Raw genomic sequence first — 70,808 nt, 5'->3', positions numbered from 1 at the left:
AGGTCAAGTGAAGGGAAAACAGACTCGTTTCGATTAACTGATTTCAAATGATATTTCAGGTAAATTAATTTCCGGTCTTATTTGACCAGTTTTGTATTAGGGTCCAGTCTGCAATCTTTGCAACCTTCTAAATGAATCTACAATGGTTACACATGTTGCAATTCTGTTGCACTGGAACACTGCGACGTCGAGTGTCAAGCTACGTCTATAAAGGAAGAGGTTGCTTATGAATATCTTTATAAGTGTATTTTCCAAGTCCCAACCCTACAGACAGTAACCCTCCAAGCAACAGTAAAATGCAAAGTCGGTTGTGCCGTTAAGAAGATTTCATCAGATATTTCACAGCCGTTTTTTGTTTATTACCTTATAAGGAAAGGCAGTCGTGCCTGATTGCAATAGGCTGAGGATTGCCGCCTGAATAGTCGGTGGTAGTTTAACCCCTAAAGTGCTGAATTTTATTGAAAACTGGATCATTCTCGTTCGTGTCGTTGGTTATTTTCCGTCATCTTGCTATTCGAACTGATCTCCAAACATACACATTGTAGAGACATGGCTTTTGAAAAGTACGTGACTGTTTGCAGTCGGCCTTAACTAGAGACAGTCTCGCTCGAATGCGAGAAGGATAATGGTGAGCGGACCAGCCAAGGTTTTATGGAAGAGTAGGCTACAAGCCTTCATAAAGGCTGCCTAGTTAGTGTTTCATGGCTTGGCGATAATATGACAATGACAAGGTCCTTTTAGAACGCGTAGAAAGTGCATCGGGCAGAATGAAATTAATCAGAGGGACATCGCCTCAAGGTGTTCGTGCGCCAAGCTGCGACTGAGGCAGTATTGCCAAGTGCTAAACCAGCTGGTGCCCGTCAGGATTCAGATGGCAGAAATAAACGCGCTTTAGGAAATGCCAGTGGGTTTACAGACCAACTAATATGACCTACATATCCTTAAATCCACGGCTCTATAGTCAAGCCAAGAACATTATTCTTCTTTGGTTGGGGATTTGATAGGGACAGTAAGTTATGGAGAAATTAAGGCGGTACCTATTTCACTCCTAATTGTCTTTCCCCATGAATATATGTGTATATATTCGTTATATATATTCCCTACCTGGTATACCCTACCCTACCCTACCTATGAAACACCAAATTAAAGACACACTATTTATTAGTTTAATAGTGTAGAGCCTTTCACGACCTATTGAGATGTTGCAAAAGACATGTAATAGGCTATACGTCGGATCTGTTTGTAGCAAAATACATTTAACACTTCAAACTGTCCAAATTCATGAAAGTAGTTCATGATAGGCTATTTGGACATAAGTACGTGATAGGCCTATCCTACTTGGAAGGTGAACAGCTTTTAAAATTGGACTTTGTAGACTACAAGGTAGTCCTTTTCCAGTCACACTTCGGCACTAAGAAAGGTGTAGGTGCCAAGACTAAAACGCACTTAAGTGTAGATTCAGAACCCTATGAATGCCTAGATTGTCGTTTGAAGAGGGGGCTGAACGTGAGATTAAAAAATAGATTAATTGTGTACGCGTTGGGCTGGAGATCGTCATTTGGTTATCAAGGGGATCCCTGTCTGTTTCAGTCATTTGTCTTGGTCTATCTAAACCTTGCAATTTGTCCGGTTCATATAGCCTACCTCAATAAGGTTGCCTATAATGCAACATCGTATCACTTAGATTTAAAAAAAACACTAAATCTTCCAACCATCGAACCTCCCTCCTCTATCTGACGTCACGCTAATGGTTATTTGCATGAACTGTTTTCCACAGCCTAGCCTATTCCACAGTCCACACTGTGTCTCGCGGAGAGGAGGTAGTGCTACGCGATCCAAGGAGGGGTACCAAGAGGAGTCACGCCAAAAGCGTACACATGTTTTGTTTCAAGGAGGAGGGAAATAGCGATCGAGTCGTTTGAGCAGCCGTTCCAGCCTTCCTTCACCAAGCCTTGCAAGCGTATCGAAAATGGAGTTACCCGCCGCGGGAGAACACGTCTTTGCGGTGGAGAGCATCGAGAAGAGAAGGATCAGAAAGGTTTGAAAATGCACAATATTTAAGCCTATTAGGACCATGACTACCTCACACCGTACAGCATGGTCGTTAATCTACTGTATAGTTAGTTTTAGTAATCTACTGTATAGTTAGAGGTACTTTCGACAAGGAATACAGCACGGCATAACATAACTGGAAAGCTTGAAAGAGCCGTTTTCCAAAGTTTTTCTCTCTCCAATTAACACCCCTCTGTCATCGTTTCTATACAGGGTCGTTTCGAGTACCTGGTCAAGTGGAGAGGTTGGTCTCCTAAGTAAGTTGTTGTGTTTTTCCTGTTTTGTATGCATTTATAGAGTATTGATGTTTGCGTTCACGAGGAAGCATTTCTACCATGGCGACGTGGATTTACAGGATTTACATTACATAGCGCGCGGATGTGTGTGTGTGTTTGTGTGTACGCACGCGACGTAACGCGCAAGTGTATGCATAATATGAAATGCCATCACTTATTCACGTTTGTCCCTTCCACTTGCCATAACCTTTCAAGTGAAAAACATTACTTTTTCAATAACAATGACGTGTAACATTTCATATAACGGCACTGGGCTACGTTCTTCCAGGCGCCATGTGTATTGTGTAGGCTATTTCACCATCGTCAATGTTTTGCTCATTTGTGCAGCGCACATGTAGGCTAGACATATGATACATGATATAGCCCATTCAATGTCACACATAAACAAGACGTACGTCAGTGTTCTGATACATTCCAAACAATCCATTAACCTTTTAAGAACAGCAGCCGCAGTAGGTGTATTTCGGTGGGTTGAGAGAGCGATTGTTGCTGACATTCATGCTCCTCTGCCTTGCTCTCGTGCTCCCCCTCCCTCATCTATTCTCTCCCTCTATCCCTTTTTATTCTATCTTTTTCTTTTAATAGATATAACACGTGGGAGCCGGAGGAAAACATTCTCGACCCGCGACTTCTTGTCGCTTTCCAAGACAGGTGAGACGGTTACACGGACTCGACTATTTGCACTGACCTTGTAGTCAAGCGAGGAGGGGTGACGCTGTCAAGGCTACAGCTCGCTCTCCCTCTCGCATGCAGAGGGGATGCACGTGCGCATGCGTATAGTAAATGTGACTGAATCTAATGGTGTTGCTGTGCCAAGGAGACTCGGTCTTTTTTCATTTCAAATCATGAGCTGAAGAGTAAGGCTGAATCCCATTTCTCCCGCTACCCCTTCGTCTTTCCCCTTCCCCTCCGTTTTGCGCGTTCATGTGGAGCGGTAGGGCCGTCCCAATTCACGTTAAGACAGAGGGGTAGGGGAAGGGGAAGCGCTTTCTACCGCTCCAAACGAAGATTTTCCGAGGGCACACTTCAAACGGAGGGGTAGACTGATTTCCCTCAATGCATTGCGAACCCGTGATCATTAAAGAAAAAACATCGCGCGAGTCCATTTAAAAATGTCGGAAACAGCAGGGAAAGCATCACACAAATGAAAGTATTTTCTTTGTAATTCATGATTTTAAAACTTGTTTGATGAAATGTTGCATTGTGTAAATAAGAGCTGCAGGCACCATGTTTGTTTATGTCTGGTGAGTGACAGCTGTCGCTCTCCGGTAACGTAACAGCTGACGCAGCGTACTGATGACGTACGTAAGTGTTGAAGTGCTATCCCAATTCGAAGGGCTAGCGTTTCAACCCCTTCCACTACCGCTCCGTTTGAAAAAGCGAAGGCGAAGGGGTAGGGGTAAGGGTAGCGGTAGAGATGAGAAATGGGATTGGGCCTAAGAGTAAAGACATTCAAATCAAATGCCCTGCGCATAGAGGCAGCTGTATTGAGCAAGCAAACACCAGATACCACTTAAAGTTATTTTAGTGATGTAATTTATTTGGACTATAACGACCAGTGTTATGGCTTGAGGGCTGAATAAAAAGGCAAATCCCCTGTTAAGTGACCCACATACAACACCTCACATGAGAGTATGCCAATATGTTTCTTTGTTATGCTTTAGAGTTAAAAAGCATATTCTCTCCAGTTGTTGGTGCTTTATTGTTTCATGTCAGAGGAGAGGGGGCACGGACAGGAAAGGAATTCCATTTAAAGATCTAAATGAAAATTGTTTGTGTGCCCTTGCCTTTCATCCACGGTTCTATGCTGCAGATGACAGTTTAGTTAGTAATTTGTTCCTGATGGGACAAGTGAACTAAGCCTTAAGTTAATTGGCAGGTCTTCCGTTCTTGGGAAAGAGGCAGTGTGTATTTCCTGATGGGAATTCCCTGCTTGACGAATGTGAAAGTCTCACAGTGTTATCTAGTATGTTGACACTGGTACTTACTTCCTTCCCACGCACAACTCAACTGTTCATGCATGGCTCTGTGTCTGTTTTTTCACCATTAAATTGGCCAAGATAGCATTTTGTTGTGGCTAATTATCTTGCTCCCTTGGGAGTTTAAGGACACACTTAAGGAAATATTCATGTCAGCCTAATTAGTTTATGGCTATGATTTGATGATTTTATGATTTACCAGTAGGAAATTAACAAATTTAGATTTTCACACATCATGCATGTGCTTTAAATGTCCACATTTTCTGTTTGTCACCCAAAAGGTTAGGAACAATACATCCGGCCTTTATGTCAATGTTACAAAATACGCTTTTGGTTTTTAACTTAAACATCGATCCCTCATATTCTTTCTGATATTAACTGAGAAGGCCAGTGTGAGTGTAGTTTATTGGATGAAATGTCTGTGAGTGGTTTGCCCAGACCATAGTAGTCACATTCTGAGTTAAAGTATTTATGTTTTTCACAGGGAGCGACAAGAACAGCTGACAGGGTACCGAAAAAGAGGTCCAAAACCGAAGCACTTATTGGTTCAGGTAAGATTCCTCCCCTCTTGCACCTCTGAACACGGAGCTTAAGACTGATTGCCTCTATATCTGATCACAGTCAATATATTTAAGATGCAATTGTCCATTTTGTAAGGCAATTCGGCCCTTCAGACACAGTTTGCAGATGAATAATTTGCACAATAAAAAAACAATATTATATGAACGAAAGAATTGTTGTGGCTGATTGATATTTTTCTTGTTTCAGCTGCCCTCTTTTGCCCGGAGATCAAGTGTTCTCTCAGGCCTTCAGGAGACATCTATGGACGACGTCAAGCTGCACAAAGTGGAGTCGGTGCAGACGCAGCAGTACCAGCTCAACAGCAAGAAGCACCACCAGTACCAGCCGCACAGCAAGGAGAGCCACCAGGCAGAGCAGCAGGTCAACAGCAAAAAGAAGTTCTACTACCAGCTCAACAGCAAGAAGCACCACCACTACCAGCCTGATCCCAAAATGTATGACTCTCAGTTCCAAAAGGCCAAAGTGCCAGAAACACCCCCACCAGGCACTGGCTGGAGTCTGCCCCCACCCCTGAAACAGAAGTGGGTCCAGGACAAAGACTCTGGGTGTCTGAATAAAGTAAAGGACATAACCATGGAGCTCAAAAAGCTACCGGCGAGCCTGGACAGCGGCAGGGTTCCTGAGGTGAACTCGTGCACCAAGGAGGATCCGCCCCCCAGTGGAATTAGTGGCAAGCTGAAGATTGTCAAGAACAAAAACAAAAACGGACGCATTGTCATTGTCATGAGCAAGTACATGGAGAACGGCACCCAAGCGGCCCGCATTAAGAACGGGGAAGGAGACGCCGACAAACTGTCTCCAGACCACAGGGGGGAGAACTTGATAGAAAAGAAAAAGACCGTTCAGAGGCAAGGGTCAGACCATACTCATAGAAAGGACAGTAAGGATAAGAGCCATGAAAGCCACCACGCATCTGGGACAATCAATGGCCAGTCCACACAGAAAGACTCTTTAGCAGACAAGTCAGTGGCAGTGGAAACAAACCTATCACAAAGGGTAAAGGGACAGGGACAGGATCCCTCTGAAGATCAGCCTCTACAGTTGACCACTAAGCCCAGGTCAAGCCCTTGGCTGGTCCAGAATAAGGTTGAGTCCTGCCTGGATGGAGCTTATACTGAGCCCCCCCAAAAGGTCTCCTTGTCCAACAAGCGCCGCCACTCTCAGCACAATGAGGAGCAGGGTGGGGGAAAAAGGTTTCTGAGCTCCAGGAGCATCAGCGCTCCGAGTACTGTGACCTCTCCCACTCAGAGCCATTCCATGGATCTAACTGGCCCCCAGTATCCCAGCAACGGGCAGGACTTTAACTTCCTGGGTGCTAACCCGGAGGAGCCCATAGATTTGAGCTGCGTGCGTTCCAGAGAGGAGAGAAATGAGGTTGCAAAGATCCAGACCACCACTCCAGAGGAACTGGAGCCTATGTCCACATCAGCTGGACTAACATCAGAACCAACATCAGGACCTATATCAGCACCAACATCAGGATCTACGTCAGCAGCAGCATCAGCACCAGCATCAAGACCAGCACAGGAGGATCCTGCTCCTGCTTTCAGGCCTTTTCTTGGAAACATTATCATCACTGATGTCACGGCCAACTGTCTCACTGTGACTTTTAAGGAATACGTTACAATCTGAGGCATGAATTTCAGGACTAGAAGACTACTGACTGATTTTATAAATATGTATAAATGTAAATCGGCCTTGAATTCCTGAGAAGAATTATGGAGATATTTTCAGAAGCTTTTGGTTATAATGTAAAAAAAAAATATTGTTAGTATTCATACTTTGGGGTTTATATTGATTAGTTTTTTTAATTCACCCTGCCTGTAATCACAACTTGATGACTGAAAAAGTTGTTTTCTTACCCAGTCATCTCCCGTCTCCTTTTTAGTTAGGCTTTTGGAAAGTGCAATCTAAACGTTAAGCACTTACTCATGTAAAGAGGTGTGTAATATTTGTACCTTAACTCCGTTTTGTGTTACATCTTAACTATATTTATATCAGATGTCATCAGAAAGGAGCAAGGTGTGGATTGCTTCATTCACTCTGTCATTCTGGATGAGAGAGAGAGAATGGGGTTGTCTGTGTGTGTGTTGTGAGCATGCTTGTGTGTGGACACTTGCATATGTGTGTATGTAGTTGAGCAGGGAAAAGCAGTGAAGATGCAAAGTAGCGATGCGAAACCTGAAAGCTTTGTGTTGCAGGGACAGATCAAGCAGTGAGAGAGAGACCATGGAATTAAAGCTTCTTGTCAGATGCACACGTTAATGTGAAGGATCTTGGTATCAAAATGCACTTTGCACTGTTCTCCTAAGGTTAGAGAGTGGATGATTAAAGTGGTTATAAAGCAGTGAAGTAAAGTTATATGTTGACATGTTAAATGTCTGTCAAATTTCAAACAGCCCAGCTACAGATGAAAATGCTGTTTTAGATGCAGAAGTGCATAAAATCAGTGTTTGACCAGAGGTTAGATGCTTCCCTTGAGACACCCCTGTAACACCCACCAACGTAATAACTTCCCACCAACGTAATAAAAAAGTGTGCATTTCAGACGTAATAGCCCGGCCAATGTAATAATTTCCTGCCAACGTAATAATACTTTACCTCAACAAATTTTCATATTCAATTAAATCCAGAACCAAATGGTGATTGCCAGTTCTCTGCGTTGGCCAATCAACTTGAAAATATAGGGATTTTAAGATCAGCATCCAATGTTAGGGAAGAAATTGTGTCTAATTTACGAAACAATCCCTGTACATCACATGGAACCCCTATTTCTAATTTTGTGGGGGACAACTGGGATATGTATTTGGAAAATATGCACAAACATGGGACATTTGGAGATCATATCACCCTTCAAAGAGCATCAGAACTTTATAATGTGCAAATTTTGGTTGTATCTACACTTGGAGCAAATGCTTTCACCCTCATTTTACCAAGACACACATATGATGAGAACCTACCCCTATTAATCCTTGGTCATTTGCAGAGGGGCAGGGAGAGCATTATGTGAGCCTCGGTGGGGATACTAGGTCATATGTAAATACCATTCTGGAGGCTGACAGACACCAATTAATAATAAGTATTACGTTGGCAGGAAGCTGTGTATTATGTTGGCCGGAGGCAAGAATTATTACGTTGGCAGGAAATGATTACGTTGGCCGGGCTATTACGTCTGAAATGCACACTTTTTTATTACGTTGGCAGGGTTATTACGTTGGTGGGAAGTTATTACGTTGGTGGTACAGAGCATTGTAATATTACCATGTCATTTTTTTATTTATTTTTCTTTCTTCAGTATAAAAATCTTGAAAGCTTCAAATTTAGAAGAGTTCAAACCTTTTGTTCATTGCTATCATAGTCCAACTATAACTTCAGTTTGCTTAAGTTGTAGATGTGAATTTTAAAGCAGCGTTACTCCATTTATATAACATTTCTGCTTTTGTTACAAGTAGCCTATATACGTTTAAAGATACAGTACGCGATTCTGGCGGAAGGTTGTGTATATTTTTGTTTAGTTCAATGAGGTTGCACTCTCCCTTCTGTGCTCCTGAAGCAACGTGTCGATTGGCTGGAATTGTTTATAGCTCGGTCCGAGCCACGATATTTGTTTCCCACTACAGTGCCAGGACTGTGTACGAACACCGGAGTTTTTGTTGTTGTTATTGAGCTCATTCACTCAGCGGAGAGCCGAGGAGGACCATGAGGAGCAACTTGTTGAATTTGATGAAAAGTCTATTGGATTAGAATCGCGGACTGACCTTTAACTCAAGTAGTAACAGTGCCTTAATTTGACTTTCAAAGGTAATCATAACGCATAAACATAAGCTGTGCATTCTGTTGCTTGAAGTGTGTTGTATAAGGTCCCTTTACAGGGTCTGCAATGTTAAAAACTTGTTATGTTCTCCGCTTCGCGCCAAGATCAACACATTCCCATGTTGATGCTTGGGTATCTTCGCGTAGAACTTCGTGGATCATCAAAGGCAAAGTTTCGGCCTTTGTTTTCCTTGCCGGAGCGTGTCTACGCAACCAAATTATTTCAGGTCTTTTGGCTCTGACAGTTGTCAGCACTTGGTAAATGAGAGGAATTGTAACTGATTCTGGTTTGGAGGGGGTGAATACTTTTTGTTCTGTTGAACAAATAATAGTAGGCCTAGGCTAAAATCCCCATCTGTAACATAATTTGCAATAAAAACTACGACACTAGCAATTTGTCTGTTACTCTATCCCATGGGCCCACCTAAATCCACGAGACTGTTTTGCATTACTTTTACACGTGGCCAACTGAACTCACACGCTCTCTCTCCCTCTCTCCCATAGCTGTATGTGTGTGCAGCTAGGGTGCAACCAGTTCTCTTGAGACGTCCAAATTAGGCCTTGAATGATGTTTGAAAGCTTCATTCAGAAATGATTATTGAACGGCCTATGTAGCACAATCTAAATGGCTTTTCCGCGCAGCACTGATGCTCTTGACCTGCGGGAAAGCGTTCTTGGTCATAGTTTTTAATTTAATCTATGTTTATATGAATTTGGCTGCTGGCTTATGTCTATTGATTTGCCTCACATTTCTTTACACTATCCGTCAGATAGATCCGTGGTTTCGCAAATATATGTTAACATTAGTCATTATTATATAGGCCTACTTGGTCTGTACGAATTATCGTAAGATGCTAATTTATTTGTAGCAAAATAATTTTGGTTCCAAAAAATAAGCAACATTCAAGTTATTAGCCTAAAGCAAATGCAAGCTGCACATTCGACATACATCTGTAGATTACTCTGGGATAGTTGAATTAAAATGATATGTTAAATAAGAGCTACTTCTGTTGCTGTAATAGGTCTTCACACTACAAGTCTTAGCCATATATCAAACCAATGAATGGTCCACATAGGCCATAACGTAGTCAACTGATTGTCAGATAGCCAAAAGGCACCCTTAATAAACAAACTGTTGCATTCCTGAAATTGGCATTATGTTCTAGGACTTACAGACTAAATGGACAACAGGCAATCCACTTCTTTGTTCGTAAAACGCCTTGCAATTTTGCTAAGTGATAATGACGATGATGACACTCCCAGGAGCTGATCGCAGAATGCATATAGGGAAAAGACTGACGACTGACGACAGTTAAATAATGCGCTTAATACAAAAAACTTACAGTTTGCAGTGGCTACTTCAGTGGTATGATCTTAGAGTGACCAAGCCTCAACTTATTGTCCAGTTGAAGTAGCCTATCCTAACTAATATTCTACCAAAATATCAGCGCAGTCATGACGGCCGTAAAGAAACTGCAGATGTTTGTTGAAAACAAATTCCTGACAGAAAAAAACCCATTGGGACTCAAGATTCCCTCTATTTTACATTGACCAAGGGATGGTGCAGCACATATGCATATATATGCTATAGCTTATGATGTATTTTACAGTAGCCTATGCTAAATAGATCAGTGTAACAAGTTATTGGCAGGGCTGCCTCAAACTTCTTGGTTTGATAAACCAAGCGAGGCTTCAATGACTAACTTCAAATTAGTATAACAAACTAACATGGCGGACAGCGATCTCTTCGTCGTAATAACCAAACTGTCAAGATGTTGTCTAAATTAAAAAATGCCGTAAGACATTCGTATAGGACCGGAGCCTACGGTGTGATGAAAGCTCGTAACCACCGCAGAGGAAACTTCATCGACCATTTCCTTTCGCAACAGTCGCGCAACTGCATTCGATAACTATGTTATTCTGCTCGGAGACGAGGGAAAATGGCTGTCTCGAATAGCCTATCCAGCTTTTTTTGTGATCGTAGTATAAGACCCACAGAGACTGTAATTGTGGAACCTTCTCACCAGTCACAATCATATCGCTGAAGTATAAAATAATACAATTATATTTGGATAAGACACTGAGACATTCAGGTCATCAGAAAAAATGAAATGGAATGCATTTTCAAACCGTTGCCTATAATGAACTCATAGGCTGATATTGGCTATAGGCCTACTTCGATACATTCCAGAGCCAGAGAGCGTACGTCTGTAGAGCATTTAGCCTTTGATTAATTAAGCATTAAAAAAATATCTTTGTTTATGTCTTTCTTTTTCTTTCTTTACCGCATTACTTTACTTGCTCTCTTTCTTTCTTTCTCTCTTTCCTTCTTGCTTACGTCCTTTCTTCCTCTTTTTTTCTATTTGACATATGATTTTGCTCTCTTTCATTCTTTCTTTTTTCTGTCTCTCTCTCGGCCTTTGCATGATCAATTCCTATACATTATAGTGTTTTTTCTGTATTGTCAAAGGCCACATAACAATGTTTAGGCGCCATAAAGAGCAGTGGCTTGAAAGATAATTACAAACCCACAAACAGGAGCTCAGATTTGTCCACACATCAATGTCATACTTAGAACTGTCAATTCGGGTCAAAGTCGATGAACCTCGCACTGTCCATGAATTTCATATCCGAGCATAGCATTAACTTTTGAGAGGGAAAGTGGGAGTGGAGGATGATCAAACCTCTAATGAAATTATGACCCTGATTTTGCGTAAGGAATCACATAATCTGCAGGTTTATTCAGTTCTGTAAATCTTGATTTGCCCCATACGGCATTAATAAATGGCCATGTATGATGGCCAATGGCACAATTATTTAGACAGGTCAGTGTACCCATCCCTAAGAACAGCAGAGCGATGCGTGAGGCGAGGTGGATTTTCTGTTGACGATGCAGATTGTGACTGCACGCCAAGGCTTAGATATGCGTGCGTGCTACATTGTGGACGTTTTGTGTAAACTACACACCAACACATTCTCTCTCTCTCTCTCTCTCTCTCTCTCTCTCTCTCTCTCGCTCGCTCTCTCTCTTTGTGTTCGCCCGCGCGCGAGTGTGTGTTTGGTGTGTGTGTGTGTGTGTGTGTGTGTGTGTGTGAGAGAGAGTGCGTGCGTGCGTGTGTGTGTGTGTGTGTGTGTGTGTGTGATATAGAGGGGAGAGTTGAGGGCAAGAGAGCGACTGAGGCTGCAGTTCGCTGCTCGCTGTCTCAGATGTTGTGTATTTCCGTTAATAAATCGTGCTCCTCTTCTGCCTGCTTTGCTTGCAGGCTATGGGTAATGGCGGTTGCCCAGAAACGAGAGAACCAATAATCTTCTTACATGTCGACCGCGCACCCATATACGGCTGTAACCAGTACTGCACTGCAGACGTGCCGAAACCAATAGCGCACCACACCATAAAAGGACTCCCGCAGCTTCTCCCCAGTTGATGTGCACGAAATGCATTACTGTAATTTTGCCCCTGCACATGACAAATATATATCATCCAAAGCATACATGAATACAATCTATCTTTAACCACTGCTACAGCGCGGTCATCAATGTGATAGAAAAGTGTTTATTCGAGCACGGCGCGAAGTAGCCTACATGACGTTCCTTTGTCTTTCGACGTGTTCTTGCAGGCTTCATGACCGACTGCTTTCGAGTTGTTGAAATACAAGGCCATGCATAATAGAGTTACTTATGACCATATGAAAAATGTCAACGCCAGGTTGTTATTCCTATAGCTTATTCGGACGAGTGTGCTTTTTATTTCAACAAAAGGTAAGGTAAGAATTCATATAAAATCCCGTCTCATACCTTTCAAAACGCAACTAACTGAAAGGCAAATCTGAAATCTCAACATTCACTTAATCTCGAGTGTATCGTCAATAAAACACTATTACAGAGCAATCTCAAAACAACAAAAAGTTAAAGGTCTACAAAAATGACCTCACTATTGGTTATTCATCAATCCAAATATGCCGTACAGAACTGGTAGGCTGAAGTTGTAATTATCTTACCATCTTTGCTGATAATCACTAAAGCGCATAAGATGTAGCCGCGTGAAAAAATCTGGAATTAAGTGAGCTACTGCCTGTTCAATAAATGGAAGCATATTTTTCATTAAAGGCACCCAGTGCAACTTTATGTAAACATTCAATGAAACATAAACATTCAATTTCTAGTCTTTTTTACACGTAGTTAGTTTCAATAACTCCATACCATTATATCGACATTCAAGGAGCAAAGATGAGACGTCGTTGTGTGGTGGGAACTGATAGAAAATCGTAAACAACAACAATCGCCGGTGGGGAGAAGCCATTTTTCCATTGACTGGAAGCCTGTTTTATTTATTGTAGGTTACAAAAAATGAATGTGAATCAATTGGGATAACTTCATTTTGCCTGATGCAGTCTTTTCCCACTGAATAATTTAAATCAATATTCTATACATTTTGTATGCACACATTTAATAATTATTTTCTGTTTTCTAAGCTTTGTGACATAAACCAATTCATCCTGCCTCAAATTGCCCGTTTTGACCAAGTCTTTATCCAACTTTATAGCCCTCATGTCAACACTCTCTGGGCCTGAAATATCTGAAGTGAATGTAGCCTAGAGGTATTGTAAATCTTGTACAAATTAGGCTGAATGATCATTTTGTATTTCACTGACAGTAACAATATGTTATGACCAAAGACAGAATATGTGCATGAATCATTATTATATCTAAATTATTATTTATAAATAAAATGATCATATGGTACATTCTTACTTATATATTGATATGTAATAGGCCTAACATATTATTATTATTATTATTATTATTATTATTGTTGTTGTTGTTGTTGTTAATTCGTTTATTGTATTATATCTCGGATATTCCATATAGGCCTACTATTTCCTGAAAATTATGGTGCATCGTAGCCTAGGCCTAACTGTCACAATAATATAGGCAAATATTGGCATTTGCCAAACAAGCCATTTGAAACCAATGTCTATGTTTTTATTCTTCCGGTCTAGCCTATTTAACGTAAACAAATCTTTTTTTAAGTTAACCTAACGGAGAAAACGGTTTGAATAGTGTATTTATTATCATTACTATTAGCCTACTATTATTATTATTATTATTATGAAGTCACGATTATTGTCATTGGTGTAGGCTATAGGCTAGCATTGTTTTCCAGAGATTGATGATTACGAGATAATAGTTAATTCTTTGAGCCGAAACCTACAATGCATTCATGCACATCCCGATGTGATCTGAAATGATAAGGATAACCTTATAGCCTAAAGTAGCCTCAGTTATAGCCTAAGGTGGTTAACCGTCTCTTACAGTTTAGCAATCGAATAATTTTCCTTTCCTAGGTGATTTCTCACCTTTAATGACCTTAAATAATAAGATCGGTCACTTTTTCAACCAAATTTGCTCTGGTAAATGGGATTAGATTTCATTAAGCGAAATTCAACTATGAATCATTAGTTCACTGAGTTTTATGTCTCCTTAAAAATTAAAATAAAGAATATCCCGTTTCAGATCCCTAGCCACTTTACCATGATTTAAGAGGTTATAGCTTCTTGGGTAAACCATGCCTGGGGTTAGGGTTAGTAAACTATAGCCTAGTCAAGCGACAGCCTGTGGCCCATGCACAGCCTATCGGAACGGAACATTGCTAACTAGAACCATAACTTGTTATTTCCACTGGGTTGTGAGTCATGTTTCAACAAACTCCGCTGTAGCCTAGCTGTTGGCGTAGACGGTAGGCTACATACTTATTTTCCCATTTTTTAAATCCTTGATGACAGAAGGATGAAGAAATCTAACCTAAGAACCTAACCTCAGAACTTCTGTACTGCAATAAGCCTTGGAAATGTGCCCATACTTATTGAATGTCTTAGCCTCAAGTAGTATGGTGGAGCATCTCATCTCATTTCTCATATTGCTCTCAAGAGTTAAACATAACTTGACGTGCGGCTCAGGCGTATAGCCTAGGCTACTCGACGGAACAGGTAGCCCAGAGGAAGTCTGATAATTAAGTTAAATTGAACATGTTTCTTGCAGCCTACCTCCATGTGAATAAAAATAAATCATGAAAAAAAACGATGTTTATAATAAACAGTTTTAAATAATAAACATATTTTTACACAGATTTATATATGACTCATAGTCATTATAAACACCCTGAACTCCACACCGAACATTCCACAGACGTACTTAGAACGTGCTTTCCACTAACCCATTTCCCTCCTGTCAAGAATGTTGAGCAGAGGAGCTCCTCCCTCTCACTTAGCAACCCCGAGCACGTAGCAACAGCTAAGCCAATGGCCTTTCATAAAACGGTTCCACCGACAGTGCTGCCTCGGCAACATATTAAAGAACGTAGTGACGTCTTTGCTGCTCGTGAGTATTATGGGCTGTGTGGAATTCTGAACCGAGTGGAGAGAAAAATATCCATCCAGCAAGCTACTAAGCGGTCTACTAAACTAACGGTGGGGAGACGTAAACATGGAACTGTCGGCTGTTGGTGAGAGGGTATTTGCTGCAGAATCTATCATCAAACGGAGAATTCGAAGAGTAGGTGTACACCGAACTATGTCGTTGTTTTGCCTTGAACGCTCATCTTCCATGCCAATGTTGCATCGTTAACGAAGTATTATTTTTCCTTTTCTGACGATACGTAGGGTCGAATGGAGTACCTTGTGAAATGGAAGGGCTGGTCACCGAAGTAAGTAGCGTTAATGCTAACGTTAGCCAGCTAGCCTCTTATCTCCCTAGCCATGTCGGGTTCTGTGGTAGATGTCAGCTTGGTTTTCGTTTGCGGATACCCAACGCACTGTGTATGGCAGCATGGGCGAAGTAACAACCCACCGGGCCAAATCACAGGCTGATGGCAAATGTATCGCTAGCTCACATGCTAGCGCTAACGGGTTTGGCAACCAACACAGTTAACAAGCTGGCAACGATTTCAGGTCTTGTTTACTGGCGGACGTGCAATGCACAGTTGAGAACGTGGAATTTTTGAAAATGGTGAATTGTGCAATGTAAACATCCTCTCCTTCCACTTAGGTACAGCACATGGGAACCTGAAGAAAATATTTTGGACTCCCGCCTCTTTGTGGCGTTTAATGAAAGGTAAATGCCATGTTCCAGCAATAAAACGGACCGTGTGTTAAAACACAAAAGCATATGCTTGGTGGCTTGTCTGCTTGTAACATGCAAATGCTCGTACCCCGCCTTTACAGAGAACGCGAGAGAGAGCTTTATGGGCCAAAAAAGCGGGGACCTAAACCGAAGACATTCCTTCTTCGGGTGAGTAAATCCATTTCTGTCCGTATGTAGAACCAGACCTATGTAAGGTCATGTCAGGCAGTTGGGTGTAAGGCCACAGCAAGCACAGATAAAACATTCTGGGCATCATTCCAAGCATGTGGCATGTTAACATCTTGACTGACCACACCGCACCCACATGTGTTGTGAGGAATCCAACCTCTAGCGTTTAATTTGGTTTCTCATCAAAACAGTGCTATAGTCCTTGCCTGCGTGAAAAACTGTTTTGGAATTAATTCTACCTGTCATACGTCTGCCAGTAGCCTACATCATGAGCTACACCGTTCACTTTATGGACATAAACACAGTTCACATTCAAGATCAGTAGCCTAATGCTAAATACTCACTTATTTCTGTAGGCTTGCGTTGTCGTTTCAACACTGAAAATATACCTCGACAAGAGTTCTACAAAATAATGCTAAGCCATCTGGACTGTAGAGTCAAGTTATTATTTGTTTGGCCCCAATTGGTCAACCACTTCTGTGAAGACGTTTTTGCTATTTGGTACTGCTCTGGCAAATTTCACCTGCTTTTTTGCGAAAGCAGTCAAAGAGATGTTATGTAGCTTCTTACCTTTGATCCCTGCAAGTGTGAAGGTTTCAAAATTAATTTCTGTGTCAGTTCCATATAGCTGAAGACTAAAGCTGATCAATCCAAAGTTATCTCATTTGTTATATTGTAATAATATTGTATCATCTATGTTTAATAAAAGTGCAACATGTTTTACCTCTCCAAACTAAAAAACATTTTACATTTCTGTTATTATTTTGCTCCCTAATGAGCCAGAGCTTAAAAATGTCTCCTTATTAACGAATCATTGTGAATCATTTCTGTGGCTTCAGGCACAGGCAAAGGAAAAAGGCAAAACCTATGAATTCAGGAGTGAGGCAAACAGGGGAATCCATGTCACCTATCCCAGCCCAGAGCCTGTGGTGACCCCAAGAGCAAGGGAGGGCCTGAGAGCCGTTGTGCCTACAATCTTCCCGCCCAGCACTGTCAACCGAGGGGAGAGCGTACGAGTCCGACAGCCAGAGCCAGCCGCGCATGAACGCCGCCTTCCTCCTGAACTCTCACGGCCCACAGGGGACAGTTTCCCACTCGTTCCAAAGAAGAGAGGGCCCAAACCCAAGCCGCGCTTCAAAGAAGGCCTGCTCACTGGTCCTCCCAGAGAACAGCGCTTTAAAGACAGCCTGCTCACTGGTCCTCCTCGAGAACCACGCTTCAAAGAAGGCCTGCTCACTGGTCCTCCTCGGGAACCGCGCTTCAAAGAAGGCCTGCTCACTGCTTCTCCTCGGGAACCGCGCTTCAAAGACGGCCTGCTCACTGGTCCTCCTAGAGAACAGCGCTTCAAAGACGGCCTGCTCACTGGTCCTCCTCGGGAACCGCGCTTCAAAGAAGGCCTGCTCACTGGTCCTCCTCGGGAACCGCGCTTCAAAGAAGGCCTGCTCACTGGTCTTCCTAGAGAACCGCGCTTCAAAGACGGCCTGCTCACTGGTCCTCCTAGAGAACTGGCCAAAAGGAGAGCCGAGGAGCCCCTGGTGTATGGTGCCTCCAAACTGGCCAAACACGCTCTGGCAGATGGCCAGGACAGGGACTCCGAAATGAGGGTGATCAAGCTGGCTCACCGGCCTCTCCAGGGACCGCCCAGTTACCCCCCAAAGCCCATGCGGCTTATGCCAGCAGCAGGCGGCAGCCAGCAGCACTGCCCAACAAACCACAGCTTGCATTCACACCGGCCAGGCCTAGATGCTCACGGCAGTAGGACTAAGGACCGCCTGGTTCATCAGACCCCCATGCACTTAAAGCACTTGGCACACTCCAGCCTGCAGAGGGAGGACGCTCCAGCCAGGCGCCAGCCCACACTGATCGCCAAAATCCCGATAGCCCACATCTTGGACGGGCCAGAGGAGGCCCCCCGCTGGAACCCATGCCTCACTAACCTGGAGAAGGTGGTGGTGACGGATGTGACCACAAACTTTTTGACAGTGACTATCAAAGAGAGCAGCACAGATCAAGGATTCTTTAAGGGCAAAAGATGATTTTCCTAAAATTTGACAAGAAGACCATGTCTGGTCATATTATCATTTTCAAGAATCAGTTCTTTATAGTGTCCCCTGTCATTTCCAGATTTTTTACATAGTGTATATAAAGAGTTTACCAGATTATGTGTTTGTGCATAACTTGTATGTATTTAATTTATAGTAATGCAACAGTATAGCAACTGTTTGATATTTTCAAGAATTACATGTACCAAACATGTACAGATATATATTTATGTATAGGGCGCAGGTGTTTCCTTGCAGGCATCTGAATTTGCTGGCCATTTTGTGCAGATTGTTGTTCTGTTCTGTCCTGAAGCCGTAAAAGGCAGTTATTTGAGATTCGAATTATAGATATGTTTGGTTCTTTGCAATTCAGTCTCTGTAATGCATTGTATTGCTATGTTCCCTACATGGGCATTTTAAGAAATAAATGTCCTTACGTGTGGGGGGGATACCGCATACATCGCTATGAGCAGAGAATCTTGATCATGTCGGCTTCTCATCGTCCCTTTTGCACCGTGTCCAGTCACCGATATGAAAAATACTATTGTAAATGTTAAAATACAAATACCGACACTACGGCCTTTGTAAAGTTGTAATACGTGTTTTGGTCTCGCTTGGCCTGCAGATTTCCATGCGCATTAGGTTAAACATATTTTTCTTTCTGTCGCCTGATGTGGCCTCTAAGAAATGGTCTAACAATGACGTCTGTAACAGGTCTTAACAGCTTGCAACATTTTCTGTATGTGTGATTTTGCATTCACCCTTCAGTAAACTGACACGCAAAAAAAAAATTGAAAAAGCTTTTTCGTCTTTTTGGAGGTTTAAAGGTGACGTGTTAAGCTGAGCGCATCGTCTACTTCAATTTAAAGACTTGTGAAGACAACGATTTGACTATTCTTGCCTTAATGTTGTTAAAAATGTATCAGGAAATGATAATATATTATCGATCCACCCAGTGCACATTACTAAGGTTAGACATGCCATAGCAGAACTAGATCTTTGTTCAATCCAACTTTGCTCAACAAAGCAGTTGGTTTTACACGGGCATAATGTCTACTTTTTCTTCTGTCCTTAATTGGTATCCTTGTGCATTTCGTTACGCTTATATCAAATACATTTCTATTAACACAGCAGAAAATAAACGAATTACAGCATTTTTATCAGATGAGATTTTATATATTGGTGTTGGAGCGCAATTTATTAGAAATTACTATATTTTAAATCGACTTCCTATGAAAAAATGCATAAGCAGTTTTTTCTGAAGCAACTTAGCTCTGTAGTCAAATGTATAGACTAAGAGTCATAACTCAAACATACATTTTTAAACTTTTGTTAACATGTTAAAGCAAACCCTTAGCTTAGCCTATATAACATTAAAAACTATACAAGATGAGTTTTAGTTTTGCAGCTATAGGAATTTAAATTGCATTGGAGGATAATGCTTTAACTTATGATTAAAGAACTTCCTTGGAAACGAAACTGACATATGAATCATATGGGCGTTTTCGATTTTTTTCCCTTGAGAAACTGTCACACGGGAAATACAACACAATTTGACCACGTCTTGTTTTCTTTATATGTTCCACCATGATTAACCTATATAGGCTAACGCAATTATGGCAAATTCGGGTTGTGTGAGAGACGTCAAACGGAGAACTGCCAAATATTCGGAAATATTTTTTTCATCTCCTCAGACCAAACACAAAACCCTTTTACCATTCTTTAGCCTTTGTCTTTTCTTCCCAACTGAAGTCCCAGCAACTTCCCAACGACCAAAGAACGCACACATTTGATTATTTTAATTATTTTTTACAACATGCTTTTTTTATTTATAACCATACAAAGTTTACTTTTTCAAAATCAGATCCATCACAATTAGATTGAAAGGTCTATTGTGGCATTCAGAGAGCCGATACAATTCTACAAGTACTCTAGGCTAATGATGGCATAAGCTGATTTGACAAAAGTCTTTATTTAAGGATTGCAAATTTCCCGTAGAGGCCCTTCGGCGGACATCTCAATGAATGAGGCATGGAGTGAGCAAGATAGCTTCTGCCTTCCTTCTCTCCTCTCACCGTCATCCCCTTAGCGTTACAGTCGTCATGAATATCACAGTCAGCCTCGTGTTCACCGCTGTAAATAAGAGCACAAGTAAATAATGTTACATTTGTTTTATCTGATATAACTCGTAACTGCATTTTAATTTATTGACATAGATTAAGGCTGTGATATGATCCTCCATACTTTGACCGTTTCATTTTGATTTTTGATTTTTTTTTTCAGATGTAATGTGAGCTATGTTCTTTTCTTGACTTGTCCGGTCACCCACTTCGTGAACCTAACGTGGCAATACTGTATTGAAAATGCTTGTAGGTGGGAGTTCGGAGTTACGCACTGAGACAAGGTTAGACCTGGTAGCCGTAGTTGCGGTCACATCGTGGGAAGCAGTTGGGGTTGAGCCAGTGCTCCAGGTTGGTCTCACGGGCCCTCTGCTCCAGTCGCTGCATATGCAACATGTGTTCCTGAGAGAGAGAGAGAGAGAGAGAGAGAGAGAGAGAGAGAGAGAGAGAGAGAGAGAGAGAGAGAGAGAGAGGGAGAACATGAAAGAAATAAAGTAAGTTTGTCTAAGGATATATCTGATCAAAGTCAGTCAGTCAGTCAAATCTCCAGAGTTGCACAAATATGCTATAATGTAAAACTGTAAGCTGTTTTTTTTAAATTATTATTTCATTTATATGATGATAAGCCTATACGTTTAATTTACAAACTGCAATACCCCCTCCTCTACTGCATCATTAGACAGACACAGGTTGATGAAGCTGCTGTGTAATATCTTGCATTTTTAATCAAACATCCTCCCACATTTCCCCACCCTCATAGGCTCATCAGGGTGTCCAGCCTTCTGTCTCTTGGTGCGAAGAAGCTGTTTGGCAAAGCTCTCTTTGATGACTGGAGAAGCATCTGCTGGAGCACAGAGGAGCAAGCGGGTTAGTCTTGGTATAGATGAGTGACTGGGTGCGGTTCTCTGGACATCAAACCCATGAGCCCATGTTCTGTGTGCATTTTCTTATGAGCCGTGAGCCTGTCATGAATTTGGCATTTATTATGAAACTGTGATTTGTAGCTCTTGAATGGTATTTGTCAATTTACATGACAAAATGACATTTATTAAGAGGGTTCACTGATAGTCATCCATCAACTGCCCTTTGATATTGTGAGACTGAATGAATGATTGATTTTTGATTTAGCAGGGAGGGAAAAAATCTCCCACACATCCATGTGTGTTATGCCAATGAGAAGCTATATTATGTGGAAAAAACTATTTGAATAATATTTATTTTCCCTTTTTATGAATGTTACTCAATGAATACAGCAATGTTAGGAATTAGCTTTCCCAATCAACTTTATGCATTTTTCTGTTTTAGTTTCCGAGTCTTCAGATTTTAAGCGGTGAGAGACTAGAGTGAGACACCTGATCAGTTCATTCATGGCTAGGACTTTATTTGTCATTTAGATGTGGTGCTTTGAATCATGTCATTAATACTTTCAAGTAAGAGGTACAGAGGCAAATCATTCATGCCTCCAGTTCTTCCATATGCATGTGAACCAGTGTTCTCTCTCCCTCTCTCTCTTCCCCTGTCAATCTCTCTTTTTCTCTCGCTCTGTCTTTGTCTCTATGTCCTTTTTTCTGTTTGTGCGTTTCACACTCTTGTGAGAGCAAAAGCCAGAGGTACTTCTCTCTCTCTCTCTCTTTCCTCTCTCTCTCTCTCTCTCTCTCTCTCTCTCTCTCTCTCTCTCTCCCTCTCTTCCCCCCCCCCCCCCCCACACTCTCTCACACACACACTCTTGGTGTGTCCCTCTCTGCCTGCACGTCACTATCCAGAATGCCATTAGAGGCTGTTTTTTGAGGCAGCAACAAAGTGCCCATTCATTCGCCCCTCTCCCCAGGGAGTCTGCCTGGGCCAGCATGTGACCCAGAGGGCCAACCTGCAAGGGGGTATGAAAATGAACTCGGCTCCGTCAATACAGCCAGTGCTCACAGAGCGACGTGGCACAGCAGCTTAACACACATTTATTTTGCAAAAAGCTCATGTGTACCCTTTTTGTGCTGTTTTTTTTTGCAAGGTACTTCAAGTATCTCTCAATGAGTGTTCATTTGCGAAATTGAATACATAAAATAATGCACAAATACAAATACATACATGTATTGCATTAGGTCTTAAATCACTTCTGAGATCGCTATGAAATTTATGAATAGACCATAAATAAATCTGGACACTGTAGGCTGCTAATTGATACATACAACGTAGAAAGCTTCATTCAGAAATGAAAACAAACAAATAATAGAAATATACTGCAGCAACAGCGCTAAAACACCACTGGATTGTTCAAAACGAATTTTCTACTTTTTATTGTACATTATGCGTGCGTTTGGTTTGGGGGTAGCGGCCAACTGACAATTACTTTCCGCATCAATATAAATAATAAAAAAAACACTCGTGCTGGTCTGTGAAACATATCAGTAGTACTATTTTAGTTTACAGTATAGGCTAGGTAGTATTGTCTTAGATTTTAACTTTGTATTTTTTGCAGGACAGTATTTCCTAAATATTTCATGTTTCTCTGAGTTATCTGTAACTCGCAATGTAGACTGTGGATTTAATAGAATGTACAAATATTGCAATTTAATGACTTACCCGTAAAGGAGGTCAGAAGGACCAAACAAAAAAGATAGACCACAAACTTCATGATTCGTCTTGCCTCTTCTCTCGGCGCAACCCCTGCACTGAACTGCTGCAAGGAATAGGTTAGGGGTATAGGTTCACCTCTTGCGTCATCAACCCCTGGAAATTGACACACACAACTGCAAAAACATCACAACAAGCAACCATGCGCAACAAAATGTCTATTTAATGTACGAACATCTGGCATAATGACGACCATTTATAATTGGCAGAGACAATTTCATTGTATTGTGAAACGTATTACAGAGCATTATGGATCGTGTCTGAACAGGAGATTAAAATTCCATTCAATTATAACTCTGAACTGCTCGAAGAGCCACTAGGGGGAGCGCAAGTGCCGTTTATCACAAGGCATTTTTGTCTTCATATGCTGCTGTTTCTGAGAAACAGACTCAAACCCTAGTGTGCACACAGGATATTTAAGCATTCCTAAATAATTTAAAATAATCATGGTCATGCTATAAAAAAAGAAAATGCAATTCCACAGCATACACTTCTGCATATTACAGTTTTTCTCCATTGCTTTGGGTAATTTCACAAAACAGAAATTACATTCTCAAAACAACACGTGCAAACCTCCAAACCACTGGGCACTTGTTCACAACAGATTGGAATTTCTCATTCCTTTAATCAAATTGCAATTACATTAGCACATATTTCAAATGATTTAGCACAACTTTGAAATGGTTAGGTTCAGTTGCCTTCAGTTAGCCCAATTACCAATAGAATATATCTTGCTGGTCAAAACTGACTGTTGCTTCTCAATCAAGTCGTCGTTCTCTGCAAAACATGCTGGCGTAATTTCCTTGTGTACGTCATCACCTGCACAATAGTTCGCTCCATTGTCAAAATCCTTCAGGCACATAATACCATGAAAAACATCATGGTATATACTGTAATATGGATCTCTTGGATCATCGGCTTAATTTTTAGGTGCAACTAGAACTTAACTAATCAAGGGGGAGATTCACACATCTGTTCACCGATCACACAGTAAGTTTAGTTAGCTGACAGGTCCTATCCAGGAGTATAAATGCTTCAATCAAATATCTAGAGCTTGACCAAGTTCAGTACAATTTATGAACATGGAAGCACCTGGCCATGGAAACAACCAATGGGCAACTGCCTGCTCGAGGAAGAGGAGGAAGAAGAAGAGGGAGAGGAGCAAGGGTGGATGTCCCAGGCCAGCGCGGGGGCAACATCACGATGTGTGCTGCCATTTCAGAGAATGGTGTAGTCACCCACATTCCCAGTCTTGGCCCATACAACACCCTGAAGCTCCTGGTGTTCTTGGGCGCGTGCACTCTGATCTTATCCCTCTACATGAGGGGTGTTTGGTAGGGTCTCACTTGCCTACATTTGTCATTGTGTGGGACAAAGTTAGCTTCCACTGAGGCCCGCTCATCAGGGCGTGGTTCGCTGCCCATCCAAGAATGCTGATGGTGCTCTGATCACCTTACTCCCCATACCTCAATCTTATCGAGGAGTTTTTTTCTGCATGGAGGTGGAGGTTCTACGAGCATCGGGCTCTAAACCATGAGGTCCCTTCTCCAGGCAATGGATGCTGCTTGTGTCGATGTCACAGCAGATCAGTGTAAGGGATGGTTGCGGCATGCATGCCAATTCTAACCCCGTTGCATAGCAAGGGAGAACATCAGATGTGATGTTGATGAAAATCTGAGGCCAGACAGACATGAGTGAGAGGATGAGTCGGAGAGTGAGGACGAAAACTCAACTCCAGCTTTGCTTTACTTTCCTACTGTATGTGTTGTTATAGGAGAGAAGGCTATACATAATTTTAGTTTTGATGTACTTATTGTTTGACAGTACGTATATTGTGATGTACACATTTTTTGTTTCTGTTTAGCAATTACTGTAACAATTTCCATGGCAGTATGTGTGCAATACAGTATGTGATTGAATTCATCGCTTTTCTGTTTGATACACATAGTATTCTGAAAAGAAAACATCTACTACAGTAACCATTCAGTGTCAAAGGACTAAGCCAAGATTGAAATATGCACATGAGGGATATTTCTTTTGACCACTGCCATACTGACAAAACATCTAAATGTTTTGACCTGCAGTGTTTAAACAATGTCAAAGGTACTATTCATTTTGGGGGCACTGACTATTTGTTTGAGAAAAGGAATTCATTTTGACTGATGAGTTGCCTGTTTTGAGTTTTGAGTTTTGAGTTTTGAGAGTTTTGAGAATGTCATTTCTGTTTCGTGAAATTACCCAAAGCAATGGAGAAAAACTGTAATGTGAAGGCAATACTACTCAGACCGTTGGCTCCACTGATCTATATAGGCTGCTCTGTCAAGGGATGACTATAGGCTCAATTCGAATGAGCAGGTGTTTGAAAACAATAATCTATTGTATAAAGTCGCATGGGCAATTTACCGCATTTATCTGGCCTTGTCAAATAATTCAATAGCAAATTCATGGAATGGAAATGGAAATTGTTTGAACTATCTTCATTGGGGCGTTGCAAACACCTGGGAAATAGGCCCATGTTTAGGCCTGCATAGATGAATTGGTGCACAAGACAAACAAAGGCATATTTCCTTTTTTTGGTTACGCTAATACTATTTTACACAAAGAGTGGTCATGACTTTGCAGATGTCAATATATTCTGACTTATTATTTTTTGTATATAGCACGAGATGCCCCTGATGCGATTTGTAACCAGGTTCTGGTGTATGTGGGCAAAATTTACACAGATGAAACAGATGAGCGTAAACAAACTACGTCATCATTTCCGTTTCCGCACAGTGGTAGCTTTGACAGAAACCGCCTGAGCAGTTCGGTTAGCTATGGGGTCCGCCTATGCTCCTGTGTTTCATGTTTAGAGGCAGTAGCCTACAGCACACTGAGCACAGCACAAGTACGGTATCAGATATGCACTTGATGTTATAGTCAAGTATTTCAGTGGTGCTCATGTTTTTATCGGTCTGAGTTTAACGGAAGTGATGAAGAGAGCTGCCTGTTTAGACTAAGTTAGCTAACGAAGATGAACTGCTCATTTTAGAGAAGCTATACTGGCTAGCACTATCGAACTTGGCAGTGTTCAGTGTATTCTGAGTGAAAAATATATTTTACGGTAATTTACGTACGTGTAGGTCTATGTTATGTGCCGTGTTTCGCCTGTGGCTGCGTGTGGAAAAATCAGCTATAGCGTTACAAGCCAAATAGTAATGCATGTTAGATAAATGACCAACGTTTGACATCATTTATTTTAAATAAGCACTGTGTCACGCCAGTATTTTTATAACCGCTAAACCAAGCGATATGTTTACGGCGTTGATGTATTTATGTAATCCGTTGAAATAACGCCTGGTAACGCCAGTGTTTACTAATATTGCAAGCGTTCAGTATCGCGAAAACTCCCCGCATACAGTTTAGATGGAGACGGAGGAGGAAAGTGTCAGCGGGCAGCTTGATACCACCGGGAGGCGGGAGGAATGGACACTGCTCATTTGGACCTCGCTGGCCGTTCTGGTACCAGTGATTATCACGCTGTGGTGCAGTGCTCAACGCTCCAGACGGAAGGTGTACATGAAGGACTTCTTACGCAAAAGCAAACATGGATGGCACTACACTGATCTCTTCAACAAGCCTACCTACTGCTGCGTATGCTCTCAGCACATACTACAGGGAGCTTTCTGTGACGGCTGTGGTATCTGCGCAGACGAGCAATGCTTACGACGGGCCGACCGCACCATGTTGTGCAAAGAGATTATGACTCCGGCTCAATCGGACGGATCTCTAAACCATCGTTGGGTGCGTGGAAACGTCCCCCTGTGCAGCTGCTGTGTTGTGTGCAAACAGCAGTGCGGCACACAGCCAAAACTGTGCGACTACAGGTAATCATGACTTTCAGCTGGGTTTAGCCTCACAGTACCCATGCTACCATTCCCTTAGCGGCAGAATGACAGACCTGTTGTTAAGAGCCTTAACAGAACCATCCCTTAATCTGTCATTAATTGTCAAGAGTATGATTAAAAACTGTACTGAGGGAAGGATAGGTTCTCTGACAGTGTCACAGATAGCCATTTAGAATGATGGGTTTGCAACTGGCCTGTACTCTCTCTCCTTTATCTGTTCTGTTAGAGAGTTATTCAGGTGATGATTTGCCTAATCTATTTTTAAAACAAAAATATGTCTCTCATTCCCTCTCTCTCTCTCTCTCTCTCTCTTTCTGTGTGTGTGTGGCGCCCGGCGACTGGCAGGTGTGTGTGGTGCCAGGCCACTCTGCATGATGACTGTAAGCCAAGCCTGGCGGATGGAGAACGATGCGACCTGGGAGAGTTTCGCTGTCTCATCATCCCACCTCACTACCTCTACCACGTCAACAAACTGCGCCGCAGACACCCGGACGAGTACAGCAAGGTGAGGGGGCAGATGGCTATTGGCTCAGCAGGATTGCATTTGTGTGTGTGGTGTCAATATATACTGCAGTGGCATTGCTCTGTAGTGGTCTGTAGGACTGTGTTTGAGTAAGGAGGGGTAACCTTTCTATTGTGCGAGTGTGTGTTTGTGCCGAAATGATTTGAGTCTGCCCACTGCACAATTGATTCTAAAAGATAGATTTGACTTTTGAATGAAATTAACTTAAAGTAACACAATGCAACAATTATACTTCCGGATTAGGGTTAGGATAAGCAGTTCAACCTTAAAATAACAGCTTGAAAAAAATTGGGGCGCTACAATGACCTTTAATAAGGAGAATCGCCTCTGTGCCATTGCCATACCAGGGTCCATAGGCATATAAATTTGTTCTATAGTTTTGCCTGTGGCCGACTTTCTACTGTCTGCCGAAGTAGCTTATTTGCCTTCTTGCTTTGTCTTGTGTTGCACTTGCTTGATGTTTGACTGTGTAAGGACAGTTGTTGAGTAACTAGTTTGTCATAATGTCAAAGTCAGCGCATTTCAAGAGATTTCGTTAGTTTTAGCTGCTAGCATATCGTTAGTGAATAGCTATTCATCCGTTGTGCTGCTTTAATACAATTTTAAGGTCATCGTGTGTGTGTGTGTGTGTGTGTGTGTGTGTGTGTGTGTGTGTGTGTGTGTGTGTGTGTGTGTGTGTGTGTGTGTGTGTGTGTGTGTTGTGTATGTCCATGTGCAGCTGGCTGTGACCTGTGGCAGTGGCTGGAGTCCGGTGCTGGTGCTGGCCAACACGCGCAGCGGGAACAACATGGGCGAGGCCCTGCTGGGAGAGTTCCGCACCGTGCTGAATCCTGTCCAAGTCTGTCCTCTTCTCTTCTGCTCTCTCTTTCTCTCTCTCTCTCTCACTCTCTCTCTCTCTCTCACTGTCTGACCTTAGAATCCTGTCCAAGTCTGTCTCTGTTCTTCTGCTCTCTCTCACTGTCTGATCTTTGCTCCGATAAGGACACTCTCTAGTCTTGTAATACTTGAATAAAATACTAAGAACACAAAGTCTGTGCAGTGTTCTTTAGTATACTGTGACTGTTTACATAGTGTGGCTGTACATGGCTATCTGGCTAATGACAGGATTGGGTATGGAGGATCCTCTCCGCTCATTTAGCTTTGCAGTTGTGTTTGTAAGATCATTTAATGTAATCTGTGCTGCTCACTGCTCACTCTTCAACTGTCATTCTCACACACTCTGTCTCGTTATCTCTCTCTCACACACACACACACACACACACACACACACACACACACACACACACACACACACACACACACACACACAGCCACAGCCACACACACACACACACACAATCTTTCACACTGATAAATGTGATCTGTCAGTGTGTGGAGAATGACATCTAGCTTTATTTGACTTTCCTGCTGCAGGTGTTTGACTTGTCAGAGCTGCCCCCCTCCAAAGCCCTGCAGCTGTGCACCCTGCTCCCCCCGGGTAGCGCGCGGGTGCTGGTATGTGGGGGCGACGGCACTGTGGGCTGGGTGCTGGACGCCATCGACGCCATGAAGCTTAAGGTGAGCGTTTTGCCTTGTTAGTGTAGACTCTGCTTTGGGCATGTATGATAGACTGTGGAGTTAGTTTAGACTCAGTCTTGGGCATGTATGATAGACTGGAGTTAGTGTAGACTCTGCCTCGGGTAAGTAGGATAGACGGTGGAGTTAGCCGACGCCATCTCACTATTCGGTGTGAATAGTACTGTGAGTGTAAGACCTGTGACTGATGTGTTACTCAGGAAGTGACTAAGCAATCCTGCAAGAACCCACTACTGAGAATGCTCTGTGGTTCATTAATGCAGGAATGATCTTCTAATGGCTATGGCACTCTTATATAGTGACTACTATTCATCATAAAGATCATTTCCCCCCTTGTCTTGGTGTGCAGGGCCAAGACCAGTTCGTTCCCAGGGTGACCGTCCTTCCCCTGGGCACAGGGAACGACCTGTCTAACTCACTGGGCTGGGGGGCTGGGTACGCCGGGGAGATACCCGTGGAGCAGGTGCTGAGGAACATTCTGGAGGCAGAGGTGGTGAAGATGGACAGGTGCAGGAAGTCATCTGTATTTGTAGTCTAAATGATTAGGTCATTCTAGTCACAATGTGTCCCCTATGTCGTATGTCCACTTTCTGTCCCCTGTGCCTCAGACTTGACGTTTTTTGTGGGGTGAATAGCAATTGGCATTGGATGACATTTGCGTCATTTCCTTGGCTATGTCGAGTGGGGATATTTGTACGCACTTTATCTGCTCAGACATAACAAACTGTGACTGTTGCTTTGTCTGTTACTACCCTTTCAGATGGAAAGTTCAAGTAGTCTCGAAAGGCCACTTCCTTAGGAAACCAAAGGTTAGTGTTGCATGAACTGAAGCGGTTCCCAAAGACCTTTTACAGTACTTTAGTCATCAGTGTGTTCAAATTAGAAGCGTCCTTTCACCCTTTTTTTCAAAACCAACAGAAAAGGCTGAGTACTATTTTCGTTTCGGTTTCTGCATTTTCATTTGTTAGTATTTTTGTGTAATTATGAGAGAAGAGAACTGATACTGAGTAGCTAGCCACCTGAAAAGGAAACTGCTGTTAACTCTCCTCTGTATTTTTCCTCCTCAGGTTCTGTCAATGAATAACTATTTCTCGGTGGGTCCAGATGCCCTGATGGCGCTCAACTTCCACACCCACCGGGAGAAAACTCCCTCCATCTTCTCCAGCCGTATCATCAATAAGGTCAGTCGATACAATGACCTAAGGCACCTATGGTTTGGGATCAGTAATGCAATTGCCATCATATTCATTTACTAGAATCCTTAAGGTACAATATTAGCATAAGAAATGAATGGAACTGTAATGATCACAAATATGCTGTTTATTAATATAATCCCATGCCTCGTATTGCATTCAATGTTAGTGAAGTATTGGTCATTTTGCGTGTTTGTTTTTTTGCCAGGTTAGTTACAGAGATAATTTTATAGATGATTAAGTCTTATGGTAGTAGTTTCACTGAAAAGTGGGTTCAGAGATCAGGGTTGGTAGCGTGGCTGCTATTTAGCATAAATGCTTCATCTGTACATTGGTTGATCACAATGGTCCTTTGTTGTAGGCTGTGTATTTCCTTTACGGCACCAAAGATTGCCTAGTGCAAGAATGCAAAGATCTGGATAAGAGGATTGAGGTAAGATTGGGTTTGGATCTTGCTCAGTTCACCTACGATTCTCAGTCATTTCCAAAACTGTATCTCAAGAACGTGTTTCTTGGGTATAGAAGTCAGGCCAATAATTCAATTGATTTGTATAAAAACATTTTTAAATGTAAAGTGTGTAGTTTTTTAGTGGCATCTAGTGATGAGGTTGCTGAATTTCAACCAGCTGAATACCCTTTTCCTTTACGAGCGTGTGTGAGTACCTACGGTGGACGTCAAATGCTATAAAAACACAAAGCCAATACACATTTTCCAGTGTATTGGTTTGGCCATTCTGGGCTACTGTAGAAACATGGCGTTGCAACCGTCTGTGGAAAACTTCCTATGTAGATACAAAAGGTTCCTTCTAAGCTAACGAAAACACAGCGATTCGTAGTGACCGGTAATCATACACTAATGAGAACATAATTATGAATACTATATTTCATTTCTACTGATAGATGCCACTAAAAACTACACATCGAACCTTTAAGTCATATGAGACATATTACAAAAAAGGTCTAATTCCTTAACCATACACATTTTGATTCTGATTTATATACATTACTATGAAATTTATTGGATGTCAGATTTGTCCTCACAAGTTTCCCAATTTTGACGTCCTGGTCATGCCATAAGATGTGGCCCCAGATTGTCCGTTAGGACCATTAAAGCCTTGTTGCCATGACCGCAAGACGACTCTACTGTGCCCTATCTGTGTTTTAGCTGGAGCTGGACGGGGAGAAGGTGGCACTGCCCAGTCTGGAGGGCATCATCGTGTGTAACATTGGGTACTGGGGCGGGGGCTGCAGGCTGTGGGAAGGCATGGGGGACGAGCCCTGCCCCCCTACACGGTGAGTAGAGAACATGGAGGGCTTGCATTTCAGAGTTTGATTTTTAGAGATGTTTTTGAGCACATCACTTATACCACGTTTCTTGGGTTTAATCAGAGTTGTAATCAAAGTTTGACTTACATTAATATACCTCATATTTCAAGCTTGCGGGGCAAATCATCAATACAATGGTAAAGAATGTGGTTGACCCCCCTTTAGAATAACTAGTGTAAACACGTACTAGCTTGTAGCCTGTAGCTAGCTGTGTGGAGATTGTTAGATTGTTGTTGGTGATGTGATCCATACCCCTTTACGTTGTTTTCTCATCAATATTGCTAGCAAAAGCCCAGCCTAGTGCTCACGTTGTCAGATGTTTCAGGAAAAACATCAATGTTAACCCCTAGCATTTGCGTTCCTTTACTTGTGGTCTTCCACCAGTCTGGATGATGGCCTGCTGGAGATAGTGGGGGTCTACGGCTCGTTCCACTGTGCCCAGATCCAGGTGAAGCTGGCCAACCCTGTCAGACTGGGTCAGGCGCACACAGTTCGGGTGAGATACTCTTCCTCTCTGTCTGTCAGCCTCATTGCTGGATGCCAAATGAAAGCCTTCGAACACGAACACGACTATGGGTTTAGGCTAGTTTTTAGTTAAACAATGAAAATGCTAAGTTTAATAATCGATTAACAATCTATAACTTCTGTTTAATAATGGATAAACATGCTGACATTTGCCGAAAACACGCGCCGTCCGATAATTAACACCGTTACGATATCAGACTGGTCTTAGAGGGGCAGTGTTGCATCTTAAACGTCCAATACTAAGATAACGTTGGACTAGGATTGACATCACTGAGGAAAGACTAGAGAGGTCAGATATAGGTCAAAGTTGAAGCCAGTCTGTAAACTGTGCTGGCTATGGTGTTAAATACATAACGGGTGAAAACCAAAACAGGAAAGGATATCTATAAATACAGCGATGGCCTTGGGGCACTTTCTTTCTCATTCTCTTGAGTCTTAAAGATCCTTCAATCGGTTTATACCCATATCAACTCTTAACACAATAACGGTTCTCATCTGACACAGTTTTTTTCCATGACAATGAAAACAGGGGATTTGATATAATATAAGTCAACCCCCCTGTGGCCAAATCTCCCCAAATCTAGAAATGTGATGCCCTGACAACAGAACCAGTAACAGTTACCTATGGCAACTCCAAGTGTTTTGTTTACAGTGTATTCCTTGTTTCATTGACATTCAAGCGTTGGTTCCACCAAGACCTTCATTTAAACTTTGTGGGCCGCGAATGTTCACTTGGAAGTCTGGAGTCCTTCAGTTTGACTGTGTCTGGTAGAATGATGCAGGGACAGCCTGTCCTCCTCTCTGCCACCCTAATCTATCACATCTAGCTGTAAGATCTGAATGTTCCTGAACAGCTGGATCATGTGGGAATCAGCAAGGCTTTAACTGAAGGCTGGAGGAGGGGAGGGTATAATTTAATACAGCTCACTTAGTGTCTGTATATTCACTTGAGGTAAGCTCAAATCAACTCCTCGTTATTCGTATAGTCTTACTCATAGATTCCTCCCAGACATATACCCCCAAGATGATCGTGACTAGCGGCCATATTGTCCCCTGTGCTTAAGTTAAAAGATGCGCCATGAGGGCAGTTGTGTGCTTTGGGCGGAGCAACCCCAAAATGTGGGTGGTTCAGATATTATGTTAAAAATGTATTGACATGATCTTGCGTACAAGATCATTAAAAGATCTCACCATGTGCAAAGAGTATTCCAGCCACCTTTGGAGAAAAATTAGAGGGTGAGAGAAAGGAGGAGGTTAAGGAGAGGGAGGTGGTCAGGTGGGAAGGGATGGGGAAAAAGAAGGGAATGTGGGCAATAAGGGGTATGTGGCTCTAGCGTTCTAACTGACCTGTGGTGTGTGTGTGTGTGTGTGTGTGTGTGTGTGTGTGTGTGTGTGTGTGTGTGTGTGTGTGTGTGTGTGAGAGAGAGAGAGAGAGTCTCACTGACCTGTGTTGTGCCCACGCTGCAGCTGGTGCTGAAGAGCTCACGGATGCCCATGCAGGTGGACGGCGAGCCGTGGGCACAAGGCCCGTGCACCATCACCATCACCCACAAGACCCAGGCGCTCATGCTCTACCACAGCGCCGAGCAGACGGACGACGACGACGAAGACTCCAGCGCGGACGAGGACGGCGAGGGAGGAGGGGCGACCGCAGCACCGGTGACTTCCGACCACACGTCCAGGGGAGAAGAGGCTGAGGTGCTGGTGTGAGGCCTCCTGCGTGATGCTCTCCCGTAGGGAGGAGGAGCTCCGTGCGTCCCGTGCTTGCCAGCACTCATCAGCGCTTCACGGCCATATTTGGGTCCTCTATGTCAGATGTTTGGACTGGGCTGGTCATAGGCGCTATTTTACGTAGATTCCCCTCACTTACTCACACACACACTCACACACACACACACACTCAGAAACACACACACACACACACACACACTCAGAAACACACACACACACGTGCAGAGCACACCTGGACTTGCCCCTGCTCCCTCAGCTGCCCCGCTTGCAACCGGTCCCCCACCAGACATGGCCAGAAGCTGGATGTAAATGTGCAGCAATGTCCATAGACAATGTAGTTTTTCCTTTGTCTTCTGTGTTCTAGCCACAGCTGAGGTAGGTTATGAAGAGAACTACAAATCCCAATGCCATTAAATGTAATTTCCTGCTCTGGGGCAGCTCTACTGATCACTCATCCAGCCTGCGCTCCTGAGTTCCATCCAGTCATTAATGAACCATGATGTTTTCCCTGGTCTGTGACTCATGGAGGAGGGAGAGAATTGTAAGGGGGAGAAGCTGCTACCTGAATGTTTGCATTGCTGCCTTGTGCTCATAGTCTGCTTTAGAACGTCCTGTGGGAGAAACATTAGATACTGTTTTTTTTTATTTTTTTTAACTTCATATAATCTTTATTTGTGATGGTTTTCCTGCTGAATATGTTACTCCAGATATTTATTAGTTTGCTGTCATGAGCTGCACTGGATATCATATGTGTACACACACTGTTTTTCCTACTTCTCTTCTCTTCTTGAGTTGTATTGAGGTAATAGGTTTTGTCATGCATTCCTAATGCAAAACACCCTCGTAAAGCCTGTGACGTTACTCACGCAAGTATGCCCATATAGGCTTAGAGGCTAGGATGGCAAACATCGTGTCCACCCGTCGTGTTGTTTACTCAGTCCTAGAGTAGATGTGTTCTGTCTTGTTTTTACTTCCTTCTAAGTAGAGGTTTCACTGAACAGCGCCTACTCTATGATTCTGCAGATAATAGTTTACATCCACCATCCTCTTCTCCTCTCGCTTTAACGATATGGTATTGTTATGAAAAGTGTTGTCATAGCAACACTTTGAATTATTGGTTTGTTTTGCATTTTTTTTTAATATATCAGCCATTGTTTGCCAAACGCCATTCACTCCACTTAACGACCACAAGGTGGCAGTCTTGGGTTATTTTTCAATCTGACTGTTGTGGGACAGGGTTGACATTTGTAAAGATATTGGGAACATGTTCCCGTGATTCATGGCTTTTAAAATTATTTATACATTTTATAAACATTATCCAAGTCTGTACACTGAAAGGACCCTAATTTCTGACAGAGCGGCGCTCTGGGGAAGCAACGCTGGTATGTGATGAAGTTGTAGAAAATATTTATGACCACTGTCATTGCCAAGTTGATTTGACAAGGTGTGGTGTTCACGCTTTCCAGAGATTCCCATGGCAAGAGATTCTGTCTCAAACAGATTATCTGTGGGCCTGGCATGAGCTTTAGCCAAATCTATTGATAGGGCAAGTTGCAATAGTCATTATCATCACATTTGAACATTTAAGTCACACACATTAACACAACATTGGTTTGTCTTAATGTAAGTATCACTCGTGATGTTACTCTGAATGGAACTCGATCAGCAGTAGGTATTAAAAGCCTTTGCGGAAATGTGCACATTCTCTTACATATGCTCGGCCACATGCATGTGTCATCCTGCTGTTAAATGTTGTACGATGTTGTTGTCCCGTCCTTCATGTACGACTACTCTGAATGTGGGTGGCAGTAGCAGGCTGTGTGTTTGTTGTGCACGTTTTTGGAGTACAGCAAAGAAAATAATTCATGTAAATGTGGCCAACACATTGAATCACAATGGCTGGTCTTATGACCAGATTATGTCAGTCCACCAAAAATCTAATGTTTACGGTTTGGTTCCTGGTCCCAGGTCAGTGTTACGTGTCTGATTGATGTTGTTTTGGGCCGATATTCACAGGGTTCTAAACCTGAAGATGGAACAAGAACATCAGACAGACAAGTTCCCATTTCTCTTTTTATTTACCACTCCAGGATAGACAAGTAAGAAGTATGTATTGTTATAATACAATTACTTTTGATGAAGTTACAAGCTAAAACAGCATTGCCATATTTAAACTAGACCATTTTCAGCTTTAATGATTAGCTGCACAACTGTAAGCGGATTTGTGAAGAAGAAACCGTGAAAAATGACTTCTAGGCCCAATCAGACTTCAACTATTTAATTGGAAACATTCCACCTATCACAGATCCCAGGGCCAGTGGTAACTATAGTAACCACTACAAACAGAGACAGGTGTGTGTCACTGTATTCAACAAAGAATAGATTTGACAGGAATGATGGTTTCAACAGTTTAAATGATATATTTGGTAAGATGAATGTAAGAATTGATGTACATTTTGGAAACTAGTCAATAAATATTTTCATATTTATGCGCATACATTTGGTCTTTACTTCACCATTAGCAAGATCAGAGTACTTTGTTTGAATGCAACCTAATACACACACACACACACACGGCTGACTTCAGTCACAACGACGCACAGCAACACACACGTGCATATTAGGTGGCGACACAGGACACACACACAGACACACACTCGCAGCCCGAGGTCGCCGTGAATTTGTCCTCTGCATTTTTCCCATCCCGGACTGTCCTTCCTCCAGGACCCCAGGAGCAGTGGGCAGAATCTGGATTAACTGAACAAGTATCAAGTATTAACTATGAAATTAAACAGCACAGCACCAAAACCTTGTTTGTGTACTGTATGGATAAGACACACACCCTCTCCCTGCTGTTTTAGATTATAACAACCCCATGTGTAAATTAGTCCTTACAGGAGCAGGCACACGCAAGCTGCTTTGCAATGTGCTGAAACACTTCTGCAAAAACGTAGTAATGTAGAGGAATCACAATTAAACTTTCCATCACATTCTGTACCCACACATTCTTGTAAGACAGAAAAAACAAGAAAGTGCCCAAAAAGAGTAGAACAAATCCTTTGGCACGTGTGTCCACAGTGGTGTATCAGTGGCCTTATTCTGGGTTCCTCTATAAAGAAGAGACGGGAGCAAAGAGCTGCAGTCTTGTGACCTTAAACAACCAACACGCTCTAGCTTCCTCTCGGGTGAGCAGGCCAGTTGGCTCAGCCAAAGCCAAACGCAGCATTCCTGGAAAAACTACTCACTGTTCCTGGCAGCTTGACAGCTCTGTGTGGTGTTATCAGTGCAGCAACACAGGCTGAAGTCTTATCACGGAAAACCATACTGTGTTCACTCACTTTAGAGGAGTAAGTTTGGCATGTTTAAAATGGCTGATCTGTATAGACAGGCGTGCTATTACCGGATATGGGAGAATGACTATATCTGGTGCATGGACAGATCTCACAGAAACACTGCTGCCATAATCTCATAGCGAGCGATCTGCCCCCCGGCTAAAGGTCACTCACCATGACAGTGGCCGTCCTAAAGGAAACGTTATCAGCCACTGTGGAGCAGTGTCACGTGAACAAACGGACCTTGCATCTGGTGTGCCTGGCCCTCAGGACAAAACAAACATCAAATAAAAACAACTCCAACCACTCTGAACTACTTGTCCTGGTTATTATTACCCCGCCTATTTACTCTAACCGAGGGTGGAATAATGGGGAAACCACCACCACACGACTTGAACAGCGAAGGGTAAAAGGGTCAAGTCACCACCAGAACAAGGCGAATGCCAACACAAGAAGTGAACTGTCAGTTTCTGTTGCTGTGCACAACACCACACCTCAACCCCCAGGGCTGACTTTCTCTGACTGAGTTTTGCTGTGCTTTGACCACCACACCTAACATGATGGGAGTCTAACACTCGTCTCTCAGTAAGGATGGTTGTAGGACAGCACCTTCGGAAAATGGAGCCAGGGTCTATAAAGGAAAGTGAAAACGCATCGCCTTGGTAACCAGGCCGGATTTCAGCATTTCCATTGTGCTTCTGCACACAGGTGACCATAGCAAATGTGTTAAAGAAGAGACTCAATCAACTGAAGACTCAATGTCATTAGCACATCTGCCTCAAACAGACAAGAAGATTTCATGGGACGATTTCAGTTCTCTCATATTGGGTGCCAATATTGTAGCTAATGGATGATGACAAAACATTCCCTTGCAATGAGTGGGAACACCCTAAACATTCTTTCTGTTACAAACACTAACTTTCCACAACAGCCAACAGCCAATATTGGATGAAAAACAGCTGGCCAGACATTTACACGCACAGAGAGATATGTTCCTAATGCGCCTTAAAACGAATGCATTCAAATGCTACAACACCAAATCACTTTGTTTAAATAATCAAAAACAACAAATATAAATGTTATACATCTTCATCTGTGTTATACACACACATATTATTATTTTTAGTGATCACACATAGACTATTCATAGATTTACCATAGAGTATTACTCAAAGATGTGTCTGTTTCACATTTTTTTTAAATTCTAAAGCAAAGGTAATACAGAAGTGCATGTAGCATGAAGCTGTGTAGACATTGAAAATACCAAACGTTGCTTACTGTATTTCACCGTTTCTATTCTTTAACCACCAAAAGCTTGAGATGACATTAAAAATATAATTCGAAAGAAACACAATATACGTTTTATAATTCCTAGAATGAAAACATTTGCACTGAATACAATTATTTTGAATTCAATGCTTTTTTAAAATAATTTAAAGAATCTTATTAGAAAATGCCCAACTCCTATTACACTGCTAGTGTATGAGTATTCCCTTGGTTTTCAGAAAATTGATTTTAAATCAGATAAAAGACTGATAAATATGCCTCCTGCAAATCAGATAGAAGCATGCTAAATATTCCTCCTGCAGATTGCAATTCCCCATGGATATGTGCATGCCTCCATATCATAAATTACCAGAACAAAACCTGCATGCTTTTTGAAGTGCTTACGTCATCTAATTTTGTTCAGCTGTTATAACAGAGGACCATGGCTTGACAGAGCAGCACATTCAAACAAAAGCCATTAAGAGTGCACTCCAAAATGCTGCCATGGTCTGATCCTAGGCGGTCAGCTTACACAGCGAGATGGAAGCGCCGGCCGAGAACATCCAGAAGGCGGGATAGACGGGCCCCTTGAAGGGGAACACAAAGGTGTGGAAGGGGTAGGCACGGTCGGCCACGTTGTAGAAGGTGGCAGAGCCGCCGTCGCAGTCCAGTAGCACGCCCACTCGGCCGGGGTTGGGGTTGGTCAGCACCGTCTCGGCGCTGTTGTGCCACGCCGACAGCTTGGTGTTGAACCACTCCACGCACCAGGACTCGGCGTTGCGGCCCAGCCGGCTGGTGGGGCCCTTGCGGTCCAGGCGTCCGTAGGCCAGGCCCAGGCTGCAGAAGGAGTTGCTGTTCATCTTGAGCTCCCAGTAGTGGCGGCCCTGAGCAAAGCCCTTGGAGCACAGCACCTGGGTGCACACGGAGAAGCGCTCCGGCCCGTCGGGGTACGGGCACGGCTCCTCGGCCACCGACGCCACGGTGAAGTCCTCGGTAAGGGCGATGCGCTTGTGGGCCGTTTTGGGGTCCATCTTCAGTACGGTGCCAACTGTGGACAGACAAAAAGGACAGGGAGGATTAGTGTTTACCTACAGCGCCTTCCGAGGCCTACACTTCCTCCTCTATGCCATTGTGTATGTTTCCAATGGTTATGCTGATTGTACGTAATAGAAATCTTTTTTTCAACTTACGCTTTAGGAGCTCACTCCTTTTCTCAGCAGTCGAGATGTCGCGAGGAAGACTTGCATTGGGTGCTCCTGCTGGAGAGAAAAACAAAGCAATCAAGAACTCCCATTTATGACCTTTTAGTCTGTAAAGCTAACTAAAAACATAGTCAGGTTCAAAGTTTTTTCAGTCGCATCATGTGATTTTGCACAACCTTCTGTCTGAATCTAATAGCAGTTTATTTGATGGAACCTCAAGCTAACATGACCCTTCATCAGAATTATAGAACAGAATTGTAGAACGACATGAGATTTTCAGTTCATGCTAAGGCCTGTGTTCCAACTAGAAATTCCAGCAAAACTGGTTCAACCTTTTATCCAGGAAATGACAACAGGTGACTTAATTTGAACAACAGTATTGTGTGAGAGTGATGGAATCTTTCATATTAATAGAATTACTGTATTCTCTGAAAAACGGACAACAGGTTTTATGGATAAAGGGACACATTGATTGCCGATAGTTCTCGTTCAAAAGCACATTTTCTCAGTTCTAAACCATGTGATACTTTCCTGGATTGTAATGCTTTTAAAAGTGATGAGTAATCTGACCTTTGATGTGTAATAGCGAAGGTCAGACATACCATTATTAGCAGGTGCACCTTTACAGGAATCGCTTGGGCCAGGTTTGGGTGGCTTCTTCCCTTGATCTAAGAGTGGTGGAGGGAAACAGACATGAATTAGACCCATGATCTAGGGGTGGTGGAGAGAAACAGACATGAATCAGACACAAACAGCCCAAAGAACTGCCCGTCCCACACAGCTATCTAATCATGTCCTGCTTTGGCTACAGAGGGCGGGAATGTACTCCGCCTGGAAGAGAAAATAAACTTGGCCTCTACTGTATGTGACTACACAAGGCCACGAGGCAAACCCATTAGGTTACAGATGGGAATGACGTTTGGTGCTTCCAGAAGACATCTCTTCGGCCAAATCCAACAGCTTCCAAAATGAATTTCCGGACATACCTTTTTCACGATTCCGCTCTGATTCTACAAAAAAAGAACAGAAAAAGCCATTTCAGTACGCTACAATGCTGCAAAGTGAGAGGCATTAAGTTTGGAACAATTAGGCTGAATGGTGTACAATACGATGAGGTCTTACTTTCTCCCTTCGCCTTTTTCCCCTTCATGTGTTCTGGCCTCTGGTCTGGCCTCTGGTCTGAAAGAGTAAATAAAGCAGTCAGACACCAGACTGTGATTAATGTGAAGACAAAGCTGGTAATGTGGGGAACCAAATACAAATCATTTGTACGTCCCAACATTGTGATTGCCAGCATTTTACGAGCTGTCCAGCTGATCCACCTACTTTCGACTATGGCTATAGATAGTGTGGCTTCTATGGCTTCCGCCATCTGCTAAGGCACCTCTGCTGGTCAATTTAAGATGCACACATTTATGGAACTGTATGCAGGCTTTCTGTTCATGACATACTTGGAGGTACTGGTCCCATTCTCATGTGGCCAGGTCTGAGGGATGCACCTGGACTCTGAGACCTGTGGTGTCTGGGGGGAAAGTCTGAGGAGATGAAGAAAATGAGTGGCCAGTAAGGATAGTGATGTGGGATCTCACACTGCTTCTCTCAATGACACTGCATCAGCTTCCAAATAAGGCCATGTACATTCTCAATGAATTTACTCAAGTAAACATTCTCCACACAATGCTATTACAATATTAATATTACGATATTACGGATTTCACCTACTGCATACAGAAATGAGTCCTGCATTGTATTAAAATAACATTTCCATTACAAAATAGCTATGTATATTTTAAGCAAAAAATGACAAATGACGATAACATTTTTTTTTTTTTTTAAAGAGAGTGCTTACTCCTTCCTTGGGCCATGTCTGGTCCTGGAAAGGCCATGAGCGGGGCCTGAGGGCCATGAGGGCCAAGAAGAGGGCCATTAGGGCCATGTGGGCCATAAGGGCCATGTGGCGGGCCTGAGAGGGAGAGGACGAGACATTAGCCTGAGCATGAAACAAATACTGAACCCACATTAGACCTCAAACTCAGGCCTGATATGGGTCTGGAGATGAATATGGGAGTTACTCAGCAGGTAATCAATCATCTAATCGTCAGGTAAAACCCAAACCACCACATTAGAGCAGCTATGACAGAAGAGCAATGAGTGGGTGTGAGGGAGGAAAGACATCCTATGCTCTGATTGGTTTCCTGATTAAGAATATGTGACGTTAAGGCGAGTATATTTCACCGTAGAAATGAACCGGTTGCTCAAACTCTGAAAAATGGGAAATGATAATATGTAAAGGCATGCAGTATACGTGTTAATTACTGACATTAACAGTACAAACATATGCACACCCACACACACACACACCTGGTCTGAGAAGTGGGATTCGGTTTTCTACGGGTGCATTCAGGATTTTTGTCAGTAGTTCCTTCACAGCAACAGCAGAGGAGTGATAGGCGACCACAGTCTTGGAGTCCACGTTCATACGCGGGCAGTAAGGCTCAAATTCTGCCTGGGAGGGCATTACTGCTGAAGAGGATGCCTAACAGGAAGAGGGATGAGTTGGCATGAAAGAGCAAAAGAATAAAAGCTTCCTGGAGATAATATTTTGAGGGAGACTTTCATAGATCACTAATGTATTCTCAAGACTCTGGAAAGCTCACAAGTCACTTCTTGCAATCAGCAAATATCAGTGAAATAATTGTAAAAGTCTGTTTATGGTCAAAGATTATATTAATTCATTACTTTGTATTAATGAATGCCTTTGTATGAATCATGAGTTTATGTTGATTAGCTTGATTTATACTTCTGAAAGTGTCGCTCAGCTTTATCTAGCCAATCACACTTGTGCGACCCTATGTGACGAAGTCAGCCACAGTTGAATTTTCTCTTGGTAGCAGACACTTCCAGGAGACGGTTAAAAGTGTCGACCAAAAGGTCCATTCTGTCAGCAACGGGTTCAAAAGTGTTGCAGACATAAGCATGAATCAAGCTTAGTCTCCGTATGTGTGTAAGCTACATCCGTAAAAGAAGCAAGCTTCTGTCCATGTTTATATGAGGTCAGAGGTGATAAGAAGGGTCAAACAGTGCCTGTCCTGCCATCTCTTACTGATGTGTGACAGAAAGAAGCAGGGCTTACACATAGAGACCTTAGTTCACGTGTGTCTATTTCTGCAGACATGTATAATTATGGCTTCAGTATCAACACAATACACAATGTCATGTCTACATTATAGGGTTTCCTAACTTTAGATCATAAATGTGTATAGTTTTTCCCCCCTTCTGATTTGATGCCACATCACATACCTGCAGGAAGGCCAACGTATCCGCGCGAGTCAGAAGGCTGTTGATCTCAGATTTAGTTGTAGTCATCTTCTTCACATTCTGACCAAACTTCTTGCAGAGAGAATCGAGCCTTGCCTGACCACTCTCCAAGGCCTTGTCTACAGCCTTGAGGGAATCTTGCTCATCCCTGTCGATAAGATCCCTGATGACCTGGTACTCTGCACTCATCATCTTCTTGCGGGCAGCAGCAGAGTCCTAGACAAAAAAAATACAAAACATTGATTGATTGATTGATTGGTGTTTATCTCTTAACATATGTTAGTGTGGTCAGTTTACACTTACCTGTAGCTGAAACTGCTGCTCCTTCATTTGGGCCATAACAACGTGGTTCTTGTCAATCTTTCTATCCAGCAAACTCAACATTTGCTTCATCTCAGACTGTGAATGAACAGAGAAACACGACCTTAACGTTCATCATTATGTAGCTCACATACAGCTACAGGTAGCCTAATGAGTCTTGCAATATAATAACGTGGGCGTGTACAAGTTGCTAATGTGCCTACATATTGTACATGTAGACAATTCCACTAGTGTATAAGCTGAGTTGGCGTACATAAGTAAGGGTAATTTTAGTAAATTTGTAAGTAATGTAGGTTTAATTAAGTAATTGTGTGAATAGACAGAAACACATTTTGCCGCGTGTACTGCGTTCATGAAAATATCCAAGGTCTTACAGGCTATAGGGTATGAAGCGTAAAAAACAAGTTTGCATGATTTGACTTCAAGGGTCCTTAAGTATATTTCACTTGCAGTTTACTGCCTCCTTCAACAACTATAAATGTTATGTACAACTTTGTATGACTTGTAATAACCGTAGGTTGACAGACCTCTTTCTGTGCCTGTCTTTCCTGTGGTGAGGTATACTCGCAACCTCGATGCATCTGCTGCAGACAGGTGCTGCAAATACTGCAGTCGTGATTCTGGCAGAAGAACTCCACGATCTTGCAATGGACCTGGCAAATCCTCTCCTGCAGGTCTCCTAGCGGGTCGGTCAACTGGTGCGAGCGGAAAATAGGATTCTCCTGGTGCGGTCTTATGTGCTCTTCACAGAACGATGCCATGCATGTAAGACAGGTTTTAAATGCTTTCACCTCCATACACGTATCACATTTGATCACTTCTGGTTCCTTTATGTTGACTGGTTCCTTCATGTTGACTGGTTCATCGATGGAATTGACTGACAGCGATGAAGATGACTTCTTTTTAAAGGTGTCAACAACAGCGCTTATCACAGTGTTTTTCTTCAGCTCGGGCTTGCTGGAGTAGTGGTGTCTGCACTGAGGGCAGAATAGGAGGAAACTTTCTTTCCATGCTTCATCCAAGCAGCCTTGACAGAAGTTATGACCACAGGGAAGTGTTACGGGGTTTTCAAAAGTACACAAGCAGATACTGCATGTGAGCTCTTCCTCTAGGCTGAGCAGTGATGGCATTAGCTCAGCCATTGTCGCGCGCCGTCTTTAGAGCGTCTGCATTGGAAGGAGAGAAACGAAACTTAACTCAGAAACGAAACTTAACTGAGCTATGTGGCTACCGAACAAACTGTGGAGACAGATCTCAAACGAAATTAAACCTGACTATATTTGAACGCGACTAAAAATAACCATACGCATCCTAAAGGCTATTTGGCTCCCTTAAATTGTAACTAACGAGTGTAGGTTTCTCTTACAAACAAATTTGAATTTACAGTCACAGTTAAATCATACGTCATTAAGGCTAGCTAAATGCTGCTACGAAATTACTTGATAAAGCGACAATACTATCAGACAGAGACTAATAATTCTACACATAATGAAACATAGACAGACCCATCTGTGATGTTAAGTTAACTTACCTCGTGAAGCTGTAGACCTAACGTTGCGAAGTAGTCTCAGACCTTGGGCAACAGGACGTGAACGTTCCCAGTAGAAAGGTGTCTGTCAGGCTGTATTCCCTGTGTCAGCTGAGTGAAATCAGGAAGGAACTATTAACCCTGTAATACCGGTGACGAACGTTCAATTTAGTTGTTGGTTGACAGGGACGTGCGGTCATAGGAGGCAGGGGAGGCAGAGTAAAAAATAAAATAAAAAATATGTATATATATATATATACAGCCGCGGAAAAAATTAAGAGACCACTTCAAAATTATCAGTTTCTCTGGTTTTACTATTTATTGGTATGTGTTAAAGTAAAATGTACATTTTTGTTTTATTCTATAACCTACTGGCAACATTCCTACCAAATTTCCAATAAAAATATTGTCATTTAGATCATTTATTTGCAGAAAAATGACAATTGGTCAAAATAGCAAAAAAGATGCAGTGTCTTCAGATCTCGAATAATGCAAAGAAAACAAGCTCATATTCATTTTTAAACTACACAATACTAATGCTTACTCTTAGGAAGAGTTCAGAAATCAATATTTGGTGGAAAAACCTTGATTTAAAATCACAACTTTCATGTGTCTTGGCATGCTCACCAGTCTTTCACATTGCCGTTGGGTGACTTTATGCTACTCCTGGCGCAAGAATTCAAGCAGCTCGGCTTCTTTTCATGGCTTGTGACCATCCATCTTCCTCTTGATCACATTTCAGAGGTTTTTGATGGGATTCAGGTCTCGAAATTGGGCTGGCCATGACAGGGTCCTGATCTGGTGGTACTCCATCCACACCTTCACTGGCCTGGCTGTGTGGCATGGAGCATTGCCCTGCTGGAAAAAACATTTCTCAGAGTTGGGGAACATTGTCAGAGCTAAAGGAAGCAAGTTTTTCTTCCGGGACAACGTTGTACTTTGCCTGGCTGAGGTTTGTAAAAGACCATAAGGATTGAAAAAAGCGGACTGGAGGGTCTTCTAGTTCGTCTTCTCTGAGTCCAATTTTCAGCTTTGCCCAACACATGGTCGTCTGATGGTTAGACGGAGACCTGGAGAGGCCTACAAGCCAGAGAGTCTTGCACCTACTGTGAAATCGGACTCATCAGAGAAGACGAACTTAGAAGAGACAGACACCATCCCATCTTCACCCTGGAGATCAAGAGCACTACAATAGCCCACAAACAGACATCTTAACCAACATACACATTCTTCATTGAATAAAAACTTTATAATTCACAATGATTTTACAGGAAGGACAAACCCAACACACCAAATATTCTCATTAGATCACCTTTTTAGGTCCTCATGAAGGTCATTTTATATTTTTGAGGTGAGACAATTAATCTGAATGCATAAGGAAAGGAAGATGACATTCTCTGTGATCATAGGTAATAACTAATGTTTACATTTTGTGCTTTTGGTCTCTAAAGGCATTAGGTCTACACTGCAGGCATTTCATCTTTACCTGGTTACATACAGAACTTTGGAATGTGGTCGATTATCTTTCCTCCACATTGTTCACTGTCCTTACATAGATCTTTAAGGTGTATGCTTCCCACACAGACAGATTACACTGTGGTCAACTATCATTGTTCAATGACCAAAAATGGGGCTAGCATTATATAGAAAAACAACAGTATGACCCTCAAACACCTGACATCATATTACAAGTCGATCAGACCGATCGTGCAAAACATGTTGACATGCCTGTTGTTTTGCGCCCTCTAGTGGAAGTATCACTGAGCGGCTAAGCCACGCCCGAAAACCGCCCCAGGCCAATCGTAGTTTAGCAACGGTAACTAAGCGCGGAGGACCTGACAAGCTTTTGGGCAAAGTGAAGATTCCGAAGCACTGTGCCTATGGGTTGTGCTAAACCGACAGCCGATACCCAAAGAGTTTGGAGGGTAGGGTTGAATTTTTCCATTCCCAAAACCCCAAACTCAATATGAGAAATGCCGTGAGTGGATAAAGAAGTGTGAGAGGCCCCAATCGCAGCTGAATGTCTCGAAGATTACGAAGAACACTTACATTTGCTTACAACAAGCTAATGTTAGCAAGCGAGCTAACTCATCTCAGTATTGCTTGCATATAATTACGGTCCTTTGTTCACAATGCACATATTTTAACGTAAAATGAGACTATAAGATACATATCTACTGTTCGCGTTTGACATACTGTTGAATGTATTTTGGCACTTTGTTAAGTGTCCAACATGAGGACAAGCTAATGTTATCAAGCTAGCGGATAGTTACTCATCTCAGTACTGCTTACAAATGATAACGGTTCTTTGTTTAGAATGCGTACATTTTAACGTAAAATAAAATGGTAAGAGACTAGATGCAGGCTCGCTTTGACATACTGTTCAATATATTTTAACATTTTGTTAAATGACGGCCGACACACGACTTCCCCTATCCGATTGCTGCTCTCCCTGTGTCAGTTCCTACGCGGGAGCATCAGGGGGGTTGCCGGAGGTTTCAATATGTATTTCCCCATTGTCTGACTTCGCGCAGATATCATGTATGTATCCCTCAAAAGCATACTGAAGCCCCTTTTGCCTCGTTCTTTCAGAGATCTCCCCTGAACTCCAGAAATTAGTAATTATCTCTCTGCGGACGTCAGATAACGGTACATACATCATTGAGATTGATATGCCAGTTACGAAAGCTTGTCAGGCGTAGCAACAGTAGTTAAGGTGGGCAGGGCTTAGCGAAGGGTCAATTTGACTCAGAAATTCCAATATGGCTCCCCAGCAACGGTCTTGTTTAACCGTTGATGACAAATATTGACAGAGATATGCCTCGTGGGGTGCACCTGTAACATGAAGACATTTAAAAGAGAAACAGTAGTATGCTTTGCCACAGACAGATCCCATCCAACAACTGTGTCTAGTCATATTTGGCAATAGTAAGTTTTGCCTCAATTGTGTCATGTGTAGGGATGGGTATCGTTTGGGTTTTTTCCGATACCGGTACTTAACCGATACTTTTAAAACGATACCGGTGCCTAAACGGTGCCAGAACCGATACTTTTTTTTTTTTAAATTAAAGACATTAAAGGCTTATTTATTGCCAAGGCAAATAGTTTTCTTCAAATTTAACAATATATTAACTGTTTAAGGTATACTATAAATAAAAGTAAATACAAAACACTTGGCTTTAGTCTTGGCTTTTTTTGCATAAATTGATAGTTTAGGGGTTGTAGACTCAGAATCTGACGGGTGTCGCCCCGGCACCCTTGAGCATTTAAAAAAAAAATGACATAATAGGCCACGCCCCCTTTTTGACCATACAAAAAAATTACCAGATGCACATTATTGTATAAACCCATCATGTGTGGTATCAAATGAAAGCTCTTCTCATACAGAAATCAGATTTGACAAAAAGAATGGTAAAAAAAATTGTTTAGGTCAGCACATTTCAAGAGATTTTGTTAGTTTTAGCCGCTAGCATATCGTAAGCGAATAGCAATTGATCCGGAATGTTTCTTTAAGAAAACAGAAACAAAAGAATAAGATTGCAAAAAAATCAAATACAAATAATTTAGTAAAAAATCAAATAGAAAAACCTTTTAACTTCAAACTATGAACAATTAACTTTTAACAACTGTTTACAGTATACTTAGATAAATATAAATAAATACAAAGCACTCTCTGTACACACTTTACACTTCAGTAATTCTTTTGCAGAAATATGAGCATATTTGCCTTCAGAGTAAAAAAAAATATTATTTTGTTTGCATTTATTTAAACCCACTGGATTCGTGAATGTGTACTGCCCCTTTAAGAGTTTAGGTTTAGGGCTGCTGGCATTTCCGTTTAGTCTTCAATCTGCGATTTCTGATCTGCCTTTGCCTCTTGACTTCTCTCTCCCCTTTACATGCAATTTTACACGCAATTTTGTTGTTGCATATGCTGCACGTCGCGTTGTTTGAATCTTTTTGTGTGCGAAATACAGCCACACTTTTAATCGTTTAACTTCTGCTGAGAACAACCACACTTATCTTGAAACCGAAACCACACACAAGTCAACCCATTACCATGGCAACTCCTCAACACAAATCCCGTTTCCACTAGTCCCATATGGAATGCTACATTATCACCAATGAGCGTGAGCGACACAGGCGTGAGTCTACATTGGGAGATGGAGCAGTTTTGTATGTGCCCCACGAAATCTGTTAGCAACCCAAAAAAGTATACAGATCGTACTCAGAAAGATCTACCCCACTAACGTTACATCTCGTTAGCTATCGCTAGTTTTGTTAAATTATAAATTTAAAAAAATTAAAAAATTAAAATTAAAATCGGCTCAAGCACCGAAAGGAAGCACCGAAATCTGCGTTGCATTTTGGTCCGGGTAGGTACCGGTTGTATGGAACCGGTGCCGTATTGGTACCGGTTCTCGGTACCCAACCCTAGTCATGTGTCTGTTCAGTTAGCAAGCTAAAAGTTACTTTAATAATTGCTGATATTAACGAGTTGAAATAGTCAGATCCCACAGTCTCACTGACCCTCTCCACATTGGAAGCTGTGATTGAATAGGACAGGGGTCCCCAACCTTTTTTGCACCACGGACCGGTTTAATGTAGGCATTTTTTTTCACGGACCAGCTTCAAGGTGTCATTTTACACATCTTGTTAGTCACGTCATCCATTCATATCATGTGAATCAATCAAATGCACTCGTTAGGCAAGCGCGAGTTTGATAGAATGAAGCCCGGTCTGCTCATACACAAAAGTGTACGAAAAATACAACTCACCATAACTCTGAATCAGTGCTTGGTCTCCATGTGCCAAAGCAGTTTTAAAGGCTTCATTGGCTCATTTGCTAGCTTGTCGCCACATATTAAATAGAGCGGACTTGGTGCGTGAGAATCACCTGTTGCGATAAACTCGTATTTTAAGTAGGCTATGACTCTCTTGTCTGTTAAAAGAAGCTTTGTCTTTTGAAGGTCGTAGGCTCCTCTTTTGGCTCCTTAGTTGGCCTTTTCATCTTTGCAAAGAAGCTCTCCAAAGATTTTTTTTTTTACTAATTTTCGCTAATTTGCGGGCTTTTTTTTTGAGTGACACATCACTTGAACTAGACAAGCGTCTTGACGTGACAAGAGGCACAAGCGAATGTGACGTCCGGGAAAATCAGCACATTTAAAAAAAAAAAAACACCTTTCAGACGCTAATAATTAATACAGCAGAATTTATATAAATTATTTATTCTTTCTGTGCGGCCCGGTAACAAATGCCCCACGGACCGGTAGCGGGCCGCGGCCCGGTGGTTGGGGACCACTGGAATAGGATGTATGGTGTTTTCCTGCGTTCCTGGAAGTTATGGAAATTGTAAGCATTCGCTGGGCTCTCCAAAGGCTCTTAATTATTCTGCTAATGAATAGATCCTCCCCTGAGGGGTTTTACCATTATTATGTGCCAACGCTAGCTGCTTTTGGCCGCTCCAGTGGGCTCAGGTCGTGTGGGAAACACAGAGAAAGGAACTTTCTGGCAGAGGGAGGAGAAGGGGATTGGAGGTCTTCTGGAATAATGTTTTTTTATGTAGAAAGGAAGTTAGTTGCTTTGCTATCACTTTTAAATTATTTTTGACCAGAAAGGGAGGTTAGATATAGGCCTGTAGTTAACCAGATTATCAGGATCAAGGTTAGGTTTTAATGAGAGATGGTTAGATGCTATTTTGAACCATTGTGGAACGTATTCTGAAATGAGTGAATTGTTCATTACTTCAAGTTTTGTCTAATTTATTAAGGGGTAGTGCGTGTTTAAGTTGTTTTGTAGGGATAGGGTCTAGTAGGCAAATTGATGATTAAGATGAGGAGATGAGGGAATTGGGTGTGAAGGATTGTCCTTGGGTGAGTTTGTGACAGAAGAAGTTCTCGCAAGGCTGTTTGGGTGGAGGATTGGGGTAAACGAATGATCAGTTGATCCCTGTCTGATGTCCTCATGCGTCATAATCGGGGTGGCCTTCCCCTCTGCTTGTGCTGGGGTAGCCCAGGCCCGTGACCAATTTCCTCCACAGACAGGAAGTGCTTAAGGTCGTGTCTGTGCAGGGGGTGGGTATGTTCAGACCAATAGACTGTAACACTTGATCCGGCCTTTGATGGTTAGGACTCTAGTAATTAGGCTGGATTTTGTCCCCAATTCAATTATCTTTGACATGTGTTAAGCATTATTTATTTCCAGGAAGAACAGCTGGGTTATTAGGTATAACCATTATAATTAGTGTTTGCACTTATTTGCACATTTGCCTGGGTCTGTGTCTAGATTGAGCAAAAATGCCATTCAATTTGCTGCCTGTTCTCTGCTAAAGCAATGACATTTTCCTCTTGGACTTCAAGTGAGAGGGAGATATCAGCTGTGTGATGCTGTAGTAGAGGAGCTCAAGTGAGAGGGAGATGTGCTTTTGAAAATTCCCTTCAAATGTAGATCTGATAAAATGCATGTGTTTTTGGAGTATCACACTTTCTTTGGGGTTTCAGATTACTGCTTTGGGTTCTCCTGTCTGTTCCCAGTCTAAGCCCACTAGTTCCTTCTGAGATGTGAGAGACACGGCTCCCTTTAAACCCTTCTGAGATGTGAGAGACACGGCTCCCTTTAAACCCTTCTGAGATGTGAGAGACACTGCTCCCCTTTAAACCCTTCTGAGATGTGAGAGACACTGCTCCCCTTTAAACCCTTCTGAGATGTGAGAGACACTGCTCCCCTTTAAACCCTTCTGAGATGTGAGAGACACTGCTCCCCTTTAAACCCTTCTGAGATGTGAGAGACACTGCTCCCCTTTAAACCCTTCTGAGATGTGAGAGACACTGCTCCCCTTTAAACCCTTCTGAGATGTGAGGGACACTGCTCCCCTTTAAAGCCTTCTGAGATGTGAGAGACACTGCTCCCCTTGGGTGAGCCCTTACCTCAATAATCCCAGCGTTGGTGAGTCATTCAGTTCACTGTCAGAGGTAGAACAGACATATCCACAGACTTAAAATGGGACCATTAGATGTGACAGTGTTGCATTTCATGTGGCAGATGTGGCAGTGACTCATCCCAGTGCCTGTTGTACACCTGGCTGTTGTCCTTCACTCAGTGGGTAGGGGACACAAGCACTGAACTCATCCTGTTTTCACCACCTACCACTGTCCCCTCTCTTCTTCTTCTGAAATCATTCATCCAACTCTCCGCCACATTCCCTCAGTTTGTACCTTCTGTGTCTCAAGCATAGAGAGACAGGGAGAGAATGAGACTGAAACAGCACATTTGTTTGGTTTACAGGAACAGAAACAACAACATGGTTATAGTTCCCCCCTTCAGTCTCTTTCATGAGATCACCACTATGGCCCTTCCCAATTGTTTCTCATGGTTCTAATATGCTCCTCCATATGGATGCCACGTCACCATTATACTTCTGTGGATGAGTACAGCGCATTTTTGTTGCACTGCTTGATTCTCATACATGGTTGTTCTCATCAGATGTGCTTGTTCTCATCAATATTTTATGTGCGAGTGTGTGTGTGTGTGTGTGTGTGTGTGTGTGTGCGTGCGTGCGTGTGCGTGTGCGTGTGCGTGTGCATGCGCGTGCGCGTGTTCGTGTGCGCGTGTGTGATTCTGCACAGCCAGCACTCCTGACTAATTCTTCAGTAGTAGCTGGCAAGTCAGATTACATTATTTCTGTTTTCCTTGGATGGAATGAGGGCTTTTTGTCTGGAAGGCAACAGCGCCAGATAAGCACAGCACTGGTCGAAGAGGAGAGGAGGGATTGACCCAACCTTTAAGTTGTGAGGAGATACTACAGCATTGGCTGGCAGCTGTACGGCACAGATAATGGATACTACTACCAGGTCCTCAGACAGGCCTTGGGTGGAGGAGGGGGGAGTTGAACACAAGCGTGAGAATCGATACAATCAATAGAATCACAGTTTATAACTTGTCCAAGTTGCAAAGAGTTGTTGAACAGCAGTCGGAAGAACTTCTGAGCACAATCAGGATAGAGACGCCAGCACAGATATGATTTCACTATTGTTTCTTCACAATTACCTTCACCTGTCAATATCTGTTATCAATATTCCATAATTAAAAGAGACAGCAAAGCATCTGACTGAGTAGAAATACTGATGCTTGTGCACTATGCAGCTGAGGGGGTTTATTGTATATATTACCATACTGTGCAATGTTTGTCTGCTGATAAATCACCCATCCAATTGCCACAATAGATGCGGGTCAGCTATGTTCGTTGCATTTCCCACACAGTGTCCAGTAATTGAGATACAATTTGTGATCTAAACTTATATTAAAAAGGATTAATTGACACCTTACCTTAAACCCCAATTGTAAAACCAAGTTGAGGAAATAAGTTATTACCAAAAAAAAAACAGATCACAGTGTTCACGAATCTGCTTTCTAATGGGTACTTTCACATGCACACACTAGGTGGCACTGTTAGGTAAAACATGTAACCAGCGAGGGCTGGTAAATTGCAAATACATAATTAATCTCTAGTGCTCAGTAACACAGTCAAGTGTAGTGTGTGCATTAGCTCTTAGTGTTCTAGTTTCTCGATACTTTTCATAAATCACAGACACTTAGATTGGCCACTGGTGAGGCATTCTGCCCATGTCTCCCACACTTCTGGAGGATCCCCTGAGAGGAGAGAGAGAGAGAGAGAGAGAGAAAGAGAGAGAGAGAAAGAGAGAGAGAGAGAGAGGTGTTTGGGAGAAAAACATGACGAGACTCCATGATACCATGCAAATCCAAGGCCGCATTGCTTTGCAGTTATCCAAGAGTGCCCTTTTGTCCACAGCCACAGACATTCTCACACAAAGGCTCTGTTAAAATATTCACCAGGTTTGAAATGTAATCCAGAGGCTTCTCCCAGAGTGCCACTGTGGAACTAGCCGTGCACCTTCATCGCTTTTATTCTCTGCTATGAGAACTGATGCAGATACAGATGCTGATTTTGTAAGGGGACTTCAACTCACATGAGTAAAACCCATATTAAAGACTCCACCATTGTGCAATTCACCCATTATTTGGTTTGTAAAGTGTGGTGAAATGTACTAGTGTAAATGGAACTTAGTCATCTTAGTTCCTTTATGAAATATTTGCCACAGAGTGTACAGTGTGTTGCATAATGTAAGACAACAAATTGAAATGCAACTAGTGACAAGCTTGACTTTGTGAAGTTTTGTCGCTTAGCTTAGCAGTAAAGCTCTGACGGGATCTATTGTCATGGTGGAAAATGAACCCATATCAAGCATGGATCCTGTTTCCAAGAAGAAGTGAGGTAGCTCTGTAGCTGCTTGTGCTCGGGCTGATACTGTTGTTAGCGTGTCGAAGGCCAACCTGCAACCCTGATGCATTATTGATCGTCTCCATTCACCTGGCGTGAGCCTGCACCTCAGCACAGGCGCTCTCTCCAGAGGAAGACGAGTCCCTGGCGTGTGGACGGGATCTGCCCGGTGGACTCTTTTGGGGACACTATTACTCCAGTGGTGTTTTTTTTCCTTTTTGTGTGGAGGGTCTTTCGGTGGAAGGAGGAGTACTACAGTGTTGGGCGATTGCAGATATTTCTGAACCTCCATCTGGCTCACAGAAGGTGATTCTGTTGGCTGGAACCACAGCTGAGCACAGGAGGAGGAGGAGGAGGAGAGGTGAGAAGCAGCTTGTTATAGTCACATGGAGAGAGGAAATTAACGCTCACTCACACACACACACACACACACACACACACACACACGCATGCACGCGCGCACACACACACACACGAACACACACACACACACACACACACAAACACACACTCACTCACTCACACACACACACATACACACACACACACACACAATTTTGCATTCATCTAAGTGAAACACTAAGGTGCTACTGTGTTAGTAGATAAAAGCAAAGTTCCATTTTGATGTGTGTGTGTGTGTGTGTGTGTGTGTGTGTGTGTGTGTGTGTGTGTGTGTGTGTGTGTGTGTGTGTGTGTGTGTGTGTGTGTGTGTGTGTGTGTGTGTGTTGCAGAAGAGGCTTTTCCAAGGAATCAGAGATATGAGAAAGTTGGCAGATGAGGGAGAACATGAGTGCAGCTTACAGAGTGAAGCAGGGAGGCTGAGAGTCTGTGGGGATTTAAGGATGGCCTAGTTCAGCCACCCACCAAGGGAGAGAGAGAAAGATGGAGGCAGATAGAGAGAGATAGAGAGAGGGAGGGAAAGACAGAAGAAACGACAACAATGTAATAGTAACAAAAACAGAGTAATAGTACAAAATGTAGGGTATTGAAGTGAATTTGAAGCACCTTGTCCAAGAAGGTCTTAATAATTCATTGTGAGCTGTTTTCAATGTACCTTGTCTGTCTGAAAAGGTAATCTAGATTCTACAACCTCGCGAAGCTAGCAATTTAATTCTGCTGAATATATATATTGTTGCCAACTTGTTGAGGTCGCCTGTCTCTTTGGCTCTCTCTCTCCTTTGTGTGTGTGCTTAAGGCAAAACAAACACAGTGACTTTCGGTAGAGATACTCAAATAAGTTTCCACTTTACTTAGTTTAGTTTTCGCAGCCAGTCAAAACTAGGTCACTTCAATTCTTGTGAAATTGAAATGAAACAGTCAGCATTGTTACTGAAATTGTAGCGAATTGTATGAAATTGGTGCTGAATTAAATCACATTGTTAAACTGAACATGCGTGTTTAATGTTCCAGGTTTTTTTTATCATAAAATAGACTGTGTATAAAGAGTCAGGTTGTCGTCTCAGAGAGTGACACCCATAGCCCCAGATGAAGGTTTTGAGATTGAGGAGCCCATTTAGTTGTGTGTGTGTGTGTGTGTGTGTGTGTGTGTGTGTGTGTGTGTGTTACTCCCCTTACACCCTTTTTGTTACTATTACTGAAGCCAGACCTTTGAGACTCTGACCTCCACTCCTCCCCTTGATGCCCAGAAGGTCACTCTCTGACCCACGGCAGAACTCACCAAAACTCAATTTGGAATGAGCAAGTTGGACGCAGCCTGTGTAGCACAAGGTTAATTTGCTTAATGAGGCTGATGTGAACCATATACAACACGCTTTTGTTTTGCACTTGGGATATTTGGGAAAGAAAGTTGGAATATCTCTGGGTTATGGACAGTGTTTTGGGATACCCTTAAAACAAAACAAAAAAACTATTTGAACTTTGAGTGAAGCTTTGATGTGAACAGTCACACAGCACTGGTAAGCAAACTTTTTTGTGTGTTACCGTTCTTTTGTTGTCTTCTGCCTTGTTTTGAACTGTTGCTATATTCTTTAAGATGTCACATATCTTTTTTGAAACCATGTGAGCAGAGTAAAGGGACTCTTTTTTCTCTCTGGTTCTCAGCTTTGAGTATCAGAATGTAGCCTCTTCAGATTGCCACTTCAAAATGTCTTCAGTGATAACCAGCAAGCAGGGGAGACTGAGAGGAATGACTTTGCTAGAGCTTGATGCTATGATGAAAGTCAGTTGGATGTGAAAGTGTGCACGTATCAGCGTGGAGATCTGTGAGGGTAAACCACATCTCTCTCCTCAGAAGAGACGGTGCCAGAGAAGCAGAGGCATCTACAGCTGAATAATTCATCACAAAAAAATCGTTGACACTTCTTACGAACAACTTTGAAAGTTCTGTTGTGATTTGACGTTTGCCTTTCCTCAACTTTTGAGTGCAACATATCAAGACACTCCAACAAACACAGTCGTGCTGAGTGAAGGTCAGTGGCACTGCCTGAAGTGTTGTTTTGTGGCAGTCGTAACGACTAAAGACGGTTGAGCCTCACTGTTCTCCTACATCCTGCCTGAGGACGCTTGTAAAGTTGTCTGATTGTCTTGGCATTGTTTCGCTCAACAGCACCCATTCTCCATTGGCAGTGGACAAAGTAGTACCTGCTGACTGGATTACGCAGGGCTCTTTAAAGGCTGGTCTCTGTATGTGGGGTTGCTAGGGGCTATCAGTGTCTCTCTCTGTGTGCGCCTCTCCTGCTGGGTCCTCCTCTGGCTCTGTGTTAACGAGGTTAATTGGATCTCACTGTGGCACTCTTGTAAGGGGTGGGGTCTCAGAGGGGCTGTTCCAAAACATCAGGAAAAGTTCTTTTGTGGCCATTATTCCTGTGCATCCATGTGCTTTGATCCACAAATGGCTGCATGGTTTTCTTAAGTGTGTGTGTGTGTGTGTGTGTGTGTGTGTGTGTGTGTGTGTTTAGTATGAGGATGTTTTGTTAGTATATACTTTCTGCTCCTGTCTGTTCCTGCTATCAGGTTACACAGATGAGGAACTATGCAGTAAGTACATTTGCTGCTCTGCAGTTACACATAGAGTGCCTGCTTGACCTGGCTCTGGCCATTCCACCCAGCGGGGTACGTCCCAGAGTAAGTCCCAGAAAGAGAAACTAAAACTTAAAGCTTTGTAGAAACAGCCAACCATGTTTGAATCTTACCTTACGAGGTACCTTGTGATTTACCATTTTTTTCTTTTTAACCATTACCCATCGTACTCAGTTTTGACATTTACAGACTGCAGCTGTTGTCTGCAGTCCAGTCATGTTTTTATTCCTCAATGTTTTCCTTCCTGTTTTCCTGGTATGATGCACGCAACAGCACTACATGTAGATGGTCAACCTAGCCCAGAGGACAATATAGCATGTCAACATGCTGCTCGGTTGAAGGGCTTTCATGGGGTTCCTGTGTTGACTGTAAATATTGACTGCAGGTATCCAGGCTGCCACCCACTATCTCTGCTGGTGTTCACGTGGTGTCCACACTAGTCCCTCACTCATGGGATCACTCCAAGATCCACACTGGTCACTTACTCATGGGATCAGGCCAAGATGTGGCTAACTGACAATTCCCACGGTATTTAAATGGACTCTGACATTGATGCAAACAGCATGTCAAAACTACAGTAGAGGCTCTGAAGTTGAGCACACAATAGAGAGATTAGCTTTATCAGCTTATTGGCTGCCTTTGAGAGCAAGAGCATGCAGTCCCCCGTGTCCTCTGTGCTGCCTTCTTCAAGCAGGAGTTAGATAAGACAAGCACTTCCATTTCTTTTGTTGAATACTTTTTTCGTAGTTCAAAACAAGGCTCTATGTAGTGCACATAGTCCATCCAGGATTACCTGAACATACAGTGCCACTTTAAAGTATGTGAACCCCTTGACCACTTAGGAGTTTTCTGTTGTTTTACCATGATTTTTCATTTTTTTCATCACCAATTTTCCATAGAAGGAATGTCAGGTTTATGTTTATCATTTGCATGTACTTTTTTTAGAGGGAATTGTTTGAGTAGCCAAAAGACTACATGAAACATGGAATTAGTCCATTTCAAAAGTAAGTGAACCCCCAGCTGAATTGGTAAAGTCAAGCAGGTAACAGATTCAGTGAAACTTATTTGGGTGCTTAATTAGTCAATTAAGCAAACCGATCATCTGAGACATCCTTAGGGAAAGGTTTGGGCAACACAGATTGAAAGAGGGAGGAAACCAACCAAACTACTGTAGTGCCAAGGTGTACCCACACAGATCAACAATGCCGAAAGGAAACGAGATATCCGAGAACATCAGGAAGAAGGTTCTGACAGCCCTTCAGTCTTGGGAAAGCTATAAGACCATCTCCAAAAGATTCCAGCTCCATCCATCCATCCAAGACAAATAATTTAGAAATGGAGGGCATTCAACCGCATCTCTGCCTAGAAGTGGACGCCCATCAAGACCATCACCAAGAAGCACCAGAAGAAGAATAAATCAGGTAAAAGTCAACCCACACATCACCTCTAAAGAGTTTCAGACCTCTCTGGCAGCATCTGGGGTAAATGTACATGGGTCTACAATCAGACGAAAATTGAATAGACATGACATTCATGATCGGGTTGCTAGAAGGAAGCCTCTGCTCTCAAGAAAGAACAAAACTGCCCGTTTCAACTTTGCCCGAGAGCACTTGGATAAACCAAAGGCCTTCTGGAAGTCCCTTCTTTAAACAGATGAGTCCGAGATAGAATTATTTTGTCACGATCAAAACCAACAATTTTCGTCTGATTGTAGACCCATGTACATTTACCCCAGATGCTGCCAGAGAGGTCCGAAACTCTTTAGAGGTGATGTGTGGGTTGACTTTTACCTGATTTATTCTTCTTCTGGTGCTTCTTGGTGATGGTCTTGATGGGCGTCCACTTCTAGGCAGAGATGCGGTCATGTTGAATGCCCTCCATTTCAAAATTATTTGTCTTGGATGGATGGATGGAGCTGGAATCTTTTGGAGATGGTCTTATAGCTTTCCCAAGACTGATGGGCTGTCAGTACCTTCTTCCTGATGTTCTCGGATATCTTGTTTCCTCTCAGCATTGTTGATCTGTGTGGGTACACCTTGGCACTACAGTAGTTTGGTTGGTTTCCTCTCTCTTTTAATCTGTGTTGCCCAAACCTTTCCCTAAGGATGTCTCAGATGATCGGTTTGCTCAATTGACTAATTATTCACCCAAATAAGTTTCACTGAATCTGTTACCTGCTTGACTTTATCAATTCAGCTGGGGGTTCACTTACTTTTGAAATGGACTAATTCCATGTTTCATGTAGTTTTTCAGCTTCTCAAACAATTTCCTCTAAACAAGTACATGCAAATGATAAACATAAACCTGACATTTCATCTATGGAAAATTGGTGATGAAAAAAATGAAAAATCATGGTAAAACAACAGAAAACGCTTAAGTGCTCAAGGGGTTCACATACTTTCAAGTGGCACTGTAGAAGCGTTATTGAGAATGGATTGCATGGCTTCTGGGTTGTGCAATTTGCCTCATTAACCTTCCATATCTCAATGCACAATATATTTTCGATCCAAAAATGTTAAAGCACATTTTACTTTCAAAGTTAGGGATAGTACACCTGGACATGTTCAAGAAAGCTCTGATCCGGTCACTGTAGATAGAGTGTAAGTCAGTTTTTTGGTTCGATCTTGCTAAAGCATCACATGCTGGCTAATGGCTGACACTGATCTGTAGAGTGTGTGTGTGAGTGTGTGTGCGAGGTCTGCTTTAGATCAGCCTGAAGATAAAAGGGGAAGACTGCAGTGATAGGGTGCTGAAAAAGGAAGCTGGTTTGGCTGCAGCAGAAATACTGAGGGGAAGTTGGTTGTTTCTGCTGCCCTTTGCCGTCATTGTGTGTGTGTGTGTCTGTGTGTGTGTGTGTGGTAAACATATGTATTGGTAAACATAAGGTAACATAAGGTAACGGAAGGTAACGGAAGGTAAATAGAGTGTTTTTACTCTTAAAGACTTTGTTTTGCCACCAGTGTTGCCCGTTTGTTGGCCAACATTCTGTGTCAGGGTGCATGCATGCTTTTCATCTGCTGTAGAACACCCGCGTGAACTCTGAAGGCCACACACACACATACACACACACACACACACACACACACACACACACACACAGTTTTTTCAGATTTGTAAAAAATCTTCCTGGAAAACTACTTAAACTCTTCTGTGCTGCTTGTATACTGTGTTGTTTTAAGGGCATTCTTCTCGTCCGGTCAGCTGGAAGACACGCTGTGCTTTCCCCTTTGCAGTCCATTCTTGTACGGGCAGGAGTTCTTCTTTTTAGTACGGGGTCTATGCCTTGAACCAGGTCAAATCAATGTCTACACGGTGATGGACACACACACACACACACACTCTCTCGCACACAGACACACACACACACACACATACACACACACATACACTCACACACAGTCACACACAGACACACACACATACGCACACAGACACACACTTGAAACCATTCTCTCCCACTTATTCCGAACAAACACTATCTGACTTTGAAGCGGTGTACTGACCATTGGGCTCAGGGTGTTCACATCCTTGTGGTAGCGGTGAAGGTTAACAGATTGGACTCCTTGCAGTTTTAGCTGCCCCGTCTTTTTAAGCAATAAGGCTGAAATGCTTGTGGTTGCACTATTACCCATCTTGGGCCTGACACAGCAGTTTTTGCGTTGCCCCCAGGGTGGTAAGGGCTCTCTCTCTCTCTCTCTCTCTCTCTCTTTCTTTTTGCCTCCCCAGCCTCTTTTTCCCACTTCTACACAGTCCTCTACCCAAATACCATGTTACTTTGCTGCCCCCGATCCCCCAGTCAGTCTTTTTTATCTCTCCTTATCGTGCTCCATCTCTCCCTCTCTCCCTCTCTCCTCTTGTCTCTTGTTCCCTCGCTCCCTCGCCGTACCTCGAGCAGTTTAATTAGGGCGCTGATTGTTCTGTGATGTGGAGGGTGAATGGAGGGAGCTGTCACATGGGCTCAGTTCTGGCCCACTGCCTCACTACACACACACACACCCACACACCCACACACACACACACACACACACACACACACACACACACACAAACACACTCACACAAACACACACCCACACACACACACACACACACACACACACACACACACACACACACACACACACACATACACAAACACACAAACACAAACACACTGATACTCCGCGTACAGAAACGTGCTTGCTTAATTGCTAGCATAGGGACATAGTTATCAGGGGCCCGGTGAGGCCTGGTATCAGTGTGAGGGCAGCAGCAGAGTGCCTGTCCCCCCCATCATCCCCTTCCACACCCAGCATCTCTCCACCTCCAGATGGTGGAGCTCCGGGAACAGACACCCATCACCCCTCTCCTCGGGGGCCTTCAGCTTCCTCTCCTCTGGGCCCTTCAGCTTCCTCTCCTCTGGGCCCATCACCCCTCTCCTCTGGGGCCTTCAGCTCCCTCTCCTCTGGGCCCTTCAGCTTCCTCTCCTCTGGGCCCATCACCCCTCTCCTCTGGGGCCTTCAGCTCCCTCTCCTCTGGGCCCTTCAGCTTCCTCTCCTCTGGGCCCATCACCCCTCTCCTCTGGGTCCTTCAGCTTCCTCTCCTCTGGGCCCATCACCCCTCTCCTCTGGGCCCATCACCCCTCTCCTCTGGGGCCTTCAGCTTCCTCTCCTCTGGGCCCTTCAGCTTCCTCTCCTCTGGGCAACATCACCCCTCTCCTCTGGGCCCTTCAGCTAACTCTCCTCTGGGGCCTTCAGCTCCCTCTCCTCTGGGGCCTTCAGCTTCCTCTCCTCTGGGCCCTTCAGCTTCCTCTCCTCTGGGCCCATCACCCCTCTCCTCTGGGGCCTTCAGCTTCCTCTCCTCTGGGTCCTTCAGCTTCCTCTCCTCTGGGCCCATCACCCCTCTCCTCTGGGCCCATCACCCCTCTCCTCTGGGCCCTTCAGCTTCCTCTCCTCTGGGCCCATCACCCCTCTCCTCTGGGTCCTTCAGCTTCCTCTCCTCTGGGCCCATCACCCCTCTCCTCTGGGCCCATCACCCCTCTCCTCTGGGTCCTTCAGCTTCCTCTCCTCTGGGCCCATCACCCCTCTCCTCTGGGCCCATCACCCCTCTCCTCTGGGTCCTTCAGCTTCCTCTCCTCTGGGCCCATCACCCCTCTCCTCTGGGTCCTTCAGCTTCCTCTCCTCTGGGCCCATCACCCCTCTCCTCTGGGCCCATCACCCCTCTCCTCTGGGCCCATCACCCCTCTCCTCTGGGTCCTTCAGCTAACTCTCCTCTGGGGCCTTCAGCTTCCTCTCCTCTGGGCCCATCACCCCTCTCCTCTGGGCCCATCACCCCTCTCCTCTGGGTCCTTCAGCTTCCTCTCCTCTGGGCCCATCACCCCTCTCCTCTGGGTCCTTCAGCTTCCTCTCCTCTGGGCCCATCACCCCTCTCCTCTGGGCCCATCACCCCTCTCCTCTGGGCCCATCACCCCTCTCCTCTGGGTCCTTCAGCTAACTCTCCTCTGGGCCCATCACCCCTCTCCTCTGGGCCCATCACCCCTCTCCTCTGGGTCCTTCAGCTAACTCTCCTCTGGGGCCTTCAGCTTCCTCTCCTCTGGGCCCATCACCCCTCTCCTCTGGGCCCATCACCCCTCTCCTCTGGGTCCTTCAGCTTCCTCTCCTCTGGGCCCATCACCCCTCTCCTCTGGGTCCTTCAGCTTCCTCTCCTCTGGGCCCATCACCCCTCTCCTCTGGGCCCATCACCCCTCTCCTCTGGGTCCTTCAGCTAACTCTCCTCTGGGCCCATCACCCCTCTCCTCTGGGCCCATCACCCCTCTCCTCTGGGTCCTTCAGCTAACTCTCCTCTGGGGCCTTCAGCTTCCTCTCCTCTGGGCCCTTCAGCTTCCTCTCCTCTGGGCCCATCACCCCTCTCCTCTGGGCCCATCACCCCTCTCCTCTGGGGCCTTCAGCTTCCTCTCCTCTGGGCCCTTCAGCTTCCTCTCCTCTGGGCCCTTCAGCTTCCTCTCCTCTGGGTCCTTCAGCTTCCTCTCCTCTGGGCTCTTCAGCTTCCTCTCCTCTGGGTCCTTCAGCTAACTCTCCTCTGGGTCCATCAGCTTCCTCTCCTCTGGGTCCTTCAGCTTCCTCTCCTCTGGGCCCTTCAGCTTCCTCTCCTGGGACTGTGGACTGTGGGACTGAACGGCAGGGAGACCTGCCAATGGGCCCAGAAAAACATTTGTCGGCAACATTCATTCAGATATCCCTCCCAAAAGAAGCCCACCATGCCAGACTAACTCAAGAGCAAGCCCCATAAATGGGTGATCGCTGGGAGGGGGATGTTTTTCCTGCGGTCGGCCTGGTTTCACTCATGAGCTTCAGCAGCTGGCGTGCTCCACATATAAAAATGAGTAAAAGTTGAATTGAGATTTAGAGGGGATTTTTACAAGGACTGCTTCATAACTGTCACATATCATAAGTCTCATAAGGTTTGTATTAATGTGTCTCAGGAAGTCTACACTACTGTGTCTCATAGTGCTTTTTAAATACTGCACCTTCGACTCCGTGCATAATGGTGAGTCAAATGTAATCACACACTATCTATGGCAAATTTTGACATATCCTGTGGTCTTTGGTTTTTGAGTGGTGCAAATGTTGGTGATTACACCATTGGTCATGCTTTAAACAACTTCTTCATTTGGGTGCATAGCCTGAAATGGTGTACTTCTGCAAATGGACTCAAACGTCATGTCTTTGTCTGTTGGTCAAAAGGTGTTTTCATCACAGAGGATGTGATCGAGGCCGTGATATCAGACAGGAAATGGATTTAATACAGTAACTTCCTCATACAATACACAAACAACAAATATGCTGGGTTTGCATCCAACTTATTTGTGTGCATTCAAAACAATTTGGCGAAAAGAAAATGTGAGCCTGTGTACATTTCAATCTGCTGTGCTGTGCATATTAGAACGGACACTCTCATCCAAGGGGGGAGTTGTGGTAATTAATCCACCTCCCTCTAGTGAATACATTTTTTATTTCACTTAGAAGATTTTATGCAAATGTCAAGCCTTTCCACTGGCATTTTCTATTTGAATGTTCAAAATTAGCATTTAAAAGTTGGATGGAAACCCAGCTATCACCCACATGAGACCCATCACCTGCCACCTGTCCCATTCCACCCCATGCTTAATCTTCTGCTCGTTAGTTAAACTGTTGTCAAGTCCCTGGACAGCATCTCACTGTGTTCGTCTCCCCAGCAGGGGGTAGGTGATGGGCAATAATGAGGGCAACAGCTCTGCCAGGGTTTTCTACTGGGGTAATAGTGGTACTACTGGGGTAATGGTGGTACTACTGGGGTAATGGTGGTTGTACTGGGTTAACGGTGGTTCTAATGGGGTAAAGGTGGTACTCTGTGAGAGAAAGCGAGGGGGAAATATGCCTCAAACTTCGAGGTGTATTACCTTTGAGGAACTTTGGAGGATATGTGGACCTTTTCCTTTTTCTTGCCATGTCCATTATTGCTAACCAGCACGAGAACCTTGTTTGGACTATCCTATCCTACAGTGTGAGCAACTACATCCCCCCCCCCCGCCACACACACCACCCCCACCCCAGCCCCAGCCCCTGCCCTCTCTCCATGCCTCGGATATAACCCCTGTCTCATGTGGCACTGTTGTGAAGATCTGTATGGTGGAGACCGGTGGCTTGGAGGTTGTCTGGCACTATCCCTTTATCGGTCCAAACATCTACATACGTGCTCAAAAGAGAATGTGAATATTTACCAGTTCACTAGTGCGGGCCGGCTCAGAATGATCCTCAGAATGATTGCGCAACAGCAGCCACCAGCCAGCAGCATATTGATGCCCTGTGCTTCATTCTTCTGGACAGGGAGTTGTGCTTCCTGTGGTAATGTGAGGTCCCTGCCCAACAAAGGCAGAATAATGTGCTCCAGTAATCAATATGGTCCCATAGTCTCCCATGGCTGTGTCCTCAGGGATGCTGCAGACCCAGAAACCTCCTTTCTTTGTAGGCTAATCATTATCGGGATGGATTGTATGGGCAAGGCGCTTTGCTTTCAGTCTTTGCCACATTTCTACACCCTTGTGATGACATTTGAGGCCAGGTTAAATGTTTATGTTGCAGGTGTTGTGATTTAGTTTTTTTAATGTTTAATGTCAACATCAATCTGTAGTCTGCTGTCAGCGCCACCCTGTCGATTCCGCTTCCCTCCCTGTTCTTTAGTCTGCCTTGACTCAACCATGAGAAAGAATGCAGTCTTCTTTCAAACAACTCCCCGTCGCCCGGGAGGAAAATGAAGTTTAACGTCAGTACAAAAGAGGGATGCCAAACAGTAGCCTCTCTCCCCAGAGGGCTCGCGATGAACACACAGTGAAGAGTCCAAACCCCCGACGCCGGCCGTCTCTTCTAGTGCTGATGGAGCCTCCGCCGCCGCTACTGCCTCTGAGGCCTGGAGGCCGGGTCATGGCTGGCTAGATGGGAATGAGGTCAGATATGAGCAGAGAGGCGCAGAGATAATGCAGCTGTGGAGATTTACCACGGGGAGCCGAAGCCAGGGAGGAGGGGATCGCACCTGAATGGGCTTCATGCATTTTTCATGATGGCCCACCCTGTGGTCTTTTTTCACACACCCCCTCTCTCTATTCTTTCTATCCACAGATAAGTCTGTGTACACGGTCAGGGATTTTGAGAGGCTGCAAAAGAAAGAGATTGGCTCTGTCTGGGGGCATTTTGAAAGGGGATTGATTGTGTCTTTTCTGATGGTATTGAAAAGGAAAGGAGGTTATTTGTCAGTAATGCTCTCTGTCTCTGAGCTCTTGAAAGAAGAGGGCACCATGCGTGTACACACAGACAAGCCAGGCTATAAACCTTGAGCAAAGGTGGAGACCCTTGAGCAAATAGCTTGGTTAGTGGTTACGCTTTTAAGAGGCATTTTGGACCCATGTCTTGCTTTCTGTGCCCCCCCCCCCCCCCCACCCCACACACACACACACACTTTCATTTCCTCCCCACCCACCCCCCTTTTTGTGTCTGTGTCTGTCTGAACGGGCAGTTTTTGAGTAGCTCTCTGTGTCAGAGTGCACTGAAGAGCCATTTCCCCATGGCCTCTGCCATTAGGTGGTTGAGGGCATGTGGGTGTATTAGTATGTTGTTGAGAGCATGTGGGGGTATTAGTATGTTGTTGAGGGCATGGGGGGGTATTAGTATGCTGTTATGGGCATGTGGGGGTATTAGTATGCTGTTAAGGGCATGCGGGGGTATTAGTATGTTGTTGAGAGCATGTGGGGGTATTAGTATGCTGTTAAGGGCATGTGGGGGTATTAGTATGTTGTTGAGGGCATGTGGGGGTATTAGTATATTGTTGAGGGCATGTGGGGGTATTAGTATGCTGTTGAGGGCCTGTGGGGGTATTAGTATGCTGTTAAGGGCATGTGGGGGTATTAGTATGTTGTTGAGGGCATGTGGGGGTATTAGTATATTGTTGTGAGGGAAATAACATTCCATAACATGTGTCATGAATGAAGTCGGGCAAATTGTCTCATGCTTTAATCAGGAAAGCTGGCATCTTGGTATTTGATTGGAAAGAAATACAGAATGGTAGCTTGTTTGTGTTTTTTGCCCAACCCATTGGTCACATTTATGCAAATTGAACAAGCCAAACTCACTTTTTGGTCAATAAGTTGACTGAAGAAGAAGAATTTATGTGGAAAATTTATATATCAATGGAGATTTTTTTCTGGGGCAAGCAAACCCAAAGCATTCATCTTCATTTCTAATCTCTATTCAGCCTTTTCTGTTCAGTTGCAGGACTGCCTTCAGCCTGGTTCTCCTCAGACTCCTGTTTGATCGAGCTCTCTGCTTTTAATCATTCACACAAAGCGCGCTCTCCCCAGCAGCAGCACCAGGAGCCTGTAAAGCAGAGGCCTGCCTGGGAACGGATCCTGTTCAATAGACGATCCATATCATGTGTTTACACTGAAAACAGAGGTACAGAGATCAATACAAAGGCCATGAGCAGCAAAACTTTGTGATGAGAAAATTGGTGAGCATCTAAGTTCAGAAAAACACATTATTTATTAGTCTGGACTGACTGAACTACTATTCCTTGTAAGCAATTTCTCAGTCTTATCCTGAAGAACAAACATTCATTATTTGTAGGGCTGGGGATTGGCACAGATGTCCCGATGTGATTAAATCCCCATTCACAAGCTATGGTCTGGTCACCCTGCTCTATGTGTTTGCAGTTAGTAAGTTGAACGAGAGAGCGACGTCTAATGGTGGAGGTCTGGTTTTCTATAATATAACAGTTAGGCTATTTAACTATCGCAGAAATGAACCTAGAAAACCAGAAAGCAATGCAAAGTAGCCTAAAAGTTTGGTCCAAAATTTTAACAGACAAGTTTTTAAAAGCGATTATTTGATAAAACTGCATTTTTGCACATCCCTAATCATTTCCCGAAGGAGGTCTATTGGGTCTTGAGTGCATCATAAAGGTCCAGATTAGCATGAATGGCCGACACGGACTGTGTGTGAAGATGCACGACCATGTTTCTGTGTGTCCGGAGCATGTGTTTGTGTGTGTGTGTGTGTGTGTGTGTGTGTGTGTGTGTATGTGTGTGTGTGTGTGTGTGTGTGCATGTGTGTGCATGTGTGTGTATGTGTTAGAGAGACAGCCTTAAGTTTGGCTTAAGTATGTCTTAAAACAGGAGGTGATTCGGGTTGATGAAGCCATTCCTCCTCCTCCTCCTCCTCCTCCTCCTCCTCCTCCCTGCCCTGTCTGTGGCAGTGTGAGTTTGGCAGGACAGGAGCAGTCCAGTCATTAGCATGCATGATGCACGGGCCCCTGCAGGTCAAGCCTGTGCTGCTGCATCGCACATCCAGGGCCATTATCCCCCCAGCGGTCTGGTGGCCCCGCTTCACCCTGTCCTCCCTCTGCCTATGCTATGCCCACCCGCCCACCCACCCCTGTGTGAGGCTTTCCTGCCGCAGTGCAAAATCTTTGCCTGTCTTTGAAGTCTCTTCCCTGGAGAAACTCGATAGAAAAACCAAGACTCTTTACTCAGTGCTTTGTAGTTCTTTTTATTCTTCACCGAGACGAAGACGATTCCCAGAGGTTTACCACCGTCGTCTCACAGAGTGAGTGTCTCAAGTGCCCAGGAGCATGTCTGTGTCTAACCCTGTTCAGTATAGCGCTTGCTCGTGGAGAACACTTGTCAGATATACAGTTGTTCCCCGTTCTGTAGAGCATATTGGTCTCTGGAGTGCACAATGAGACTGCAGTATTCATGAGGGGTCCCTCATCACAGAGTGGTTCAACAACTCCCTGATCTGTCCCAAGAGACCCACTTCAATAATTCATCATCTTGTAGACCAGGGGGGGGAACCTCATAACCCCATGGATTGCCTAATGCAGTGTCATGTTCTGAAACGCAGGTAGCTTGAAGAGAATAGCCCCCCCTCCAAAAAAAAAGCCTCTTTGAGCAAGAGGGAGTAGAGGAGAAGGGGGACACACACACAAACCCTTTTACAAATTGCTCACAAACAAATGCCCGGCAGCCATTGGTTGACCCGCGGCCAGAGCCTTTCAGTGGCTTTGTGAGCGGGCACCCCGGAGAGGTGCATTCCTTTCCAGATAATTAGCCTTCGCTCAGCCTCCCTGGCTCCGGCGCCTCTGGAGGCTCTCCTGCTCTCGGGTCCTCCTCTCAGCCCCTTCAGGGTCCTCAGTGACCCGCGGACAGACCGCACAGGTGCCTGAGTCTGGAGCTCTTGCAGTGCATCATCCTTAGAAGGGTGTGTGTTTCCCCTACAAGGGCTGACGAAACCTGAAAGGATGAAGACACGGTTTCAGCTGAACTGAGGAGAAAGTAAAGAAGAGAAAAGGGGGAGAGAGGAGTGCGGACCAGGAGAGGAAAAGAGAGCGAGAGAGGGGCTTTGTTAGTGTGTGAAAGCCTGAGAGGGTGGCACTCGGCTGGCGGGGGTGTCCCTCTGTCTGATGCAAGCCAAGCGGCCAGCAGCACAAGTGGGTCAGCAGCAGCAGCAGCAGCAGCAGCAGCAGCAGCAGAGTGGCCCAGCTAAGAGGATGATGGGACAGGATGGGACGGGACACGAGACATGGGACAGGATGTCCAGTCAGGGGTCTGTGCCAGAGACTCCTCTCACAACACACTATTAGCACAATTACATTTAGTAACATTTAGTCATTTAGCAGACGCTTTTGTCCAAAGCGACGTACAAGGGAGAGAACAGTCAAGCTACGAGCATTAGAATCCTGGTGTAACATTAAATACTACTTTACATAAAAAATAATAGAAAAAAAATAGAAAAGAAAAAGAAGTGCAGGAATCTACCCGCTGTAAGTGCAAGTTAAGTAAGCACTAGTCGAAGTGCCAGTTTAGGAAGGGAGGTGCTCTCTTCAGCACATGCAGTGTAGTGTAGTGTGATGCCCGAGGAAATAAAGTTGGGTAACATAAAAGAATAGATGAAAAAAGGATAGATGAATAAAAGATAGAAGAATGGAAAAGAGGAGGGGGGGGGTGAAATGGAAAAAAGAAGGCATATTTGTGACTGTGCCTTTATTTTGGTCACAGATGCCTGTTGGGATTAGGTTGGCAGGAGCGTCTCTTGTTTACAGTGAACTAAAGAATAACTCCCTCTGCGAGTCACACCAGGAGGGAATCGGCTCTAATAAGCACGGTGTGTATGTGTGTTCAGTAGCTGGGAACCTAACACATACCACCATCACTGTTGGCAGACTCATGTTGTGTGTATGTGTGTTCAGTAGCTGGGAACCTAACACATACCACCATCACTGTTGGCAGACTCATGTTGTGTGTATGTGTGTTCAGTAGCTGGGAACCTAACACATACCACCATCACTGTTGGCAGACTCATGTTGTGTGTATGTGTGTTCAGTAGCTGGGAACCTAACACATACCACCATCACTGTTGGCAGACTCATGTTGTGTGTATGTGTGTTCAGTAGCTGGGAACCTAACACATACCACCATCACTGTTGGCAGACTCATGTTGTGTGTATGTGTGTTCAGTAGCTGGGAACCTAACACATACCACCATCACTGTTGGCAGACTCATGTTGTGTGTATGTGTGTTCAGTAGCTGGGAACCTAACACATACCACCATCACTGTTGGCAGACTCATGTTGTGTGTATGTGTGTTCAGTAGCTGGGAACCTAACACATACCACCATCACTGTTGGCAGACTCATGTTGTGTGTATGTGTGTTCAGTAGCTGGGAACCTAACACATACCACCATCACTGTTGGCAGACTCATGTTGTGTGTATGTGTGTTCAGTAGCTGGGAACCTAACACATACCACCATCACTGTTGGCAGACTCATGTTGTGTGTATGTGTGTTCAGTAGCTGGGAACCTAACACATACCACCATCACTGTTGGCAGACTCATGTTGTGTGTATGTGTGTTCAGTAGCTGGGAACCTAACACATACCACCATCACTGTTGGCAGACTCATGTTGTGTGTATGTGTGTTCAGTAGCTGGGAACCTAACACATACCACCATCACTGTTGGCAGACTCATGTTGTGTGTATGTGTGTTCAGTAGCTGGGAACCTAACACATACCACCATCACTGTTGGCAGACTCATGTTGTGTGTATGTGTGTTCAGTAGCTGGGAACCTAACACATACCACCATCACTGTTGGCAGACTCATGTTGTTTTGACTTTAAGTGTAAAAATAAAATAAAAAGGACAGTCATCAGTTTTTTTCCAAGTCTCTACACATCCTTACTCACCCGGTGACTCAGACTCCTTTGTAACATCCTAGAAACCCCTGGCTTAGCAAATCCTTATCGCCTCTGAAACACCACAGATGTTGTACAAACAGACAGAGTTCAGCCTGTGTCATTTCAGTTTATCTCAGAATTCCCCAACTCCCACCTCCGCTGGCACCACAGCCTGTGAGGC

At 43.7% G+C, this 70,808-nt stretch overlaps 5 protein-coding genes across 7 annotated transcripts; 3 read left to right on the top strand and 2 right to left on the bottom strand.

The window, feature by feature from the left end:
* The first annotated feature begins 1,814 nt into the window (after positions 1-1,814).
* LOC308363617 (E3 SUMO-protein ligase CBX4-like) lies at positions 1,815-7,434 on the top strand. The gene is made up of 5 exons (XM_080836430.1): positions 1,815-2,038; positions 2,266-2,309; positions 2,934-2,999; positions 4,812-4,878; positions 5,096-7,434. Exons 1-5 carry the CDS (start codon positions 1,970-1,972, stop codon positions 6,539-6,541), a joined length of 1,692 nt encoding a protein of 563 aa, XP_080692556.1. The 5' UTR covers positions 1,815-1,969; the 3' UTR covers positions 6,542-7,434.
* Positions 7,435-15,178: 7,744 nt separating this feature from the next.
* On the top strand, positions 15,179-18,702 carry cbx8b (chromobox homolog 8b). Its single transcript, XM_080836020.1, has 5 exons — positions 15,179-15,274; positions 15,382-15,425; positions 15,767-15,832; positions 15,943-16,009; positions 16,870-18,702. Exons 1-5 carry the CDS (start codon positions 15,206-15,208, stop codon positions 18,064-18,066), a joined length of 1,443 nt encoding a protein of 480 aa, XP_080692146.1. The 5' UTR covers positions 15,179-15,205; the 3' UTR covers positions 18,067-18,702.
* A 1,468-nt stretch (positions 18,703-20,170) lies between these two features.
* On the bottom strand, positions 20,171-22,835 carry cUnh17orf67 (chromosome Un C17orf67 homolog). The gene is made up of 4 exons (XM_080837316.1): positions 22,770-22,835; positions 20,945-21,033; positions 20,468-20,594; positions 20,171-20,205 (listed from the first exon to the last, which is right to left on the bottom strand). Exons 1-3 carry the CDS (start codon positions 22,819-22,821, stop codon positions 20,478-20,480), a joined length of 258 nt encoding a protein of 85 aa, XP_080693442.1. The 5' UTR covers positions 22,822-22,835; the 3' UTR covers positions 20,171-20,205; positions 20,468-20,477.
* A 3,390-nt stretch (positions 22,836-26,225) lies between these two features.
* On the top strand, positions 26,226-34,238 carry dgke (diacylglycerol kinase, epsilon; the record flags this gene model as incomplete). The annotated part of the gene is made up of 11 exons (XM_080837001.1): positions 26,226-26,686; positions 27,053-27,212; positions 27,949-28,068; positions 28,644-28,787; positions 29,155-29,312; positions 29,566-29,614; positions 29,873-29,986; positions 30,360-30,431; positions 31,164-31,291; positions 31,709-31,820; positions 33,317-34,238. 11 exons carry the CDS (start codon positions 26,226-26,228, stop codon positions 33,557-33,559), a joined length of 1,761 nt encoding a protein of 586 aa, XP_080693127.1. The 3' UTR covers positions 33,560-34,238.
* Positions 34,239-35,639: 1,401 nt separating this feature from the next.
* Positions 35,640-44,649, bottom strand: trim25 (tripartite motif containing 25). Of its 3 annotated transcripts, none has more exons than XM_080841000.1 (12): positions 44,551-44,649; positions 43,547-44,185; positions 43,002-43,097; positions 42,681-42,914; positions 41,742-41,916; positions 41,230-41,343; positions 40,832-40,915; positions 40,503-40,559; positions 40,367-40,390; positions 39,983-40,048; positions 39,369-39,437; positions 35,640-39,226 (listed from the first exon to the last, which is right to left on the bottom strand). In XM_080841000.1, the coding sequence occupies exons 2-12, from the start codon at positions 44,159-44,161 to the stop codon at positions 38,694-38,696; spliced, it is 2,067 nt and encodes a 688-aa protein (XP_080697126.1). In that variant the 5' UTR covers positions 44,162-44,185; positions 44,551-44,649; the 3' UTR covers positions 35,640-38,693. The 3 variants fall into 3 exon arrangements, with proteins under 3 accessions (XP_080697126.1, XP_080697127.1, XP_080697128.1); XM_080841001.1 differs by having other exon boundaries at positions 39,369-39,434; XM_080841002.1 differs by having other exon boundaries at positions 40,503-40,547.
* Positions 44,650-70,808: the final 26,159 nt, after the last annotated feature.

This window comes from Sprattus sprattus (genome assembly GCF_963457725.1).
Source record: "Sprattus sprattus genome assembly, chromosome: 1".
NCBI lineage: Eukaryota > Metazoa > Chordata > Actinopteri > Clupeiformes > Clupeidae > Sprattus > Sprattus sprattus.
Note: the sequence above shows the minus strand (reverse complement) of the source record. Positions and strands in the feature narration are given on the sequence as shown.

Coding starts and splice junctions, on each gene's coding strand:
- cbx8b (XM_080836020.1), top strand. CDS start 15,206: ATGGAACTGTCGGCTGTTGGTGAGAGGGTATTTGCTGCAGAATCTATC. Junction 15,275..15,381: donor TCAAACGGAGAATTCGAAGA/GTAGGTGTACAC, acceptor GACGATACGTAG/GGTCGAATGGAGTACCTTGT. Junction 15,426..15,766: donor TGGAAGGGCTGGTCACCGAA/GTAAGTAGCGTT, acceptor CCTTCCACTTAG/GTACAGCACATGGGAACCTG.
- LOC308363617 (XM_080836430.1), top strand. CDS start 1,970: ATGGAGTTACCCGCCGCGGGAGAACACGTCTTTGCGGTGGAGAGCATC. Junction 2,039..2,265: donor AGAAGAGAAGGATCAGAAAG/GTTTGAAAATGC, acceptor GTTTCTATACAG/GGTCGTTTCGAGTACCTGGT. Junction 2,310..2,933: donor TGGAGAGGTTGGTCTCCTAA/GTAAGTTGTTGT, acceptor TTCTTTTAATAG/ATATAACACGTGGGAGCCGG.
- cUnh17orf67 (XM_080837316.1), bottom strand. CDS start 22,821: ATGAAGTTTGTGGTCTATCTTTTTTGTTTGGTCCTTCTGACCTCCTTT. Junction 21,034..22,769: donor CCTTCTGACCTCCTTTACGG/GTAAGTCATTAA, acceptor GTGCTCCAGCAG/ATGCTTCTCCAGTCATCAAA. Junction 20,595..20,944: donor ACCCTGATGAGCCTATGAGG/GTGGGGAAATGT, acceptor TCTCTCTCTCAG/GAACACATGTTGCATATGCA.
- trim25 (XM_080841000.1), bottom strand. CDS start 44,161: ATGGCTGAGCTAATGCCATCACTGCTCAGCCTAGAGGAAGAGCTCACA. Junction 42,915..43,001: donor AGCAGCAGTTTCAGCTACAG/GTAAGTGTAAAC, acceptor TTTTTTGTCTAG/GACTCTGCTGCTGCCCGCAA. Junction 40,560..40,831: donor AATGGGACCAGTACCTCCAA/GTATGTCATGAA, acceptor TTACTCTTTCAG/ACCAGAGGCCAGACCAGAGG.